The sequence below is a fragment of the Canis aureus genome, chromosome 7 (assembly GCF_053574225.1).
Source record: "Canis aureus isolate CA01 chromosome 7, VMU_Caureus_v.1.0, whole genome shotgun sequence".
NCBI classification, from domain to species: Eukaryota; Metazoa; Chordata; class Mammalia; order Carnivora; family Canidae; genus Canis; species Canis aureus.
The window spans coordinates 74,162,969-74,234,898 of NC_135617.1; positions in this window are offsets into that span (position 1 = coordinate 74,162,969).

Here is a 71,930-nt window from a genome sequence, read left to right on the forward strand (position 1 = left end):
TCTACTGCACCTGGAGATACCCTCCAGGTCTGCAATGTTAACTTGTACTCAGAAGCCTCTGGCAATCGTCTCTGGTGAAGACGTGTGAAACTTACTCTGCAGGCAGTGTGGAACTGTGAGGGACTGAGGGTGGGCTCAACTCTCAGAAGTAAGATGCTTTTGGACAAGGCGTTCAGCTACCATCTCACATATGGAACTTAGTATGTAGCACCTGTCTACCACAAGAATTACTGGGAAATCGTGAATTGAGCTTGGAGGCACTCGTCATGTGTGCCGGGAGATTCCAATTACCTCTCCCAGCACTTTCGTCAAACAGCGAGCCTAGGCCTTTTAGAAGCCAAGGGTACCAGCAGGCTGGATGTGGAGGTACAGTCCATAAGCTCAACTCTCAGAAGTGTATATGCATGGGAGGCAGATGTCTGCTACCCACTCGGACATGGGAGTTGGAACCTAGCTACACTGTGATTGAAGAAGGCCATTGGAAATCGCTGTATTCAACTCAGATACACGGGAGATCAGGCCCAGTGCTCACACATGCTTTTCCCGCTACCTCTCCCAGCCACTAACATTAGGATGTTAGCAGCTACTCCTACAATCAGGCAGGATGCGGGAGGGTTCTGCCCTGTCCTCAGCTCTCACAGGGAAGCATGTCTTGAAGCCAGCTGTCAACTAGCTGCATTCCTATGGCAGTGAGAAGGTAGCAGTACTATGAGTCAGGAGGTTCCAAGATTACCACTCTACTGCACCTGGAGATACCCTCCAGGCCTGCATTGTTAACTTGTACTCAGAAGCCTCTGGCAATCGTCTCTGGTGAAGACGTGTGAAACTCACTCTGCAGGCAGTGTGGAAGTGTGAGGGACTGAGGGTGTGCTCAACTCTAAGAAGTAAGATGCTTTTGGACAAGGCGTTCAGCTACCTTCTCACATGTGGAACTTAGTATGTAGCACCTGTCTACCACAAGAATTACTGGGAAATCGTGAATTGAGCTTGGAGGCACTCGTCTTGTGTGCCGGGAGATTCCAATTACCTCTCCCAGCACTTCCGTCAGACAGCGAGCCTAGGCCTTTTAGAAGCCAAGGGTACCAGCAGGCTGGATGTGGAGGTACAGGCCATAAGCTCAACTCTCAAAAGTGTGTATGCATGGGAGGCAGATGTCTGCTACCCGCTCGTACATGGGATTTGGAACCAAGCTACACTCTGGTTGAGGAAAGTCGTTGGAAATCGCTGTATTCAACTCAGATACACGGGAGTTCAGGCCCAGTGCTCACACATGCTTTTCCCGCAACCTCTCCCAGCCACTAACATTAGGATGTTAGCAGCTACTCCTACAGTCAGGCAGCATGCGGGAGGGTTCTGACCTGTCCTCAGCTCTCTCATGGAAGCATGTCTTGAAGCCAGCTGTCATCTAGCTGCATTCCTATGGCAGTGAGAAGGTAGCAGTATTCTGAGTCAGGAGGTTCCAAGATTACCAGTCTACTGCACCTGAGGATACCCTCCAGGTCTGCATTGTTACCCTGCGTCTCAGAAGCCTCTGGCAAACGTCTCTGCTGAAGACCTGCGAAACTCACTCTGCAGGCAGTGTGGAACTGTGAAGGACTGAGTCTGAGCTCAACTCTCAGAAGTAAGATGGTTTTGGACAAGGCGTTCAGCTACAGTCTCACGTATGGAACTTAGTATGTAGCACCAGTCTACCACAGGAATTACTAGGAAATCGCTGAACTGAGGTTGGAGGCACTAGTCTTGTGTGTCGGGTGATTCCAATTACCTCTCCCAGCAATTCCGTCAAACAGCGAGCCTAGGCCTTTTAGAAGCCAAGGGTACCAGCAGGCTGGATGTGGAGGTACAGGCCATAAGCTCAACTCTCAGAAGTGTATATGCATGGGAGGCAGATGTCTGCTACCCACTCGGACATGGGAGTTGGAACCTAGCTACACTGTGATTGAAGAAGGCCATTGGAAATCGCTGTATTCAACTCAGATACACGGGAGTTCAGGCCCAGTGCTCACACATGCTTTTCCCGCAACCTCTCCCAGCCACTAACATAAGGATGTTAGCAGCTACTCCTACAGTCAGGCAGGATGCGGGAGGGTTCTGCCCTGTCCTCAGCTCTCACACTGAAGCATGTCTTGAAGCCAGCTGTCAACTAGCTGCATTCCTATGGCAGTGAGAAGGTAGCAGTACTCTGAGTCAGGAGGTTCCAAGATTACCACTCTAGTGCACCTGGAGATACCCTCCAGGTCTGCATTGTTAACTTGTACTCTGAAGCCTCTGGCAATCGTCTCTGGTGAAGACGTGTGAAACTTACTCTGCAGGCAGTGTGGAACTGTGAGGGACTGAGGGTGGGCTCAACTCTCAGAAGTAAGATGCTTTTGGACAAGGCGTTCAGCTACCATCCCACATATGGAACTTAGTATGTAGCACCTGTCTACCACATGAATTACTGGGAAATCGTGAATTGAGCTTGGAGGCACTCGTCTTGTGTGCCGGGAGATTCCAATTACCTCTCCCAGCACTTCCGTCAAACAGCGAGCCTAGGCCTTTTAGAAGCTAAGTGTACCAGCAGGCTGGATGTGGAGGTACAGGCCATAAGCTCAACTCTCAGAAGTGTGTATGCATGGGAGGCAGATGTCTGCTACCCGCTCGTACATGGGATTTGGAACCTAGCTACACTCTGGTTGAGTAAAGCCGTTGGAAATCGCTGTATTCAACTCAGATACACGGGAGTTCAGGCCCAGTGCTCACACATGCTTTTCCCGCAACCTCTCCCAGCCACTAACATTAGGATGTTAGCAGCTACTGCTACAGTCAGGCAGCATGCGGGAGGGTTCTGCCCTGTCCTCAGATCTCAAAGGGAAGCATGTCTTGAAGCCAGCTAGCTGTCAACTAGCTGCATTCCAATGGCAGTGAGAAGGTAGCAGTATTCTGAGTCAGGAGGTTCCAAGATTATCAGTCGACTGCACCTGGGGATACCCTCCAGGTCTGCATTGTTACCCTGCATCTCAGAAGCCTCTGGCAAACGTCTCTGCTGAAGACCTGCGAAACTCACTCTGCAGGCAGTGTGGAACTGTGAGGGACTGAGGCTGAGCTCAACTCTCAGAAGTAAGATGGTTTTGGACAAGGCGTTCAGGTACCCTCTCACGTATGGAACTTAGTATGTAGCAACAGTCTACCACAGGAATTACTAGGAAATCGCTGAACTGAGCTTGGAGGCACTAGTCTTGTGTGCCGGGTGATTCCAATTACCTCTCCCAGCACTTCCGTCAAACAGCGAGCCTAGGCCTTTTAGAAGCCAAGGGTACCAGCAGGCTGGATGTGGAGGTACAGTCCATAAGCTCAACTCTCAGAAGTGTATATGCATGGGAGGTAGATGTCTGCTACCCACTCGGACATGGGAGTTGGAACCTAGCTACACTGTGATTGAAGAAGGCCATTGGAAATCGCTGTATTCAACTCAGATACACGGGAGTTCAGGCCCAGTGCTCACACATGCTTTTCCCGCTACCTCTCCCAGCCACTAACATTAGGATGTTAGCAGCTACTCCTACAATCAGGCAGGATGCGGGAGGGTTCTGCCCTGTCCTCAGCTCTCACAGGGAAGCATGTCTTGAAGCCAGCTGTCAACTAGCTGCATTCCTATGGCAGTGAGAAGGTAGCAGTACTCTGAGTCAGGAGGTTCCAAGATGACCACTCTACTGCACCTGGAGATACCCTCCAGGTCTGCATTGTTAACTTGTACTCAGAAGCCTCTGGCAATCGTCTCTGGTGAAGACGTGTGAAACTCACTCTGTAGGCAGTGTGGAAGTGTGAGGGACTGAGGGTGTGCTCAACTCTAAGAAGTAAGATGCTTTTGGACAAGGCGTTCAGCTACCTTCTCACATGTGGAACTTAGTATGTAGCACCTGTCTACCACAAGAATTACTGGGAAATCGTGAATTGAGCTTGGAGGCACTCGTCTTGTGTGCCGGGAGATTCCAATTACCTCTCCCACCACTTCCGTCAAACAGCGAGCCTAGGCCTTTTAGAAGCCAAGGGTACCAGCAGGCTGGATGTGGAGGTACAGGCCATAAGCTCAACTCTCAGAAGTGTGTATGCATGGGAGGTAGGTGTCTGCTACCCGCTCGTACATGGGATTTGGAACCTAGCTACCCTCTGGTTGAGGAAAGTCGTTGGAAATCGCTGTATTCAACTCAGATACACGAGAGTTCAGGCCCAGTGCTCACACATGCTTTTCCCGCAACCTCTCCCAGCCACTAACCTTAGGATGTTAGCAGCGACTCCTACAGTCAGGCAGCATGCGGGAGGGTTCTGCCCTGTCCTCAGCTCTCTCAGGGAATCATGTCTTGAAGCCAGCTGTCATCTAGCTGCATTCCTATGGCAGTGAGAAGGTAGCAGTATTCTGAGTCAGGAGGTTCCAAGATTACCAGTCTACTGCACCTGGGGATACCCTCCAGGTCTGCATTGTTACCCTGCGTCTCAGAAGCCTCTGGCAAACGTCTCTGCTGAAGACCTGCGAAACTCACTCTGCAGGCAGTGTGGAACTGTGAGGGACTGAGGGTGAGCTCAACTCTCAGAAGTAAGATGGTTTTGGACAAGGCGTTCAGCTACCCTCTCACGTATGGAACTTAGTATGTAGCTCCAGTCTACCACAGGAATTACTAGGAAATCGCTGAACTGAGCTTGGAGGCACTAGTCTTGTGTGCCGGGTGATTCCAATTACCTCTCCCAGCACTTCCGTCAAACAGCGAGCCTAGGCCTTTTAGAAGCCAAGGGTACCAGCAGGCTGGATGTGGAGGTACAGGCCATAAGCTCACCTCTCAAAGTGTGTATGCATGGGAGGCAGATGTCTGCTACCCACTCGGACATGGGAGTTGGAACCTAGCTACACTGTGATTGAAGAAGGCCATTGGAAATCGCTGTATTCAACTCAGATACACGGGAGTTCAGGCCCAGTGCTCACACATGCTTTTCCCGCAACCTCTCCCAGCCACTAATATAAGGATGTTAGCAGCTACTCCTACAGTCAGGCAGGATGCGTGAGGGTTCTGCCCTGTCCTCAGCTCTCACAGGGAAGCATGTCTTGAAGCCAACTGTCAACTAGCTGCATTCCTATGGCAGTGGGAAGGTAGCAGTACTCTGAGTCTGGAGGTTCCAAGATTACCACTCTATTGCACCTGGAGATACCCTCCAGGTCTGCATTGTTAACTTGTACTCAGAAGCCTCTGGCTATCGTCTCTGGTGAAGATGTGTGAAACTCACTCTGCAGGCAGTGTGGAACTGTGAGGGACTGAGGGTGGGCTCAACTCTCAGAAGTAAGATGCTTTTGGACAAGGCGTTCAGCTACCTTCTCACATATGGAACTTAGTATGTAGCACCTAACTACCACAAGAATTACTGGGAAATCGTGAATTGAGCTTGGAAGCACTCGTCTTGTGTGCCGGGAGATTCCAATTACCTCTCCCAGCACTTCCGTCAAACAGCGAGCCTAGGCCTTTTAGAAGCCAAGGGTACCAGCAGGCTGGATGTGGAGGTACAGGCCATAAGCTCAACTCTCAGAAGTGTGTATGCATGGGAGGCAGATGTCTGCTACCCGCTCGTACATGGGATTTGGAACCTAGCTACACTCTGGTTGAGGAAAGCCCTTGGAAATCGCTGTATTCAACTCAGATACACGGGAGTTCAGGCCCAGTGCTCACACATGCTTTTCCCGCAACCTCTCCCAGCCACTAAAATTAGGATGTTAGCAGCTACTCCTACAGTCAGGCAGCATGCGGGAGGGTTCTGCCCTGTCCTCAGCTCTCTCAGGGAAGCATGTCTTGAAGCCAGCTAGCTGTCAACTAGCTGCATTCCTATGGCAGTGAGAAGGTAGCAGTATTCTGAGTCAGGAGGTTCCAAGATTACCAGTCGACTGCACCTGGGGATACCCTCCAGGTCTGCAATGTTACCCTGCGTCTCAGAAGCCTCTGGCAAACGTCTCTGCTGAAGACCTGCGAAACTCACTCTGCAGGCAGTGTGGAACTGTGAGGGACTGAGGCTGAGCTCAACTCTCAGAAGTAAGATGCTTTTGGACAAGGCGTTCAGCTACCTTCTCACATATGGAAATTAGTATGTAGCACCTGTCTACCACAAGAATTACTGGGAAATCGTGAATTGAGCTTGGAGGCACTCGTCTTGTGTGCCGGGTGATTCAAATTACCTCTCCCAGCACTTTCGTCAAACAGCGAGCCTAGGCCTTTTAGAAGCCAAGTGTACCAGCAGGCTGGATGTGGAGGTACAGGCCATAAGTTCAACTCTCAGAAGTGTGTATGCATGGGAGGCAGATGTCTGCTACCCGCTCGTACATGGGATTTGGAACCTAGCTACACTCTGGTTGAGGAAAGTCGTTGGAAATCGCTGTATTCAACTCAGATACACGGGAGTTCAGGCCCAGTGCTCACACAAGCTTTTCCCGCAACCTCTCCCAACCACTAACATTAGGATGTTAGCTGCTACTCCTACACTCAGGCAGCATGCGGGAGGGATCTGCCCTGTCCTCAGCTCTCACAGGGAAGCATGTCTTGAAGCCAGCTGTCAACTAGCTGCATTCCTATGGCAGTGAGAAGGTAGCAGTACTCTGAGTCAGGAGGTTCCAAGATTACCACTCTACTGCACCTGGAGATACCCTCCAGGTCTGCATTGTTAACTTGTACTCAGAAGCCTCTGGCAATCGTCTCTGGTGAAGACGTGTGAAACTCAATCTGCAGGCTGTGTGGAAGTGTGGGGGCCTGAGGGTGTGCTCAACTCTCAGAAGTAAGATGCTTTTGGACAAGGCGTTCAGCTACCTTCTCACAATGGTACTTAGTATGTAGCACCTGTCTACCACAAGAATTACTGGGAAATCGTGAATTGAGCATGGAGGCACTAGTCTTGTGTGCCGGGAGATTCCAATTACCTCTCCCAGCACTTCCGTCAAACAGCGAGCCTAGGCCTTTTAGAAGCCAAGGGTACCAGCAGGATGGATGTGGAGGTACAGGCCATAAGCTCAACTCTCAGAAGTGTGTATGCATAGGAGGCAGATGTCTGCTACCCGCTCGTACATGGGATTTGGAACCTAGCTACACTCTGGTTGAGGAAAGTCGTTGGAAGTCGCTGTATTCAACTCAGATACACGGGAGTTCAGGCCCAGTGCTCACACATGCTTTTCCCGCAACCTCTCCCAGCCACTAACATTAGGATGTTAGCAGCTACTCCTACAGTCAGGCAGCATGCGGGAGGTTTCTGCCCTGTCCTCAGCTCTCACAGGGAAGCATGTCTTGAAGCCAGCTGTCAACTAGCTGCATTTCTATGGCAGTGAGAAGGTAGCAGTATTCTGAGTCAGGAGGTTCCAAGATTACCAGTCTACTGCACCTGGGGATACCCTCCAGGTCTGCATTGTTACCCTGCGTCTCAGAAGCCTCTGGCAAACGTCTCTGCTGAAGACCTGCGAAACTCACTCTGCAGGCAGTGTGGAACTCTGAGGGACTGAGGCTGAGCTCTACTCTCAGAAGTAAGATGGTTTTGGACAAGGGGTTCAGCTACCCTCTCACGTATGGAACTTAGTATGTAGCACCAGTCTACCACAGGAATTACTAGGAAATCGCTGAACTGAGCTTGGAGGCACTAGTCTTTTGTGCCGGGTGATTCCAATTACCTCTCCCAGCACTTCCGTCAAACAGCGAGCCTAGGCCTTTTAGAAGCCAAGGGTACCAGCAGGCTGGATGTGGAGGTACAGGCCATAAGCTCCACTCTCAGAAGTGTGTATGCATGGGAGGCAGATGTCTGCTACCCACTCGGACATGGGAGTTGGAACCTAGCTACACTGTGATTGAAGAAGACCATTGGAAATCGCTGTATTCAACTCAGATACACGGGAGTTCAGGCCCAGTGCTCACACATGCTTTTCCCGCAACCTCTCCCAGCCACTAACATAAGGATGTTAGCAGCTACTCCTACAGTCAGGCAGGATGCGGGAGGGTTCTGCCCTGTCCTCAGCTCTCACAGGGAAGCATGTCTTGAAGCCAGCTGTCAACTAGCTGCATTCCTATGGCAGTGAGAAGGTAGCAGTACTCTGAGTCAGGAGGTTCCAAGATTACCACTCTACTGCACCTGGAGATATCCTCCAGGTCTGCATTGTTAACTTGTACTCAGAAGCCTCTGGCAATCGTCTCTGTTGAAGACGTGTGAAACTCACTCTGCAGGCAGTGTGGAACTGTGAGGGACTGAGGGTGGGCTCAACTCTCAGAAGTAAGATGCTTTTGGACAAGGCGTTCAGCTACCTTCTCACATATGGAACTTAGTATGTAGCACCTGTCTACCACAAGAATTACTGGGAAATCGTGAATTGAGCTTGGAGGCACTCGTCTTGTGTGCCGGGAGATTCCAATTACCTCTCCCAGCACTTCCGTCAAACAGCGAGCCTAGGCCTTTTAGAAGCCAGCGTACCAGCAGGCTGGATGTGGAGGTACAGGCCATAAGCTCAACTCTCAGAAGTGTGTATGCATGGGAGGCAGATGTCTGCTACCCGCTCGTACATGGGATTTGGAACCTAGCTACACTCTGGTTGAAGAAAGTCGTTGGAAGTCGCTGTATTCAACTCAGATACACGGGAGTTCAGGCCCAGTGCTCACACATGCTTTTCCCGCAACCTCTCCCAGCCACTAACATTGGGATGTTAGCACCTACTCCTACACTCAGGCAGCATGCGGGAGGGTTCTGCCCTGTCCTCAGCTCTCACAGGGAATTATGTCTTGAAGCCAGCTGTCAACTAGCTGCATTTCTATGGCAGTAAGAAGGTAGCAGTATTCTGAGTCATGAGGTTCCAAGATTACCAGTCTACTGCACCTGGGGATACCCTCCAGGTCTGCATTGTTACCCTGCGTCTCAGAAGCCTCTGGCAAACGTCTCTGCTGAAGACCTGCGAAACTCACTCTGCAGGCAGTGTGGAACTGTGAGGGACTGAGGCTGAGGTCAACTCTCAGAAGTAAGATGGTTTTGGACAAGGCGTTCAGCTACCCTCTCACGTATGGAACTTAGTATGTAGCACCAGTCTACCACAGGAATTACTAGGAAATCGCTGAACTGAGCTTGGAGGCACTAGTTTTGTGTGCCGGGTGATTCCAATTACCTCTCCCAGCACTTCCGTCAAACAGCGAGCCTAGGCCTTTTAGAAGCCAAGGGTACCAGCAGGCTGGATGTGGAGGTACAGGCCAAAAGCTCAACTCTCAGAAGTGTGTATGCATGGGAGGCAGATGTCTGCTACCCACTCGGACATGGGAGTTGGAACCTAGCTACACTGTGATTGAAGAAGGCCATTGGAAATCGCTGTATTCAACTCAGATACACGGGAGTTCAGGCCCAGTGCTCACACATGCTTTTCCCGCAACCTCTCCCAGCCACTAACATAAGGATGTTAGCAGCTACTCCTACAGTCAGGCAGGATGCGGGAGGGTTCTGCCCTGTCCTCAGCTCTCACAGGGAAGCATGTCTTGAAGCCAGCTGTCAACTAGCTGCATTCCTATGGCAGTGAGAAGGTAGCAGTACTCTGAGTCAGGAGGTTCCAAGATTACCACTCTACTGCACCTGGAGATATCCTCCAGGTCTGCATTGTTAACTTGTACTCAGAAGCCTCTGGCAATCGTCTCTGGTGAAGACGTGTGAAACTCACTCTGCAGGCAGTGTGGAACTGTGAGGGACTGAGGGTGGGCTCAACTCTCAGAAGTAAGATGCTTTTGGACAAGGCGTTCAGCTACCTTCTCACCTATGGAACTTAGTATGTAGCACCTGTCTACCACAAGAATTACTGGGAAATCGTGAATTGAGCTTGGAGGCACTCGTCTTGTGTGCCGGGAGATTCCAATTACCTCTCCAAGCAATTCCGTCAAACAGCGAGCCTAGGCCTTTTAGAAGCCAGGGTACCAGCAGGCTGGATGTGGAGGTACAGGCCATAAGCTCAACTCTCAGAAGTGTGTATGCATGGGAGGCTGATGTCTGCTACCCGCTCGTACATGGGATTTGGAACCTAGCTACACTCCGGTTGAGGAGAGTCGTTGGAAATCGCTGTATTCAACTCAGATACACGGGAGTTCAGGCCCAGTGCTCACACATGTTTTTCCCGCAACCTCTCCCAGCCACTAACATTAGGATGTTAGCAGCTACTCCTACAGTCAGGCAGCATGCGGGAGGGATCTGCCCTGTCCTCAGCTCTCACAGGGAAGCATGTCTTGAAGCCAGCTGTCAACTAGCTGCATTCCTATGGCAGTGAGAAGGTAGCAGTACTCTGAGTCAGGAGGTTCCAAGATTACCACTCTACTGCACCTGGAGATACCCTCCAGGTCTGCATTGTTAACTTGTACTCAGAAGCCTCTGGCAATCGTCTCTGGTGAAGACGTGTGAAACTCACTCTGCAGGCAGTGTGGAACTGTGAGGGACTGAGGGTGGGCTCAACTCTCAGAAGTAAGATGCTTTTGGACAAGGCGTTCAGCTACCATCTCACACATGGAACTTAGTATGTAGCACCTCTCTAACACAAGAATTACTGGGAAATCGTGAATTGAGCTTGGAGGCACTCGTCTTGTGTGCCGGGAGATTCCAATTACCTCTCCCAGCACTTCCGTCAAACAGCGAGCCTAGGCCTTTTAGAAGCCAAGGGTACCAGCAGGCTGGATGTGGAGGTACAGGCCATAAGCTCAACTCTCAGAAGTGTGTATGCATGGGAGGCAGATGTCTGCTACCCGCTCGTACATGGGATTTGGAACCTAGCTATACTCTGGTTGAGTAAAGCCGTTGGAAATCGCTGTATTCAACTCAGATACACGGGAGTTCAGGCCCAGTGCTCACACATGCTTTTCCCGCAACCTCTCCCAGCCACTAACATTAGGATGTTAGCAGCTACTCCTACAGTCAGGCAGGATGCGGGAGGGTTCTGCCCTGTCCTCAGCTCTCACAGGGAAGCATGTCTTGAAGCCAGCTGTCATCTAGCTGCATTTCTATGGCAGTGAGAAGGTAGCAGTACTCTGAGTCAGGAGGTTCCAAGATTACCACTCTACTGCACCTGGAGATACCCTCCAGGTCTGCATTGTTACCCTGCGTCTCAGAAGCCTCTGGCAAACGTCTCTGCTGAAGACCTGTGAAACTCACTCTGCAGGCAGTGTGGAACTGTGAGGGACTGAGGCTGAGCTCAACTCTCAGAAGTAAGATGGTTTTGGACAAGGCGTTCAGCTACCCTCTCACGTATGGAACTTAGTATGTAGCACCAGTCTACCACAGGAATTACTAGGAAATCGCTGAACTGAGCTTGGAGGCACTAGTCTTGTGTGCAGGGTGATTCCAATTACCTCTCCCAGCACTTCCGTCAAACAGCGAGCCTAGGCCTTTTAGAAGCCAAGGGTACCAGCAGGCTGGATGTGGAGGTACAGGCCATAAGCTCAACTCTCAGAAGTGTATATGCATGGGAGGCAGATGTCTGCTACCCACTCGGACATGGGAGTTGGAACCTAGCTACATTGTGATTGAAGAAGTCCATTGGAAATCGCTCTATTCAACTCAGATACACGGGAGTTCAGGCCCAGTGCTCACACATGCTTTTACCGCAACCTCTCACAGCCACTAACATAAGGATGTTAGCAGCTACTCCTACAGTCAGGCAGGATGCGGGAGGGTTCTGCCCTGTCCTCAGCTATCACAGGGAAGCATGTCTTGAAGCCAGCTGTCAACTAGCTGCATTCCTATGGCAGTGAGAAGGTAGCAGTACTCTGAGTCAGGAGGTTCCAAGATTACCACTCTACTGCACCTGAAGATACCCTCCAGGTCTGCATTGTTAACTTCTACTCAGAAGCCTCTGGCAATCGTCTCTGGTGAAGACTTGTGAAACTCACTCTGCAGGCAGTGTGGAACTGTGAGGGACTGAGGGTGGGCTCAACTCTCAGAAGTAAGATGCTTTTGGACAAGGCGTTCAGCTGCCATCTCACATATGGAACTTAGTATGTAGCACCTGTCTACCACAAGAATTACTGGGAAATCGTGAATTGAGCTTGGAGGCACTCGTCTTGTGTGCCGGGAGATTCCAATTACCTCTCCCAGCACTTCCGTCAAACAGCGAGCCTAGGCCTTTTAGAAGCCAAGGGTACCAGCAGGATGGATGTGGAGGTACAGGCCATAAGCTCAACTCTCAGAAGTGTGTATGCATGGGAGGCAGATGTCTGCTACCCGCTCGTACATGGGATTTGGAACCTAGCTACACTCTGGTTGAAGAAAGTCGTTGGACATCGCTGTATTCAACTCAGATACACGGGAGTTCAGGCCCAGTGCTCACACATGCTTTTCCCGCAACCTCTCCCAGCCACTAACATTAGGATGTTAGCAGCTACTCCTACAGTCAGGCAGCATGCGGGAGGGTTCTGCCCTGTCCTCAGCTCTCTCAGGGAAGCATGTCTTGAAGCCAGCTGTCAACTAGCTGCATTCCTATGGCAGTGAAAAGGTAGCAGTATTCTGAGTCAGAAGGTTCCAAGATTACCAGTCTACTGCACCTGGGGATACCCTCCAGGTCTGCATTGTTACCCTGCGTCTCAGAAGCCTCTGGGAAACGTCTCTGCTGAAGACCTGCGAAACTCACTCTGCAGGCAGTGTGGAACTGTGAGGGAGTGAGGCTGAGCTCAACTCTCAGAAGTAAGATGGTTTTGGACAAGGCGTTCAGCTACCCTCTCACGTATGGAACTTAGTATGTAGCACCAGTCTACCACAGGAATTACTAGGAAATCGCTGAACTGAGCTTGGAGGCACTAGTCTTGTGTGCCGGGTGATTCCAATTACCTCTCCCAGCACTTCCGTCAAACAGCGAGCCTTGGCCTTTTAGAAGCCAAGGGTACCAGCAGGCTGGATGTGGAGGTACAGGCCATAAGCTCAACTCTTAGAAGTGTGTATGCATGGGAGGCAGATGTCTGCTTCCCACTCGGACATGGGAGTTGGAACCTAGCTACACTGTGATTGAAGAAGGCCATTGGAAATCGCTGTATTCAACTCAGATACACGGGAGTTCAGGCCCAGTGCTAACACATGCTTTTCCCGCAACCTCTCCCAGCCACTAACATAAGGATGTTAGCAGCTACTCCTACAGTCAGGCAGCATGCGGGAGGGTTCTGCCCTGTCCTCAGCTCTCACAGGGAAGCATGTCTTGAAGCCAGCTGTCAACTAGCTGCATTCCTATGGCAGTGAGAAGGTAGCAGTACTCTGAGTCAGGAGGTTCCAAGATTACCACTCTACTGCACCTGGAGATACCCTCCAGGTCTGCATTGTTAACTTCTACTCAGAAGCCTCTGGCAATCGTCTCTGGTGAAGACGTGTGGAACTCACTCTGTAGGCAGTGTGGAACTGTGAGGGACTGAGGGTGGGCTCAACTCTCAGAAGTAAGATGGTTTTGGACAAGGCGTTCAGCTACCATCTCACATATGGAAGTTAGTATGTAGCACCTGTCTACCACAAGAATTACTGGGAAATCGTGAATGGAGCTTGGAGGCACTCGTCTTGTGTGCCGGGAGATTACAATTACCTCTCCCAGCACTTCCGTCAAACAGCGAGCCTAGGCCTTTTAGAAGCCAAGGGTACCAGCAGGCTGGATGTGGAGGTACAGGCCATAAGCTCAACTCTCAGAAGTGTGTATGCATGGGAGGCAGATGTCTGCTACCCGCTCGTACATGGGATTTGGAACCTAGCTACACTCTGGTTGAGGAAAGCCGTTGGAAATCGCTGTATTCAACTCAGATACACGGGAGTTCAGGCCCAGTGCTCACACATGCTTTTCCCGCAACCTCTCCCAGCCACTAACATTAGGATGTTAGCAGCTACTCCTACAGTCAGGCAGCATGCGGGAGGGTTCTGCTCTGTCCTCAGCTCTCACAGGGAAGCATGTCTTGAAGCCAGCTGTCATCTAGCTGCATTTCTATGGCAGTGAGAAGGTAGCAGTACTCTGAGTCAGGAGGTTCCAAGATTACCACTCTTCTGCACCTGGAGATACCCTCCAGGTCTGCATTGTTACCCTGCGTCTCAGAAGCCTCTGGCAAACGTCTCTGCTGAAGACCTGTGAAACTCACTCTGCAGGCAGTGTGGAACTGTGAGGGACTGAGGCTGAGCTCAACTCTCAGAAGTAAGATTGTTTTGGACAAGGCGTTCAGCTACCCTCTCACGTATGGAACTTAGTATGTAGCACCAGTCTACCACAGGAATTACTAGGAAATCGCTGAACTGAGCTTGGAGGCACTAGTCTTGTGTGCCGGGTGATTCCAATTACCTCTCCCAGCACTTCCGTCAAACAGCGAGCCTAGGCCTTTTAGAAGCCAAGGGTACCAACAGGCTGGATGTGGAGGTACAGGCCATAAGCTCAACTCTCAGAAGTGTATATGCATGGGAGGCAGATGTCTGCTACCCACTCGGACATGGGAGTTGGAACCTAGCTACACTGTGATTGAAGAAGTCCATTGGAGATCGCTCTATTCAACTCAGATACACGGGAGTTCAGGCCCAGTGCTCACACATGCTTTTCCCGCAACCTCTCCCTGCCACTAACATAAGGATGTTAGCAGCTACTCCTACAGTCAGGCAGGATGCGGGAGGGTTCTGCCCTGTCCTCAGCTATCACAGGGAAGCATGTCTTGAAGCCAGCTGTCAACTAGCTGCATTCCTATGGCAGTGAGAAGGTAGCAGTACTCTGAGTCAGGAGGTTCCAAGATTACCACTCTACTGCACCTGGAGATACCCTCCAGGTCTGCATTGTTAACTTCTACTCAGAAGCCTCTGGCAATCGTCTCTGGTGAAGACGTGTGAAACTCACTCTGCAGGCAGTGTGGAACTGTGAGGTACTGAGGGTGGGCTCAACTCTCAGAAGTAAGATGCTTTTGGACAAGGCGTTCAGCTACCATCTCACATATGGAAGTTAGTATGTAGCACCTGTCTACCACAAGAATTACTGGGAAATCGTGAATTGAGCTTGGAGGCACTCGTCTTGTGTGCCGGGAGATTCCAATTACCTCTCCCAGCACTTCCGTCAAACAGCGAGCCTAGGCCTTTTAGAAGCCAAGGGTACCAGCAGGATGGATGTGGAGGTACAGGCCATAAGCTCAACTCTCAGAAGTGTGTATGCATGGGAGGCAGATGTCTGCTACCCGCTCGTACATGGGATTTGGAACCTAGCTACACTCTGGTTGAGGAAAGTCGTTGGACATCGCTGTATTCAACTCAGATACACGGGAGTTCAGGCCCAGTGCTCACACATGCTTTTCCCGCAACCTCTCCCAGCCACTAACATTAGGATGTTAGCAGCTACTCCTACAGTCAGGCAGCATGCGGGAGGGTTCTGCCCTGTCCTCAGCTCTCTCAGGGAAGCATGTCTTGAAGGCAGCTAGCTGTCAACTAGCTGCATTCCTATGGCAGTGAGAAGGTAGCAGTATTCTGAGTCAGGAGGTTCCAAGATTACCAGTCGACTGCACCTGGGGATACCCTCCAGGTCTGCATTGTTACGCTGCGTCTCAGAAGCCTCTGGCAAACGTCTCTGCTGAAGACCTGCGAAACTCACTCTGCAGGCAGTGTGGAACTGTGAGGGACTGAGGCTGAGCTCAACTCTCAGAAGTAAGATGGTTTTGGACAAGTCGTTCAGCTACCCTCTCACGTATGGAACTTAGTATGTAGCACCAGTCAGCACAGGAATTACTAGGAAATCGCTGAACTGAGCTTGGAGGCACTAGTCTTGTGTGCCGGGTGATTCCAATTACCTCTCCCAGCACTTCCGTCAAACAGCGAGCCTAGGCCTTTTAGAAGCCAAGGGTACCAGCAGGCTGGATGTGGGGGAACAGGCCAAAAGCTCAACTCTCAGAAGTGTGTATGCATGGGAGGCAGATGTCTGCTACCCGCTCGTACATGGGATTTGGAACCTAGCAGCACTCTGGTTGAGGAAAGTCGTTGGAAATCGCTGTATTCAACTCAGATACACGGGAGTTCAGGCCCAGTGCTCACACATGCTTTTCCCGCAACCTCTCCCAGCCACTAACATTAGGATATTAGCAGCTACACCTACAGTCAGGCAGCATGCGGAAGGGTTCTGCCCTGTCCTCAGCTCTCACAGGGAAGCATGTCTTGAAGCCAGCTGTCAACTAGCTGCATTCCTATGGCAGTGAGAAGGTAGCAGTATTCTGAGTCAGGAGGTTCCAAGATTACCAGTCTACTGCACTTGGGGATACCCTCCAGGTCTGCATTGTTACCCTGCGTCTCAGAAGCCTCTGGCAAACGTCTCTGCTGAAGACCTGCGAAACTCACTCTGCAGGCAGTGTGGAACTGTGAGGGACTGAGGCTGAGCTCAACTCTCAGAAGTAAGATGGTTTTGGACAAGGCTTTCAGCTACCGTCTCACGTATGGAACTTAGTATGTAGCACCAGTCTAGCACAGGAATTACTAGGAAATCGCTGAACTGAGCTTGGAGGCACTAGTCTTGTGTGCCGGGTGATTCCAATTACCTCTCCCAGCACTTCCGTCAAACAGCGAGCCTAGGCCTTTTAGAAGCCAAGGGTACCAGCAGGCTGGATGTGGAGGTACAGGCCATAAGCTCAACTCTCAGAAGTGTGTATGCATGGGAGGCAGATGTCTGCTACCCGCTCGTACATGGGATTTGGAACCTAGCTACATTCTGGTTGAGGAAAGCTGTTGGAAATCGCTGTATTCAACTCAGATACACGGGAGTTCAGGCCCAGTGCTCACACATGCTTTTCCCGCAACCTCTCCCAGCCACTAACATAAGGATGTTAGCAGCTACTCCTACAGTCAGGCAGGATGCGGGAGGGTTCTGCCCTGTCCTCAGCTCTCACAGGGAAGCATGTCTTGAAGCCAGCTGTCAACTAGCTGCATTCCTATGGCAGTGAGAAGGTAGCAGTACTCTGAGTCAGGAGGTTCCAAGATTACCACTCTACTGCACCTGGAGATACCCTCCAAGTCTGCATTGTTAACTTGTACTCAGAAGCCTCTGGCAATCGTCTCTGGTGAAGACGTGTGAAACTCACTCTGCAGGCAGTGTGGAATTGTGAGGGACTGAGGGTGGGCTCAACTCTCAGAAGTAAGATGCTTTTGGACAAGGCGTTCAGCTGCCATCTCACATATGGAACTTAGTATGTAGCACCTGTCTACCACAAGAATTACTGGGAAATCGTGAATTGAGCTTGGAGGCACTCGTCTTGTGTGCCGGGAGATTCCAATTACCTCTCCCAGCACTTCCGTCAAACAGCGAGCCTAGGCCTTTTAGAAGCCAAGGGTACCAGCAGGCTGGATGTGGAGGTACAGGCCATAAGCTCAACTCTCAGAAGTGTGTATGCATGGGAGGCAGATGTCTGCTACCCGCTCGTACATGGGATTTGGAACCTAGCTACACTCTGGTTGAGGAAAGCTGTTGGAAATCGCTATATTCAACTCAGATACACGGGAGTTCAGGCCCAGTGCTCACACATGCTTTTCCCGCAACCTCTCCCAGCCACTAATATTAGGATGTTAGCAGCTACTCCTACAGTCAGGCAGCATGCGGGAGGGTTCTGCCCTGTCCTCAGCTCTCCCAGAGAAGCATGTCTTGAAGTCAGCTAGCTGTCAACTAGCTGCATTCCTATGGCAGTGAGAAGGTAGCAGTATTCTGAGTCAGGAGGTTCCAAGATTACCAGTCGACTGCACCTGGGGATACCCTCCAGGTCTGCATTGTTACCCTGCGTCTCAGAAGCCTCTGGCAAACGTCTCTGCTGAAGACCTGCGAAACTCACTCTGCAGGCAGTGTGGAACTGTGAGGGACTGACGCTGAGCTCAACTCTCAGAAGTAAGATGGTTTTGGACAAGGCGTTCAGCTACCCTCTCACGTATGGAACTTAGTATGTAGCACCAGTCTACCACAGGAATTACTAGGAAATCGCTGAACTGAGCTTGGAGGCACTAGTCTTGTGTGCCGGGTGATTCCAATTACCTCTCCCAGCACTTCCGTCAAACAGCGAGCCTAGGCCTTTTAGAAGCCAAGGGTACCAGCAGGCTGGATGTGGAGGTACAGGCCATAAGCTCAACTCTCAGAAGTGTGTATGCATGGGAGGCAGATGTCTGCTATCCGCTCGTACATGGGATTTGGAACCTAGCTACACTCTGGTTGAGGAAAGCCGTTGGAAATCGCTGTATTCAACTCAGATACACGGGAGTTCAGGCCCAGTGCTCACACATGCTTTTCCCGCAACCTCTCCCAGCCACTAACATTAGGATGTTAGCAGCTACTCCTACAGTCAGGCAGCATGCGTGAGGGTTCTGCCCTGTCCTCAGCTCTCTCAGGGAAGCATGTCTTGAAGCCAGCTAGCTGTCAACTAGCTGCATTCCTATGGCAGTGAGAAGGTAGCAGTATTCTGAGTCAGGAGGTTCCAAGATTACCAGTCGACTGCACCTGGGGATACCCTCCAGGTCTGCATTGTTACCCTGCGTCTCAGAAGCCTCTGGCAAACGTCTCTGCTGAAGACCTGCGAAACTCACTCTGCAGGCAGTGTGGAACTGTGAGGGACTGAGGCTGAGCTCAACTCTCAGAAGTAAGATGGTTTTGGACAAGGCGTTCAGCTACCCTCTCACGTATGGAACTTAGTATGTAGCTCCAGTCTACCACAGGAATTACTAGGAAATCGCTGAACTGAGCTTGGAGGCACTAGTCTTGTGTGCCGGGTGATTCCAATTACCTCTCCCAGCACTTCCGTCAAACAGCGAGCCTAGGCCTTTTAGAAGCCAAGGGTACGAGCAGGCTGGATGTGGAGGTATAGGCCATAAGCTCAACTCTCAGAAGTGTATATGCATGGGAGGCAGATGTCTGCTACCCACTCGGACATGGTAGTTGGAACCTAGCTACACTGTGATTGAAGAAGGCCATTGGAAATCGCTGTATTCAACTCAGATACACGGGAGTTCAGGCCCAGTGCTCACACATGCTTTTCCCGCAACCTCTCCCAGCCACTAACATAAGGATGTTAGCAGCTACTCCTACAGTCAGGCAGGATGCGGGAGGGTTCTGCCCTGTCCTCAGCTCTCACAGGGAAGCATGTCTTGAAGCCAGCTGTCAACTAGCTGCATTCCTATGGCAGTGAGAAGGTAGCAGTACTCTGAGTCAGGAGGTTCCAAGATTACCACTCTACTGCACCTGGAGATACCCTCCAGGTCTGCATTGTTAACTTGTACTCAGAAGCCTCTGGCAATCGTCTCTGGTGAAGACGTGTGAAACTCACTCTGCAGGCAGTGTGGAAGTGTGAGGAACTGAGGGTGTGCTCAACTCTCAGAAGTAAGATGCTTTTGGACAAGGCGTTCAGCTACCTTCTCACATATGGAACTTAGTATGTAGCACCTGTCTACCACAAGAATTACTGTGAAATCGTGAATTGAGCTTGGAGGCACTCGTCTTGTGTGCCGGGAGATTCCAATTACCTCTCCCAGCACTTCCGTCAAACAGCGAGCCTAGGCCTTTTAGAAGCCAAGGGTACCAGCAGGCTGGATGTGGAGGTACAGGCCAAAAGCACAACTCAAAGAAGTGTGTATGCATGGGAGGTAGATGTCTGCTACCCGCTCGTACATGGGATTTGGAACTTAGCTACACTCTGGTTGAGGAAAGTCGTTGGAAATCGCTGTATTCAACTCAGATACACGGGAGTTCAGGCCCAGTGCTCACACATGCTTTTCCCGCAACCTCTCCCAGCCACTAACATTAGGATATTAGCAGCTACACCTACAGTCAGGCAGCATGCGGAAGGGTTCTGCCCTGTCCTCAGCTCTCACAGGGAAGCATGTCTTGAAGCCAGCTGTCAACTAGCTGCATTCCTATGGCAGTGAGAAGGTAGCAGTATTCTGAGTCAGGAGGTTCCAAGATTACCAGTCTACTGCACTTGGGGATACCCTCCAGGTCTGCATTGTTACCGTGCGTCTCAGAAGCCTCTGGCAAACGTCTCTGCTGAAGACCTGCGAAACTCACTCTGCAGGCAGTGTGGAACTGTGAGGGACTGAGGCTGAGCTCAACTCTCAGAAGTAAGATGGTTTTGGACAAGGCTTTCAGCTACCCTCTCACGTATGGAACTTAGTATGTAGCACCAGTCTACCACAGGAATTACTAGGAAATCGCTGAACTGAGCTTGGAGGCACTAGTCTTGTGTGCCGGGTGATTCCAATTACCTCTCCCAGCACTTCCGTCAAACAGCGAGCCTAGGCCTTTTAGAAGCCAAGGGTACCAGCAGGCTGGATGTGGAGGTACAGGCCATAAGCTCAACTCTCAGAAGTGTGTATGCATGGGAGGCAGATGTCTGCTACCCACTCGGACATGGGAGTTGGAACCTAGATACACTGTGATTGAAGAAGGCCATTGGAAATCGCTGTATTCAACTCAGATACACGGGAGTTCAGGCCCAGTGCTCACACATGCTTTTCCCGCAACCTCTCCCAGCCACTAACATAAGGATGTTAGCAGCTACTCCTACAGTCAGGCAGGATGCGGGAGGGTTCTGCCCTGTCCTCAGCTCTCACAGGGAAGCATGTCTTGAAGCCAGCTGTCAACTAGCTGCATTCCTATGGCAGTGAGAAGGTAGCAGTACTCTGAGTCAGGAGGTTCCAAGATTACCACTCTACTGCACCTGGAGATACCCTCCAGGTCTGCATTGTTAACTTGTACTCAGAAGCCTCTGGCAATCGTCTCTGGTGAAGACGTGTGAAACTCACTCTGCAGGCAGTGTGGAACTGTGAGGGACTGAGGGTGGGCTCAACTCTCAGAAGTAAGATGCTTTTGGACAAGGCGTTCAGCTGCCATCTCACATATGGAACTTAGTATGTAGCACCTGTCTACCACAAGAATTACTGGGAAATCGTGAATTGAGCTTGGAGGCACTCGTCTTGTGTGCCGGGAGATTCCAATTACCTATCCCAGCACTTCCGTCAAACAGCGAGCCTAGGCCTTTTAGAAGCCAAGGGTACCAGCAGGCTGGATGTGGAGGTACAGGCCATAAGCTCAACTCTCAGAAGTGTGTATGCATGGGAGGCAGATGTCTGCTATCCGCTCGTACATGGGATTTGGAACCTAGCTACACTCTGGTTGAGGAAAGCCGTTGGAAATCGCTGTATTCAACTCAGATACACGGGAGTTCAGGCCCAGTGCTCACACATGCTTTTCCCGCAACCTCTCCCAGCCACTAACATTAGGATGTTAGCAGCTACTCCTACAGTCAGGCAGCATGCGTGAGGGTTCTGCCCTGTCCTCAGCTCTCTCAGGGAAGCATGTCTTGAAGCCAGCTAGCTGTCAACTAGCTGCATTCCTATGGCAGTGAGAAGGTAGCAGTATTCTGAGTCAGGAGGTTCCAAGATTACCAGTCGACTGCACCTGGGGATACCCTCCAGGTCTGCATTGTTACCCTGCGTCTCAGAAGCCTCTGGCAAACGTCTCTGCTGAAGACCTGCGAAACTCACTCTGCAGGCAGTGTGGAACTGTGAGGGACTGAGGCTGAGCTCAACTCTCAGAAGTAAGATGGTTTTGGACAAGGCGTTCAGCTACCCTCTCACGTATGGAACTTAGTATGTAGCACCAGTCTACCACAGGAATTACTAGGAAATCGCTGAACTGAGCTTGGAGGCACTAGTCTTGTGTGCAGGGTGATTCCAATTACCTCTCCCAGGACTTCCTTCAAACAGCGAGCCTAGGCCTTTTAGAAGCCAAGGGTACCAGCAGGCTGGATGTGGAGGTACAAGCCAAAAGCACAACTCTAAGAAGTGTGTATGCATGGGAGGCAGATGTCTGCTACCCGCTCGTACATGGGATTTGGAAACTAGCTACACTCTGTTTGAGGAAAGTCGTTGGAAATCGTTGTATTCAACTCAGATACACGGGAGTTCAGGCCCAGTGCTCACACATGCTTTTCCCGCAACCTCTCCCAGCCACTAACTTTAGGATGTTAGCAGCTACTCCTACAGTCAGGCAGCATGCGGGAGGGTTCTGCCCTGTCCTCAGCTCTCACAGGGAAGCATGTCTTGAAGCCAGCTGTCAACTAGCTGCATTCCTATGGCAGTGAGAAGGTAGCAGTACTCTGAGTCAGGAGGTTCCAAGATTACCACTCTACTGCACCTGGAGATACCCTCCAGGTCTGCATTGTTAACCTGCGTCTCAGAAGCCTCTGGCAAACGTCTCTGCTGAAGACCTGCGAAACTCACTCGGCAGGCAGTGTGGAACTGTGAGGGACTGAGGCTGAGCTCAACTCTCAGAAGTAAGATGGTTTTGGACAAGGCGTTCAGCTACCCTCTCACGTATGGAACTTAGTATGTAGCACCAGTCTACCACAGGAATTACTAGGAAATCGCTGAACTGAGCTTGGAGGCACTAGTCTTGTGTGCCGGGTGATTCCAATTACCTCTCCCAGCACTTCCGTCAAACAGAGAGCCTAGGCCTTTTAGAAGCCAAGGGTACCAGCAGGCTGGATATGGAGGTACAGGCCATAAGCTCAACCCTCAGAAGTGTATATGCATGGGAGGCAGTTGTCTGCTACCCACTCGGACATGGGAGTTGGAACCTACCTACACTGTGATTGAAGAAGGCCATTGGAAATCGCTGTATTCAACTCAGATACACGGGAGTTCAGGCCCAGTGCTCACACATGCTTTTCCCGCAATCTCTCCCAGCCACTAACATAAGGATGTTAGCAGCTACTCCTACAGTCAGGCAGGATGCGGGAGGGTTCTGTCCTTTCCTCAGCTCTCACAGGGAAGCATGTCTTGAAGCCAGCTGTCAACTAGCTGCATTCCTATGGCATTGAGAAGGTAGCAGTACTCTGAGTCAGGAGGTTCGAAGATTACCACTCTACTGCACCTGGAGATACCCTCCAGGTCTGCATTGTTAACTTGTACTCAGAAGCCTCTGGCAATCGTCTCTGGTGAAGACGTGTGAAACTCACTCTGCAGGCAGTGTGGAACTGTGAGGGACTGAGGGTGGGCTCAACTCTCAGAAGTAAGATGCTTTTGGACAAGGCGTTCAGCTACCTTCTCACAAATGGAACTTAGTATGTAGCACCTGTCTACCACAAGAATTACTGGGAAATCGTGAATTGAGCTTGGAGGCACTCGTCTTGTGTGCCGGGAGATTCCAATTACCTCTCCCAGCACTTCCGTCAAACAGCGAGCCTAGGCCTTTTAGAAGCCAAGGGTACCAGCAGGCTGGATGTGGAGGTACAGGCCATAAGCTCAACTCTCAGAAGTGTGTATGCATGGGAGGCAGATGTCTGCTACCCGCTCGTACATGGGATTTGGAACCTAGCTACACTCTGGTTGAGGAAAGTCGTTGGAAATCGCTGTATTCAACTCAGATACACGGGAGTTCAGGCCCAGTGCTCACACATGCTTTTCCCGCAACCTCTCTCAGCCACTAACATTAGGATGTTAGCAGCTACTCCTACAGTCAGGCAGCATGCGGGAGGTTTCTGCCCTGTCCTCAGCTCTCACAGGGAAGCATGTCTTGAAGCCAGCTGTCAACTAGCTGCATTCCTATGGCAGTGAGAAGGTAGCAGTATTCTGAGTCAGGAGGTTCCAAGATTACCAGTCTACTGCACCTGGGGATACCCTCCAGGTCTGCATTGTTACCGTGCGTCTCAGAAGCCTCTGGCAAACGTCTCTGCTGAAGACCTGCGAAACTTACTCGGCAGGCAGTGTGGAACTGTGAGGGACTGAGGCTGAGCTCAACTCTCAGAAGTAAGATGGTTTTGGACAAGACGTTCAGCTACCCTCTCACGTATGGAACTTAGTATGTAGCACCAGTCTACCACAGGAATTACTAGGAAATCGCTGAACTGAGCATGGAGGCACTAGTCTTGTGTGCTGGGTGATTCCAATTACCTCTCCCAGCACTTCCGTCAAACAGCGAGCCTAGGCCTTTTAGAAGCCAAGGGTACCAGCAGGCTGGATGTGGAGGTACAGGCCATAAGCTCAACTCTCAGAAGTGTGTATGCATTGGAGGCAGATGTCTGCTACCCACTCGGACATGGGAGTTGGAACCTAGCTACACTGTGATTGAAGAAGGCCATTGGAAATCGCTGTATTCAACTCAGATACACGGGAGTTCAGGCCCAGTGCTCACACATGCTTTTCCCGCAACCTCTCCCAGCCACTAACATAAGGATGTTAGCAGCTACTCCTACAGTCAGGCAGGATGCGGGAGGGTTCTGCCCTGTCCTCAGCTCTCACAGGGAAGCATGTCTTGAAGCCAGCTGTCAACTAGCTGCATTCCTATGGCAGTGAGAAGGTAGCAGTACTCTGAGTCAGGAGGTTCCAAGATTACCACTCTACTGCACCTGGAGATACCCTCCAGGTCTGCATTGTTAACTTGTACTCAGAAGCCTCTGGCAATCGTCTCTGCTGAAGACGTGTGAATCTCACTCTGCAGTCAGTGTGGAACTGTGAGGGACTGAGGGTGGGCTCAACTCTCAGAAGTAAGATGCTTTTGGACAAGGCGTTCAGCTAGCATCTCACATATGGAACTTAGTATGTAGCACCTGTCTACCCCAAGAATTACTGGGAAATCGTGAATAGAGCATGGAGGCACTCGTCTTGTGTGCCGGGAGATTCCAATTACCTCTCCCAGCACTTCCGTCAAACAGCGAGCCTAGGCCTTTTAGAAGCCAAGGGTACCAGCAGGCTGGATGTGGAGGTACAGGCCATAAGCTCAACTCTCAGAAGTGTGTATGCATGGGTGGCAGATGTCTGCTACCCGCTCGTACATGGGATTTGGAACCTAGCTACACTGTGGTTGAGGAAAGCCGTTGGAATACGCTGTATTCAACTCAGATACATGGGAATTTAGGCCCAGTGCTCACACATGCTTTTCCCGCAACCTCTCCCAGCCACTAACATTAGGATGTTAGCAGCTACTCCTACAGTCAGGCAGCATGCGGGAGGGTTCTGCCCTGTCCTCAGCTCTCTCAGGGAAGCATGTCTTGAAGCCAGCTAGCTGTCAACTAGCTGCATTCCTATGGCAGTGAGAAGGTAGCAGTATTCTGAGTCAGGAGGTTCCAAGATTACCAGTCGACTGCACCTGGGGATACCCTCCAGGTCTGCATTGCTACCCTGCGTCTCAGAAGCCTCTGGCAAATGTCTCTGCTGAAGACCTGCGAAACTCACTCTGCAGGCAGTGTGGAACTGTGAGGGACTGAGGGTGAGCTCAACTCTCAGAAGTAAGATGGTTTTGGACAAGGCGTTCAGCTACCCTCTCACGTATGGAACTTAGTATGTAGCTCCAGTCTACCACAGGAATTACAAGGAAATCGCTGAACTGAGCTTGGAGGCACTAGTCTTGTGTGCCGTGTGATTCCAGTTACCTCTCCCAGCACTTCCGTCAAACAGCGAGCCTAGGCCTTTTAGAAGCCAAGGGTACCAGCAGGCTGGATGTGGAGGTACAGGCCATAAGCTCAACTCTCAGAAGTGTGTATGCATGGGAGGCAGATGTCTGCTACCCACTCGGACATGGGAGTTGGAACCTAGCTACACTGTGATTGAAGAAGGCCATTGGAAATCGCTGTATTCAACTCAGATACACGGGAGTTCAGGCATAGTGCTCACACATGCTTTTCCCGCAACCTCTCCCAGCCACTAACATAAGGATGTTAGCAGCTACTCCTACAGTCAGGCAGGATGCGGGAGGGTTCTGCCCTGTCCTCAGCTCTCACAGGGAAGCATGTCTTGAAGCCAGCTAGCTGTCAACTAGCTGCATTCCTATGGCAGTGAGAAGGCAGCAGTACTCTGAGTCAGGAGGTTCCAAGATTACCACTCTACTGCACCTAGAGATACCCTCCAGGTCTGCATAGTTAACTTGTACTCAGAAGCCTCTGGCAATCGTCTCTGGTGAAGACGTGTGTAATTCACTCTGCAGGCAGTGTGGAACTGTGAGGGACTGAGGGTGGGCTCAACTCTCAGAAGTAAGATGCTTTTGGACAAGGCGTTCAGCTACCATCTCACATATGGAACTTAGTATGTAGCACCTGTATACCACAAGAATTACTGGGAAATCGTGAATTGAGCTTGGAGGCACTCGTCTTGTGTGCCGGGAGATTCCAATTACCTCTCCCAGCACTTCCGTCAAACAGCGAGCCTAGGCCTTTTAGAAGCCAAGGGTACCAGCAGGCTGGATGTGGAGGTACAGGCCATAAGCTCAACTCTCAGAAGTGTGTATGCACGGGAGGCAGATGTCTGCTACCCGCTCGTACATGGGATTTGGAACCTAGCTACACTCTGGTTGAGGAAAGTCGTTGGAAATCGCTGTATTCAACTCAGATACACGGGAATTCAGGCCCAGTGCTCACACATGCTTTTCCCGCAACCTCTCCCAGCCACTAACATTAGGATGTTAGCAGCTACACCTACAGTCAGGCAGCATGCGGGAGGGTTCTGCCCTGTCCTCAGCTCTCACAGGGAAGCATGTCTTGAAGCCAGCTGTCAACTAGATGCATTCCTATGGCAGTGAGAAGGTAGCAGTATTCTGAGTCAAGAGGTTCCAAGATTACCAGTCTACTGGACCTGGGGATACCCTCCAGGTCTGCATTGTTACCGTGCGTCTCAGAAGCCTCTGGCAAACGTCTCTGCTGAAGACCTGCGAAACTTACTCGGCAGGCAGTGTGGAACTGTGAGGGACTGAGGCTGAGCTCAACTCTCAGAAGTAAGATGGTTTTGGACAAGACGTTCAGCTACCCTCTCACGTATGGAACTTAGTATGTAGCACCAGTCTACCACAGGAATTACTAGGAAATCGCTGAACTGAGCTTGGAGGCACTAGTCTTGTGTGCCGGGTGATTCCAGTTACCTCTCAGAGCACTTCCGTCAAACAGCGAGCCTAGGCCTTTTAGAAGCCAAGGGTACCAGCAGGCTGGATGTGGAGGTACAGGCCATAAGCTCAACTCTCAGAAGTGTGTATGCATGGGAGGCAGATGTCTGCTACCCACTCGGACATGGGAGTTGGAACCTAGCTACACTGTGATTGAAGAAGGCCATTGGAAATCGCTGTATTCAACTCAGATACACGGGAGTTCAGGCCCAGTGCTCACACATGCTTTTCCCGCAATCTCTCCCAGCCACTAACATAAGGATGTTAGCAGCTACTCCTACAGTCAGGCAGGATGCGGGAGGGTTCTGTCCTTTCCTCAGCTCTCACAGGGAAGCATGTCTTGAAGCCAGCTGATAACTAGCTGCATTCCTATGGCATTGAGAAGGTAGCAGTACTCTGAGTCAGGAGGTTCGAAGATTACCACTCTACTGCACCTGGAGATACCCTCCAGGTCTGCATTGTTAACTTGTACTCAGAAGCCTCTGGCAATCGTCTCTGGTGAAGACGTGTGAAACTCACTCTGCAGGCAGTGTGGAACTGTGAGGGACTGAGGGTGGGCTCAACTCTCAGAAGTAAGATGCTTTTGGACAAGGCGTTCAGCTACCTTCTCACAAATGGAACGTAGTATGTAGCACCTGTCTACCACAAGAATTACTGGGAAATCGTGAATTGAGCTTGGAGGCACTCGTTTGTGGGCCGGGAGATTCCAATTACCTCTCCCAGCACTTCCGTCAAACATCGAGCCTAGGCCTTTTAGAAGCCAAGGGTACCAGCAGGCTGGATGTGGAGGTACAGGCCATAAGCTCAACTCTCAGAAGTGTGTATGCATGGGAGGCAGATGTCTGCTACCCGCTCGTACATGGGATTTGGAACCTAGCTACACTCTGGTTGAGGAAAGTCGTTGGAAATCGCTGTATTCAACTCAGAGACACGGGAATTCAGGCCCAGTGCTCACACATGCTTTTCCCGCAACCTCTCCCAGCCACTAATATTAGGATGTTAGCAGCTACACCTACAGTCAGGCAGCATGCGGGAGGGTTCTGCCCTGTCCTCAGCTCTCACAGGGAAGCATGTCTTGAAGCCAGCTGTCAACTAGATGCATTCCTATGGCAGTGAGAAGGTAGCAGTATTCTGAGTCAGGAGGTTCCAAGATTACCAGTCTACTGCACCTGGGGATACCCTCCAGGTCTGCATTGTTACCGTGCGTCTCAGAAGCCTCTGGCAAACGTCTCTGCTGAAGACCTGCGAAACTTACTCGGCAGGCAGTGTGGAACTGTGAGGGACTGAGGCTGAGCTCAACTCTCAGAAGTAAGATGGTTTTGGACAAGACGTTCAGCTACCCTCTCACGTATGGAAGTTAGTATGTAGCACCAGTCTACCACAGGAATTACTAGGAAATCGCTGAACTGAGCTTGGAGGCACTAGTCTTGTGTGGCGGGTGATTCCAATTACCTCTCCCAGCACTTCCATCAAACAGCGAGCCTAGGCCTTTTAGAAGCCAAGGGTACCAGCAGGCTGGATGTGGAGGTACAGGCCATAAGCTCAACTCTCAGAAGTGTGTATGCATGGGAGGCAGATGTCTGCTACCCACTCGGACATGGGAGTTGGAACCTAGCTACACTGTGATTGAAGAAGGCCATTGGAAATCGCTGTATTCAACTCAGATACACGGGAGTTCAGGCCCAGTGCTCACACATGCTTTTCCCGCAACCTCTCCCAGCCACTAACATAAGGATGTTAGCAGCTACTCCTACAGTCAGGCAGGATGCGGGAGGGTTCTGCCCTGTCCTCAGCTCTCACAGGGAAGCATGTCTTGAAGCCAGCTGTCAACTAGCTGCATTCCTATGGCAGTGAGAAGGTAGCAGTACTCTGAGTCAGGAGGTTCCAAGATTACCACTCTACTGCACCTGGAGATACCCTCCAGGTCTGCATTGTTAACTTGTACTCAGAAGCCTCTGGCAATCGTCTCTGGTGAAGACGTGTGAAACTCACTCTGCAGTCAGTGTGGAACTGTGAGGGACTGAGGGTGGGCTCAACTCTCAGAAGTAAGATGCTTTTGGACAAGGCGTTCAGCTAGCATCTCACATATGGAACTTAGTATGTAGCACCTGTCTACCCCAAGAATTACTGGGAAATCGTGAATTGAGCATGGAGGCACTCGTCTTGTGTGCCGGGAGATTCCAATTACCTCTCCCAGCACTTCCGTCAAACAGCGAGCCTAGGCCTTTTAGAATCCAAGGGTACCAGCAGGCTGGATGTGGAGGTACAGGCCATAAGCTCAACTCTCAGAAGTGTGTATGCATGGGTGGCAGATGTCTGCTACCTGCTCGTACATGGGATTTGGAACCTAGCTACACTGTGGTTGAGGAAAGCCGTTGGAATACGCTGTATTCAACTGAGATACACGGGAATTCAGGCCCAGTGCTCACACATGCTTTTCCCGCAACCTCTCCCAGCCACTAACATTAGGATGTTAGCAGCTACTCCTACAGTCAGGCAGCATGCGGGAGGGTTCTGCCCTGTCCTCAGCTCTCTCAGGGAAGCATGTCTTGAAGCCAGCTAGCTGTCAACTAGCTGCATTCCTATGGCAGTGAGAAGGTAGCAGTATTCTGAGTCAGGAGGTTCCAAGATTACCAGTCGACTGCACCTGGGGATACCCTCCAGGTCTGCATTGCTACCCTGCGTCTCAGAAGCCTCTGGCAAACGTCTCTGCTGAAGACCTGCGAAACTCACTCTGCAGGCAGTGTGGAACTGTGAGGGACTGAGGGTGAGCTCAACTCTCAGAAGTAAGATGGTTTTGGACAAGGCGTTCAGCTACCCTCTCACGTATGGAACTTAGTATGTAGCTCCAGTCTACCACAGGAATTACAAGGAAATCGCTGAACTGAGCTTGGAGGCACTAGTCTTGTGTGCCGGGTGATTCCAGTTACCTCTCCCAGCACTTCCGTCAAACAGCGAGCCTAGGCCTTTTAGAAGCCAAGGGTACCAGCAGGCTGGATGTGGAGGTACAGGCCATAAGCTCAACTCTCAGAAGTGTGTATGCATGGGAGGCAGATGTCTGCTACCCACTCGGACATGGGAGTTGGAACCTAGCTACACTGTGATTGAAGAAGGCCATTGGAAATCGCTGTATTCAACTCAGATACACGGGAGTTCAGGCCCAGTGCTCACACATGCTTTTCCCGCAATCTCTCCCAGCCACTAACATAAGGATGTTAGCAGCTACTCCTACAGTCAGGCAGGATGCGGGAGGGTTCTGTCCTTTCCTCAGCTCTCACAGGGAAGCATGTCTTGAAGCCAGCTGTCAACTAGCTGCATTCCTATGGCATTGAGAAGGTAGCAGTACTCTGAGTCAGGAGGTTCGAAGATTACCACTCTACTGCACCTGGAGATACCCTCCAGGTCTGCATTGTTAACTTGTACTCAGAAGCCTCTGGCAATCGTCTCTGGTGAAGACGTGTGAAACTCACTCTGCAGGCAGTGTGGAACTGTGAGGGACTGAGGGTGGGCTCAACTCTCAGAAGTAAGATGCTTTTGGACAAGGCGTTCAGCTACCTTCTCACAAATGGAACTTAGTATGTAGCACCTGTCTACCAAAAGAATTACTGGGAAATCGTGAATTGAGCTTGGAGGCACTCATCTTGTGGGCCGGGAGATTCCAATTACCTCTGCCAGCACTTCCGTCAAACAGCGAGCCTAGGCCTTTTAGAAGCCAAGGGTACCAGCAGGCTGGATGTGGAGGTACAGGCCATAAGCTCAACTCTCAGAAGTGTGTATGCATGGGAGGCAGATGTCTGCTACCCGCTCGTACATGGGATTTGGAACCTAGCTACACTCTGGTTGAGGAAAGTCGTTGGAAATCGCTGTATTCAACTCAGATACACGGGAGTTCAGGCCCAGTGCTCACACATGCTTTTCCCGCAACCTCTCCCAGCCACTAACATTAGGATGTTAGCAGCTACTCCTACAGTCAGGCAGCATGCGGGAGGGTTCTGCCCTGTCCTCAGCTCTCACAGGGAAGCATGTCTTGAAGCCAGCTGTCAACTAGCTGCATTCCTATGGCAGTGAGAAGGTAGCAGTATTCTGAGTCAGGAGGTTCCAAGATTACCAGTCTACTGCACCTGGGGATACCCTCCAGGTCTGCATTGTTACCGTGCGTCTCAGAAGCCTCTGGCAAACGTCTCTGCTGAAGACCTGCGAAACTTACTCGGCAGGCAGTGTGGAACTGTGAGGGACTGAGGGTGGGCTCAACTCTCAGAAGTAAGATGCTTTTGGACAAGGCGTTCAGCTAGCATCTCACATATGGAACTTAGTATGTAGCACCTGTCTACCCCAAGAATTACTGGGAAATCGTGAATTGAGCATGGAGGCACTCGTCTTGTGTGCCGGGAGATTCCAATTACCTCTCCCAGCACTTCCGTCAAACAGCCAGCCTAGGCCTTTTAGAATCCAAGGGTACCAGCAGGCTGGATGTGGAGGTACAGGCCATAAGCTCAACTCTCAGAAGTGTGTATGCATGGGTGGCAGATGTCTGCTACCCGCTCGTACATGGGATTTGGAACCTAGCTACACTGTGGTTGAGGAAAGCCGTTGGAATACGCTGTATTCAACTCAGATACACGGGAATTCAGGCCCAGTGCTCACACATGCTTTTCCCGCAACCTCTCCCAGCCACTAACATTAGGATGTTAGCAGCTACTCCTACAGTCAGGCAGCATGCGGGAGGGTTCTGCCCTGTCCTCAGCTCTCTCAGGGAAGCATGTCTTGAAGCCAGCTAGCTGTCAACTAGCTGCATTCCTATGGCAGTGAGAAGGTAGCAGTATTCTGAGTCAGGAGGTTCCAAGATTACCAGTCGACTGCACCTGGGGATACCCTCCAGGTCTGCATTGCTACCTTCCTCTCAGAAGCCTTTGGCAAACGTCTCTGCTGAAGACCTGCGAAACTCACTCTGCAGGCAGTGTGGAACTGTGAGGGACTGAGGGTGAGCTCAACTCTCAGAAGTAAGATGGTTTTGGACAAGGCGTTCAGCAACCCTCTCACGTATGGAACTTAGTATGTAGCTCCAGTCTACCACAGGAATTACAAGGAAATCGCTGAACTGAGCTTGGAGGCACTAGTCTAGTGTGCCGGGTGATTCCAGTTACCTCTCCCAGCACTTCCGTCAAACAGCGAGCCTAGGCCTTTTAGAAGCCAAGGGTACCAGCAGGCTGGATGTGGAGGTACAGGCCATAAGCTCAACTCTCAGAAGTGTGTATGCATGGGAGGCAGATGTCTGCTACCCACTCGGACATGGGAGTTGGAACCTAGCTACACTGTGATTGAAGAAGGCCATTGGAAATCGCTGTATTCAACTCAGATACACGGGAGTTCAGGCCCAGTGCTCACACATGCTTTTCCCGCAATCTCTCCCAGCCACTAACATAAGGATGTTAGCAGCTACTCCTACAGTCAGGCAGGATGCGGGAGGGTTCTGTCCTTTCCTCAGCTCTCACAGGGAAGCATGTCTTGAAGCCAGCTGTCAACTAGCTGCATTCCTATGGCAGTGAGAAGGTAGCAGTACCCTGAGTCAGGAGGTTCGAAGATTACCACTCTACTGCACCTGGAGATACCCTCCAGGTCTGCATTGTTAACTTGTACTCAGAAGCCTCTGGCAATCGTCTCTGGTGAAGACGTGTGAAACTCACTCTGCAGGCAGTGTGGAACTGTGAGGGACTGAGGGTGGGCTCAACTCTCAGAAGTAAGATGCTTTTGGACAAGGCGTTCAGCTACCTTCTCACAAATGGAACTTAGTATGTAGCACCTGTCTACCAAAAGAATTACTGGGAAATCGTGAATTGAGCTTGGAGGCACTCGTCTTGTGGGCCGGGAGATTCCAATTACCTCTCCCAGCACTTCCGTCAAACAGCGAGCCTAGGCCTTTTAGAAGCCAAGGGTACCAGCAGGCTGGATGTGGAGGTACAGGCCATAAGCTCAACTCTCAGAAGTGTGTATGCATGGGAGGCAGATGTCTGCTACCCGCTCGTACATGGGATTTGGAACCTAGCTACACTCTGGTTGAGGAAAGTCGTTGGAAATCGCTGTATTCAACTCAGATACACGGGAGTTCAGTCCCAGTGCTCACACATGCTTTTCCCGCAACCTCTCCCAGCCACTAACATTAGGATGTTAGCAGCTACTCCTACAGTCAGGCAGCATGCGGGAGGGTTCTGCCCTGTCCTCAGCTCTCACAGGGAAGCATGTCTTGAAGCCAGCTGTCAACTAGCTGCATTCCTATGGCAGTGAGAAGGTAGCAGTATTCTGAGTCAGGAGGTTCCAAGATTACCAGTCTACTGCACCTGGGGATACCCTCCAGGTCTGCATTGTTACCGTGCGTCTCAGAAGCCTCTGGCAAACGTCTCTGCTGAAGACCTGCGAAACTTACTCGGCAGGCAATGTGGAACTGTGAGGGACTGAGGCTGAGCTCAACTCTCAGAAGTAAGATGGTTTTGGACAAGACGTTCAGCTACCCTCTCACGTATGGAACTTAGTATGTAGCACCAGTCTACCACAGGAATTACTAGGAAATCGCTGAACTGAGCTTGGAGGCACTAGTCTTGTGTGCCGGGTGATTCCAATTACCTCTCCCAGCACTTCCGTCAAACAGCGAGCCTAGGCCTTTTAGAAGCCAAGGGTACCAGCAGGCTGGATGTGGAGGTACAGGCCATAAGCTCAACTCTCAGAAGTCTGTATGCATTGGAGGCAGATGTCTGCTACCCACTCGGACATGGGAGTTGGAACCTAGCTACACTGTGATTGAAGAAGGCCATTGGAAATCGCTGTATTCAACTCAGATACACGGGAGTTCAGGCACAGTGCTCACACATGCTTTTCCCGCCACCTCTCCCAGCCACTAACATAAGGATGTTAGCAGCTACTCCTACAGTCAGGCAGGATGCGGGAGGGTTCTGCCCTGTCCTCAGCTCTCACAGGGAAGCATGTCTTGAAGCCAGCTGTCAACTAGCTGCATTCCTATGGCAGTGAGAAGGTAGCAGTACTCTGAGTCAGGAGGTTCCAAGATTACCACTCTACTGCACCTGGAGATACCCTCCAGGTCTGCATTGTTAACTTGTACTCAGAAGCCTCTGGCAATCGTCTCTGGTGAAGACGTGTGAAACTCACTCTGCAGTAGGTGTGGAACTGTGAGGGACTGAGGGTGGGCTCAACTCTCAGAAGTAAGATGCTTTTGGACAAGGCGTTCAGCTAGCATCTCACATATGGAACATAGTATGTAGCAACTGTCTACCCCAAGAATTACTGGGAAATCGTGAATTGAGCATGGAGGCACTCGTCTTGTGTGCCGGGAGATTCCAATTACCTCTCCCAGCACTTCCGTCAAACAGCGAGCCTAGGCCTTTTAGAATCCAAGGGTACCAGCAGGCTGGATGTGGAGGTACAGGCCATAAGCTCAACTCTCAGAAGTGTGTATGCATGGGTGGCAGATGTCTGCTACCCGCTCGTACATGGGATTTGGAACCTAGCTACACTGTGGTTGAGGAAAGCCGTTGGAATACGCTGTATTCAACTCAGATACACGGGAATTCAGGCCCAGTGCTCACACATGCTTTTCCCGCAACCTCTCCCAGCCACTAACATTAGGATGTTAGCAGCTACTCCTACAGTCAGGCAGCATGCGGGAGGGTTCTGCCCTGTCCTCAGCTCTCTCAGGGAAGCATGTCTTGAAGCCAGCTAGCTGTCAACTAGCTGCATTCCTATGGCAGTGAGAAGGTAGCAGTATTCTGAGTCAGGAGGTTCCAAGATTACCAGTCGACTGCACCTGGGGATACCCTCCAGGTCTGCATTGCTACCCTGCGTCTCAGAAGCCTCTGGCAAACGTCTCTGCTGAAGACCTGCGAAACTCACTCTGCAGGCAGTGTGGAACTGTGAGGGACTGAGGGTGAGCTCAACTCTCAGAAGTAAGATGGTTTTGGACAAGGCGTTCAGCTACCCTCTCACGTATGGAACTTAGTATGTAGCTCCAGTCTACCACAGGAATTACAAGGAAATCGCTGAACTGAGCTTGGAGGCACTAGTCTTGTGTGCCGTGTGATTCCAGTTACCTCTCCCAGCACTTCCGTCAAACAGCGAGCCTAGGCATTTTAGAAGCCAAGGGTACCAGCAGGCTGGATGTGGAGGTACAGGCCATAAGCTCAACTCTCAGAAGTGTGTATGCATGGGAGGCAGATGTCTGCTACCCACTCGGACATGGGAGTTGGAACCTAGCTACACTGTGATTGAAGAAGGCCATTGGAAATCGCTGTATTCAACTCAGATACACGGGAGTTCAGGCCCAGTGCTCACACATGCTTTTCCCCCCACCTCTCCCAGCCACTAACATAAGGATGTTAGCAGCTACTCCTACAGTCAGGCAGGATGCGGGAGGGTTCTGCACTGTCCTCAGCTCTCACAGGGAAGCATGTCTTGAAGCCAGCTGTAATCTAGCTGCATTCCTATGGCAGTGAGAAGGTAGCAGTACTCTGAGTCAGGAGGTTCCAAGATTACCACTCTACTGCACCTGGAGATACCCTCCAGGTCTGCTATGTTAACTTGTTCTCAGAAGCCTCTGGCAATCGTCTCTGGTGAAGACGTGTGAAACTCACTCTGCAGGCAGTGTGGAAGTGTGAGGGACTGAGGGTGTGCTAAACTCTCAGAAGTAAGATGCTTTTGGACAAGGCGTTCAGCTACCTTCTCACATATGGAACTTAGTATGTAGCACCTGTCTACCACAAGAATTTCTGGGAAATCGTGAATTGAGCTTATAGGCACTCGTCTTGTGTGCCGGGAGATTCCAATTACCTCTCCCAGCACTTCCGTCAAAAGCGAGCCTAGGCCTTTTAGAAGCCAAGGGTACCAGCAGGCTGGATGTGGTTGTACAGGCCATAAGCTCAACTCTCAGAAGTGTGTATGCATGGGAGGCAGATGTCTGCTACCCGCTCGTACATGGGATTTGGACCCTAGCTACACTCTGGTTGAGGAAAGCCGTTGGAAATCGCTGTATTCAACTCAGATACACGGGAGTTCAGGCCCAGTGCTCACACATGCTTTTCCCGCAACCTCTCCCAGCCACTAACATTAGGATGTAAGCAGCTACTCCTACAGTCAAGCAGGATGCGGGAGGGTTCTGCCCTGTCCTCAGCTCTCTCAGGGAAGCATGTCTTGAAGCCAGCTAGCTGTCAACTAGCTGCATTCCTATGGCAGTGAGAAGGTAGCAGTATTCTGAGTCAGGAGGTTCCAAGATTACCAGTCGACTGCACCTGGGGATACCCTCCAGGTCTGCATTGTTACCCTGCGTCTCAGAAGCCTCTGGCAAACGTCTCTGCTGAAGACCTGCGAAACTCACTCTGCAGGCAGTGTGGAACTGTGAGGGACTGAGGCTGAGCTCAACTCTCAGAAGTAAGATGGTTTTGGACAAGGCGTTCAGCTACCCTCTCACGTATGGAACTTAGTATGTAGCACCAGTCTACCACTGGAATTACTAGGAAATCGCTGAACTGAGCTTGGAGGCACTAGTCTCGTGTGCCGGGTGATTCCAATTACCTCTCCCAGCACTTCCGTCAAACAGCGAGCCTAGGCCTTTTAGAAGCCAAGGGTACCAGCAGGCTGGATGTGGAGGTACAGGCCATAAGCTCAACTCTCAGAAGTGTGTATGCATGGGAGGCAGATGTCTGCTACCCACTCGGACATGGGAGTTGGAACCTAGCTACACTGTGATTGAAGAAGGCCATTGGAAATCGCTGTATTCAACTCAGATACACGGGAGTTCAGGCCCAGTGCTCACACATGCTTTTCCCGCAACCTCTCCCAGCCACTAACATAAGGATGTTAGCAGCTACTCCTACAGTCAGGCAGGATGCGGGAGGGTTCTGCCCTGTCCTCAGCTCTCACAGGGAAGCATGTCTTGAAGCCAGCTGTCAACTAGCTGCATTCCTATGGCAGTGAGAAGGTAGCAGTACTCTGAGTCAGGAGGTTCCAAGATTACCACTCTACTGCACCTGGAGATACCCTCCAGGTCTGCATTGTTAACTTGTACTCAGAAGCCTCTGGCAATCGTCTCTGGTGAAGACGTGTGAAACTCACTCTGCAGGCAGTGTGGAACTGTGAGGGACTGAGGGTGGGCTCAACTCTCAGAAGTAAGATGCTTTTGGACAAGGCGTTCAGCTGCCATCTCACATATGGAACTTAGTATGTAGCACCTGTCTACCACAAGAATTACTGGGAAATCGTGAATTGAGCTTGGAGGCACTCGTCTTGTGTGCCGGGAGATTCCAATTACCTCTCCCAGCACTTCCGTCAAACAGCGAGCCTAGGCCTTTTAGAAGCCAAGGGTACCAGCAGGCTGGATGTGGAGGTACAGGCCATAAGCTCAACTCTCAGAAGTGTGTATGCATGGGAGGCAGATGTCTGCTACCCGCTCGTACATGGGATTTGGAACCTAGCTACACTCTGGTTGAGGAAAGCCGTTGGAAATCGCTGTATTCAACTCAGATACACGGGAGTTCAGGCCCAGTGCTCACACATGCTTTTCCCGCAACCTCTCCCAGCCACTAACATTAGGATGTTAGCAGCTACTCCTACAGTCAGGCAGCATGCGGGAGGGTTCTGCCCTGTCCTCAGCTCTCTCAGGGAAGCATGTCTTGAAGCCAACTAGCTGTCAACTAGCTGCATTCCTATGGCATTGAGAAGGTAGCAATATTCTGAGTCAGGAGGTTCCAAGATTACCAGTCGACTGCACCTGGGGATACCCTCCAGGTCTGCCTTGTTACCCTGCGTCTCAGAAGCCTCTGGCAAACGTCTCTGCTGAAGACCTGCGAAACTCACTCTGCAGGCAGTGTGGAACTGTGAGGGACTGAGGCTGAGCTCAACTCTCAGAAGTAAGATGGTTTTGGACAAGGCGTTCAGCTACCCTCTCACGTATGGAACTTAGTATGTAGCACCAGTCTACCACAGGAATTACTAGGAAATCGCTGAACTGAGCTTGGAGGCACTAGTCTTGTGTGCCGGGTGATTCCAATTACCTCTCCCAGCACTTCCGTCAAACAGCGAGCCTAGGCCTTTTAGAAGCCAAGGGTACCAGCAGGCTGGATGTGGAGGTACAGGCCATAAGCTCAACTCTCAGAAGTGTGTATGCATGGGAGGCAGATGTCTGCTACCCACTCGGACATGGGAGTTGGAACCTAGCTACACTGTGATTTAAGAAGGCCATTGGAAATCGCTGTATTCAACTCAGATACACGGGAGTTCAGGCCCAGTGCTCACACATGCTTTTCCCGCAACCTCTCCCAGCCACTAACATAAGGATGTTAGCAGCTACTCCTACAGTCAGGCAGGATGCGGGAGGGATCTGCCCTGTCCTCAGCTCTCACAGGGAAGCATGTCTTGAAGCCAGCTGTCAACTAGCTGCATTCCTATGGCAGTGAGAAGGTAGCAGTACTCTGAGTCAGGAGGTTCCAAGATTACCACTCTACTGCACCTGGAGATACCCTCCAGGTCTGCATTGTTAACTTGTACTCAGAAGCCTCTGGCAATCGTCTCTGGTGAAGACGTGTGAAACTCACTCTGCAGGCAGTGTGGAAATGTGAGGGACTGAGGGTGTGCTCAACTCTCAGAAGTAAGATACTTTTGGACAAGGCGTTCAGCTACCTTCTCACATATGGAACTTAGTATGTAGCACCTGTCTACCACAAGAATTACTGGGAAATCGTGAATTGAGCTTATAGGCACTCGTCTTGTGTGCCGGGAGATTCCAGTTACCTCTCCCAGCACTTCCGTCAAAAGCGAGCCTAGGCCTTTTAGAAGCCAAGGGTACCAGCAGGCTGGATGTGGAGGTACAGGCCATAAGCTCAACTCTCAGATGTGTGTATGCATGGGAGGCAGATGTCTGCTACCCGCTCGTACATGGGATTTGGACTCTAGCTACACTCTGGTTGAGGAAAGTCGTTGGAAATCGCTGTATTCAACTCAGATACACGGGAGTTCAGGCCCAGTGCTCACACATGCTTTTCCCGCAACCTCTGCCAGCAACTAACATTAGGATGTTAGCAGCTACTCCTACAGTCAGGCAGCATGCGGGAGGGTTCTGCCCTGTCCTCAGCTCTCTCAGGGAAGCATGTCTTGAAGCCAGCTAGCTGTCAACTAGCTGCATTCCTATGGCAGTGAGAAGGTAGCAGTATTCTGAGTCAGGAGGTTCCAAGATTACCAGTCGACTGCACCTGGGGATACCCTCCAGGTCTGCATTGTTACCCTGCGTCTCAGAAGCCTCTGGCAAACGTCTCTGCTGAAGACCTGTGAAACTCACTCTGCAGGCAGTGTGGAACTGTGAGGGACTGAGGCTGAGCTCAACTCTCAGAAGTAAGATGGTTTTGGACAAGGCGTTCAGCTACCCTCTCACGTATGGAACTTAGTATGTAGCACCAGTCTACCACTGGAATTACTAGGAAATCGCTGAACTGAGCTTGGAGGCACTAGTCTCGTGTGCCGGGTGATTCCAATTACCTCTCCCAGCACTTCCGTCAAACAGCGAGCCTAGGCCTTTTAGAAGCCAAGGGTACCAGCAGGCTGGATGTGGAGGTACAGGCCATAAGCTCAACTCTCAGAAGTGTGTATGCATGGGAGGCAGATGTCTGCTACCCACTCGGACATGGGAGTTGGAACCTAGCTACACTGTGATTGAAGAAGGCCATTGGAAATCGCTGTATTCAACTCAGATACACGGGAGTTCAGGCCCAGTGCTCACACATGCTTTTCCCGCCACCTCTCCCAGCCACTAACATAAGGATGTTAGCAGCTACTCCTACAGTCAGGCAGGATGCGGGAGGGTTCTGCCCTGTCCTCAGCTCTCACAGGGAAGCATGTCTTGAAGCCAGCTGTCAACTAGCTGCATTCCTATGGCAGTGAGAAGGTAGCAGTACTCTGAGTCAGGAGGTTCGAAGATTACCACTCTACTGCACCTGGAGATACCCTCCAGGTCTGCATTGTTAACTTGTACTCAGAAGCCTCTGGCAATCGTCTCTGGTGAAGACGTGTGAAACTCACTCTGCAGGCAGTGTGGAACTGTGAGGGACTGAGGGTGGGCTCAACTCTCAGAAGTAAGATGCTTTTGGACAAGGCGTTCAGCTGCCATCTCACATATGGAACTTAGTATGTAGCACCTGTCTACCACAAGAATTACTGGGAAATCGTGAATTGAGCTTGGAGGCACTCGTCTTGTGTGCCGGGAGATTCCAATTACCTCTCCCAGCACTTCCGTCAAACAGCGAGCCTAGGCCTTTTAGAAGCCAAGGGTACCAGCAGGCTGGATGTGGAGGTACAGGCCATAAGCTCAACTCTCAGAAGTGTGTATGCATGGGAGGCAGATGTCTGCTACCCGCTCGTACATGGGATTTGGAACCTAGCTACACTCTGGTTGAGGAAAGCCGTTGGAAATCGCTGTATTCAACTCAGATACACGGGAGTTCAGGCCCAGTGCTCACACATGCTTTTCCCGCAACCTCTCCCAGCCACTAACATTAGGATGTTAGCAGCTACTCCTACAGTCAGGCAGCATGCGGGAGGGTTCTGCCCTGTCCTCAGCTCTCTCAGGGAAGCATGTCTTGAAGCCAACTAGCTGTCAACTAGCTGCATTCCTATGGCATTGAGAAGGTAGCAATATTCTGAGTCAGGAGGTTCCAAGATTACCAGTCGACTGCACCTGGGGATACCCTCCAGGTCTGCCTTGTTACCCTGCGTCTCAGAAGCCTCTGGCAAACGTCTCTGCTGAAGACCTGCGAAACTCACTCTGCAGGCAGTGTGGAACTGTGAGGGACTGAGGCTGAGCTCAACTCTCAGAAGTAAGATGGTTTTGGACAAGGCGTTCAGCTACCCTCTCACGTATGGAACTTAGTATGTAGCACCAGTCTACCACAGGAATTACTAGGAAATCGCTGAACTGAGCTTGGAGGCACTAGTCTTGTGTGCCGGGTGATTCCAATTACCTCTCCCAGCACTTCCGTCAAACAGCGAGCCTAGGCCTTTTAGAAGCCAAGGGTACCAGCAGGCTGGATGTGGAGGTACAGGCCATAAGCTCAACTCTCAGAAGTGTGTATGCATGGGAGGCAGATGTCTGCTACCCACTCGGACATGGGAGTTGGAACCTAGCTACACTGTGATTTAAGAAGGCCATTGGAAATCGCTGTATTCAACTCAGATACACGGGAGTTCAGGCCCAGTGCTCACACATGCTTTTCCCGCAACCTCTCCCAGCCACTAACATAAGGATGTTAGCAGCTACTCCTACAGTCAGGCAGGATGCGGGAGGGATCTGCCCTGTCCTCAGCTCTCACAGGGAAGCATGTCTTGAAGCCAGCTGTCAACTAGCTGCATTCCTATGGCAGTGAGAAGGTAGCAGTACTCTGAGTCAGGAGGTTCCAAGATTACCACTCTACTGCACCTGGAGATACCCTCCAGGTCTGCATTGTTAACTTGTACTCAGAAGCCTCTGGCAATCGTCTCTGGTGAAGACGTGTGAAACTCACTCTGCAGGCAGTGTGGAACTGTGAGGGACTGAGGGTGGGCTCAACTCTCAGAAGTAAGATGCTTTTGGACAAGGCGTTCAGCTGCCATCTCACATATGGAACTTAGTATGTAGCACCTGTCTACCACAAGAATTACTGGGAAATCGTGAATTGAGCTTGGAGGCACTCGTCTTGTGTGCCGGGAGATTCCAATTACCTCTCCCAGCACTTCCGTCAAACAGCGAGCCTAGGCCTTTTAGAAGCCAAGGGTACCAGCAGGCTGGATGTGGAGGTACAGGCCATAAGCTCAACTCTCAGAAGTGTGTATGCATGGGAGGCAGATGTCTGCTACCCGCTCGTACATGGGATTTGGAACCTAGCTACACTCTGGTTGAGGAAAGCCGTTGGAAATCGCTGTATTCAACTCAGATACACGGGAGTTCAGGCCCAGTGCTCACACATGCTTTTCCCGCAACCTCTCCCAGCCACTAACATTAGGATGTTAGCAGCTACTCCTACAGTCAGGCAGCATGCGGGAGGATTCTGCCCTGTCCTCAGCTCTCTCAGGGAAGCATGTCTTGAAGCCAACTAGCTGTCAACTAGCTGCATTCCTATGGCATTGAGAAGGTAGCAATATTCTGAGTCAGGAGGTTCCAAGATTACCAGTCGACTGCACCTGGGGATACCCTCCAGGTCTGCCTTGTTACCCTGCGTCTCAGAAGCCTCTGGCAAACGTCTCTGCTGAAGACCTGCGAAACTCACTCTGCAGGCAGTGTGGAACTGTGAGGGACTGAGGCTGAGCTCAACTCTCAGAAGTAAGATGGTTTTGGACAAGGCGTTCAGCTACCCTCTCACGTATGGAACTTAGTATGTAGCACCAGTCTACCACAGGAATTACTAGGAAATCGCTGAACTGAGCTTGGAGGCACTAGTCTTGTGTGCCGGGTGATTCCAATTACCTCTCCCAGCACTTCCGTCAAACAGCGAGCCTAGGCCTTTTAGAAGCCAAGGGTACCAGCAGGCTGGATGTGGAGGTACAGGCCATAAGCTCAACTCTCAGAAGTGTGTATGCATGGGAGGCAGATGTCTGCTACCCACTCGGACATGGGAGTTGGAACCTAGCTACACTGTGATTTAAGAAGGCCATTGGAAATCGCTGTATTCAACTCAGATACACGGGAGTTCAGGCCCAGTGCTCACACATGCTTTTCCCGCAACCTCTCCCAGCCACTAACATAAGGATGTTAGCAGCTACTCCTACAGTCAGGCAGGATGCGGGAGGGATCTGCCCTGTCCTCAGCTCTCACAGGGAAGCATGTCTTGAAGCCAGCTGTCAACTAGCTGCATTCCTATGGCAGTGAGAAGGTAGCAGTACTCTGAGTCAGGAGGTTCCAAGATTACCACTCTACTGCACCTGGAGATACCCTCCAGGTCTGCATTGTTAACTTGTACTCAGAAGCCTCTGGCAATCGTCTCTGGTGAAGACGTGTGAAACTCACTCTGCAGGCAGTGTGGAAATGTGAGGGACTGAGGGTGTGCTCAACTCTCAGAAGTAAGATACTTTTGGACAAGGCGTTCAGCTACCTTCTCACATATGGAACTTAGTATGTAGCACCTGTCTACCACAAGAATTACTGGGAAATCGTGAATTGAGCTTATAGGCACTCGTCTTGTGTGCCGGGAGATTCCAGTTACCTCTCCCAGCACTTCCGTCAAAAGCGAGCCTAGGCCTTTTAGAAGCCAAGGGTACCAGCAGGCTGGATGTGGAGGTACAGGCCATAAGCTCAACTCTCAGATGTGTGTATGCATGGGAGGCAGATGTCTGCTACCCGCTCGTACATGGGATTTGGACTCTAGCTACACTCTGGTTGAGGAAAGTCGTTGGAAATCGCTGTATTCAACTCAGATACACGGGAGTTCAGGCCCAGTGCTCACACATGCTTTTCCCGCAACCTCTGCCAGCAACTAACATTAGGATGTTAGCAGCTACTCCTACAGTCAGGCAGCATGCGGGAGGGTTCTGCCCTGTCCTCAGCTCTCTCAGGGAAGCATGTCTTGAAGCCAGCTAGCTGTCAACTAGCTGCATTCCTATGGCAGTGAGAAGGTAGCAGTATTCTGAGTCAGGAGGTTCCAAGATTACCAGTCGACTGCACCTGGGGATACCCTCCAGGTCTGCATTGTTACCCTGCGTCTCAGAAGCCTCTGGCAAACGTCTCTGCTGAAGACCTGTGAAACTCACTCTGCAGGCAGTGTGGAACTGTGAGGGACTGAGGCTGAGCTCAACTCTCAGAAGTAAGATGGTTTTGGACAAGGCGTTCAGCTACCCTCTCACGTATGGAACTTAGTATGTAGCACCAGTCTACCACTGGAATTACTAGGAAATCGCTGAACTGAGCTTGGAGGCACTAGTCTCGTGTGCCGGGTGATTCCAATTACCTCTCCCAGCACTTCCGTCAAACAGCGAGCCTAGGCCTTTTAGAAGCCAAGGGTACCAGCAGGCTGGATGTGGAGGTACAGGCCATAAGCTCAACTCTCAGAAGTGTGTATGCATGGGAGGCAGATGTCTGCTACCCACTCGGACATGGGAGTTGGAACCTAGCTACACTGTGATTGAAGAAGGCCATTGGAAATCGCTGTATTCAACTCAGATACACGGGAGTTCAGGCCCAGTGCTCACACATGCTTTTCCCGCAACCTCTCCCAGCCACTAACATAAGGATGTTAGCAGCTACTCCTACAGTCAGGCAGGATGCGGGAGGGTTCTGCCCTGTCCTCAGCTCTCACAGGGAAGCATGTCTTGAAGCCAGCTGTCAACTAGCTGCATTCCTATGGCAGTGAGAAGGTAGCAGTACTCTGAGTCAGGAGGTTCCAAGATTACCACTCTACTGCACCTGGAGATACCCTCCAGGTCTGCATTGTTAACTTGTACTCAGAAGCCTCTGGCAATCGTCTCTGGTGAAGACGTGTGAAACTCACTCTGCAGGCAGTGTGGAACTGTGAGGGACTGAGGGTGGGCTCAACTCTCAGAAGTAAGATGCTTTTGGACAAGGCGTTCAGCTGCCATCTCACATATGGAACTTAGTATGTAGCACCTGTCTACCACAAGAATTACTGGGAAATCGTGAATTGAGCTTGGAGGCACTCGTCTTGTGTGCCGGGAGATTCCAATTACCTCTCCCAGCACTTCCGTCAAACAGCGAGCCTAGGCCTTTTAGAAGCCAAGGGTACCAGCAGGCTGGATGTGGAGGTACAGGCCATAAGCTCAACTCTCAGAAGTGTGTATGCATGGGAGGCAGATGTCTGCTACCCGCTCGTACATGGGATTTGGAACCTAGCTACACTCTGGTTGAGGAAAGCCGTTGGAAATCGCTGTATTCAACTCAGATACACGGGAGTTCAGGCCCAGTGCTCACACATGCTTTTCCCGCAACCTCTCCCAGCCACTAACATTAGGATGTTAGCAGCTACTCCTACAGTCAGGCAGCATGCGGGAGGGTTCTGCCCTGTCCTCAGCTCTCTCAGGGAAGCATGTCTTGAAGCCAACTAGCTGTCAACTAGCTGCATTCCTATGGCATTGAGAAGGTAGCAATATTCTGAGTCAGGAGGTTCCAAGATTACCAGTCGACTGCACCTGGGGATACCCTCCAGGTCTGCCTTGTTACCCTGCGTCTCAGAAGCCTCTGGCAAACGTCTCTGCTGAAGACCTGCGAAACTCACTCTGCAGGCAGTGTGGAACTGTGAGGGACTGAGGCTGAGCTCAACTCTCAGAAGTAAGATGGTTTTGGACAAGGCGTTCAGCTACCCTCTCACGTATGGAACTTAGTATGTAGCACCAGTCTACCACAGGAATTACTAGGAAATCGCTGAACTGAGCTTGGAGGCACTAGTCTTGTGTGCCGGGTGATTCCAATTACCTCTCCCAGCACTTCCGTCAAACAGCGAGCCTAGGCCTTTTAGAAGCCAAGGGTACCAGCAGGCTGGATGTGGAGGTACAGGCCATAAGCTCAACTCTCAGAAGTGTGTATGCATGGGAGGCAGATGTCTGCTACCCACTCGGACATGGGAGTTGGAACCTAGCTACACTGTGATTTAAGAAGGCCATTGGAAATCGCTGTATTCAACTCAGATACACGGGAGTTCAGGCCCAGTGCTCACACATGCTTTTCCCGCAACCTCTCCCAGCCACTAACATAAGGATGTTAGCAGCTACTCCTACAGTCAGGCAGGATGCGGGAGGGATCTGCCCTGTCCTCAGCTCTCACAGGGAAGCATGTCTTGAAGCCAGCTGTCAACTAGCTGCATTCCTATGGCAGTGAGAAGGTAGCAGTACTCTGAGTCAGGAGGTTCCAAGATTACCACTCTACTGCACCTGGAGATACCCTCCAGGTCTGCATTGTTAACTTGTACTCAGAAGCCTCTGGCAATCGTCTCTGGTGAAGACGTGTGAAACTCACTCTGCAGGCAGTGTGGAACTGTGAGGGACTGAGGGTGGGCTCAACTCTCAGAAGTAAGATGCTTTTGGACAAGGCGTTCAGCTGCCATCTCACATATGGAACTTAGTATGTAGCACCTGTCTACCACAAGAATTACTGGGAAATCGTGAATTGAGCTTGGAGGCACTCGTCTTGTGTGCCGGGAGATTCCAATTACCTCTCCCAGCACTTCCGTCAAACAGCGAGCCTAGGCCTTTTAGAAGCCAAGGGTACCAGCAGGCTGGATGTGGAGGTACAGGCCATAAGCTCAACTCTCAGAAGTGTGTATGCATGGGAGGCAGATGTCTGCTACCCGCTCGTACATGGGATTTGGAACCTAGCTACACTCTGGTTGAGGAAAGCCGTTGGAAATCGCTGTATTCAACTCAGATACACGGGAGTTCAGGCCCAGTGCTCACACATGCTTTTCCCGCAACCTCTCCCAGCCACTAACATTAGGATGTTAGCAGCTACTCCTACAGTCAGGCAGCATGCGGGAGGGTTCTGCCCTGTCCTCAGCTCTCTCAGGGAAGCATGTCTTGAAGCCAACTAGCTGTCAACTAGCTGCATTCCTATGGCATTGAGAAGGTAGCAATATTCTGAGTCAGGAGGTTCCAAGATTACCAGTCGACTGCACCTGGGGATACCCTCCAGGTCTGCCTTGTTACCCTGCGTCTCAGAAGCCTCTGGCAAACGTCTCTGCTGAAGACCTGCGAAACTCACTCTGCAGGCAGTGTGGAACTGTGAGGGACTGAGGCTGAGCTCAACTCTCAGAAGTAAGATGGTTTTGGACAAGGCGTTCAGCTACCCTCTCACGTATGGAACTTAGTATGTAGCACCAGTCTACCACAGGAATTACTAGGAAATCGCTGAACTGAGCTTGGAGGCACTAGTCTTGTGTGCCGGGTGATTCCAATTACCTCTCCCAGCACTTCCGTCAAACAGCGAGCCTAGGCCTTTTAGAAGCCAAGGGTACCAGCAGGCTGGATGTGGAGGTACAGGCCATAAGCTCAACTCTCAGAAGTGTGTATGCATGGGAGGCAGATGTCTGCTACCCACTCGGACATGGGAGTTGGAACCTAGCTACACTGTGATTTAAGAAGGCCATTGGAAATCGCTGTATTCAACTCAGATACACGGGAGTTCAGGCCCAGTGCTCACACATGCTTTTCCCGCAACCTCTCCCAGCCACTAACATAAGGATGTTAGCAGCTACTCCTACAGTCAGGCAGGATGCGGGAGGGATCTGCCCTGTCCTCAGCTCTCACAGGGAAGCATGTCTTGAAGCCAGCTGTCAACTAGCTGCATTCCTATGGCAGTGAGAAGGTAGCAGTACTCTGAGTCAGGAGGTTCCAAGATTACCACTCTACTGCACCTGGAGATACCCTCCAGGTCTGCATTGTTAACTTGTACTCAGAAGCCTCTGGCAATCGTCTCTGGTGAAGACGTGTGAAACTCACTCTGCAGGCAGTGTGGAAATGTGAGGGACTGAGGGTGTGCTCAACTCTCAGAAGTAAGATACTTTTGGACAAGGCGTTCAGCTACCTTCTCACATATGGAACTTAGTATGTAGCACCTGTCTACCACAAGAATTACTGGGAAATCGTGAATTGAGCTTATAGGCACTCGTCTTGTGTGCCGGGAGATTCCAGTTACCTCTCCCAGCACTTCCGTCAAAAGCGAGCCTAGGCCTTTTAGAAGCCAAGGGTACCAGCAGGCTGGATGTGGAGGTACAGGCCATAAGCTCAACTCTCAGATGTGTGTATGCATGGGAGGCAGATGTCTGCTACCCGCTCGTACATGGGATTTGGACTCTAGCTACACTCTGGTTGAGGAAAGTCGTTGGAAATCGCTGTATTCAACTCAGATACACGGGAGTTCAGGCCCAGTGCTCACACATGCTTTTCCCGCAACCTCTGCCAGCAACTAACATTAGGATGTTAGCAGCTACTCCTACAGTCAGGCAGCATGCGGGAGGGTTCTGCCCTGTCCTCAGCTCTCTCAGGGAAGCATGTCTTGAAGCCAGCTAGCTGTCAACTAGCTGCATTCCTATGGCAGTGAGAAGGTAGCAGTATTCTGAGTCAGGAGGTTCCAAGATTACCAGTCGACTGCACCTGGGGATACCCTCCAGGTCTGCATTGTTACCCTGCGTCTCAGAAGCCTCTGGCAAACGTCTCTGCTGAAGACCTGTGAAACTCACTCTGCAGGCAGTGTGGAACTGTGAGGGACTGAGGCTGAGCTCAACTCTCAGAAGTAAGATGGTTTTGGACAAGGCGTTCAGCTACCCTCTCACGTATGGAACTTAGTATGTAGCACCAGTCTACCACTGGAATTACTAGGAAATCGCTGAACTGAGCTTGGAGGCACTAGTCTCGTGTGCCGGGTGATTCCAATTACCTCTCCCAGCACTTCCGTCAAACAGCGAGCCTAGGCCTTTTAGAAGCCAAGGGTACCAGCAGGCTGGATGTGGAGGTACAGGCCATAAGCTCAACTCTCAGAAGTGTGTATGCATGGGAGGCAGATGTCTGCTACCCACTCGGACATGGGAGTTGGAACCTAGCTACACTGTGATTGAAGAAGGCCATTGGAAATCGCTGTATTCAACTCAGATACACGGGAGTTCAGGCCCAGTGCTCACACATGCTTTTCCCGCCACCTCTCCCAGCCACTAACATAAGGATGTTAGCAGCTACTCCTACAGTCAGGCAGGATGCGGGAGGGTTCTGCCCTGTCCTCAGCTCTCACAGGGAAGCATGTCTTGAAGCCAGCTGTCAACTAGCTGCATTCCTATGGCAGTGAGAAGGTAGCAGTACTCTGAGTCAGGAGGTTCCAAGATTACCACTCTACTGCACCTGGAGATACCCTCCAGGTCTGCATTGTTAACTTGTACTCAGAAGCCTCTGGCAATCGTCTCTGGTGAAGACGTGTGAAACTCACTCTGCAGGCAGTGTGGAACTGTGAGGGACTGAGGGTGGGCTCAACTCTCAGAAGTAAGATGCTTTTGGACAAGGCGTTCAGCTGCCATCTCACATATGGAACTTAGTATGTAGCACCTGTCTACCACAAGAATTACTGGGAAATCGTGAATTGAGCTTGGAGGCACTCGTCTTGTGTGCCGGGAGATTCCAATTACCTCTCCCAGCACTTCCGTCAAACAGCGAGCCTAGGCCTTTTAGAAGCCAAGGGTACCAGCAGGCTGGATGTGGAGGTACAGGCCATAAGCTCAACTCTCAGAAGTGTGTATGCATGGGAGGCAGATGTCTGCTACCCGCTCGTACATGGGATTTGGAACCTAGCTACACTCTGGTTGAGGAAAGCCGTTGGAAATCGCTGTATTCAACTCAGATACACGGGAGTTCAGGCCCAGTGCTCACACATGCTTTTCCCGCAACCTCTCCCAGCCACTAACATTAGGATGTTAGCAGCTACTCCTACAGTCAGGCAGCATGCGGGAGGGTTCTGCCCTGTCCTCAGCTCTCTCAGGGAAGCATGTCTTGAAGCCAACTAGCTGTCAACTAGCTGCATTCCTATGGCATTGAGAAGGTAGCAATATTCTGAGTCAGGAGGTTCCAAGATTACCAGTCGACTGCACCTGGGGATACCCTCCAGGTCTGCCTTGTTACCCTGCGTCTCAGAAGCCTCTGGCAAACGTCTCTGCTGAAGACCTGCGAAACTCACTCTGCAGGCAGTGTGGAACTGTGAGGGACTGAGGCTGAGCTCAACTCTCAGAAGTAAGATGGTTTTGGACAAGGCGTTCAGCTACCCTCTCACGTATGGAACTTAGTATGTAGCACCAGTCTACCACAGGAATTACTAGGAAATCGCTGAACTGAGCTTGGAGGCACTAGTCTTGTGTGCCGGGTGATTCCAATTACCTCTCCCAGCACTTCCGTCAAACAGCGAGCCTAGGCCTTTTAGAAGCCAAGGGTACCAGCAGGCTGGATGTGGAGGTACAGGCCATAAGCTCAACTCTCAGAAGTGTGTATGCATGGGAGGCAGATGTCTGCTACCCACTCGGACATGGGAGTTGGAACCTAGCTACACTGTGATTTAAGAAGGCCATTGGAAATCGCTGTATTCAACTCAGATACACGGGAGTTCAGGCCCAGTGCTCACACATGCTTTTCCCGCAACCTCTCCCAGCCACTAACATAAGGATGTTAGCAGCTACTCCTACAGTCAGGCAGGATGCGGGAGGGATCTGCCCTGTCCTCAGCTCTCACAGGGAAGCATGTCTTGAAGCCAGCTGTCAACTAGCTGCATTCCTATGGCAGTGAGAAGGTAGCAGTACTCTGAGTCAGGAGGTTCCAAGATTACCACTCTACTGCACCTGGAGATACCCTCCAGGTCTGCATTGTTAACTTGTACTCAGAAGCCTCTGGCAATCGTCTCTGGTGAAGACGTGTGAAACTCACTCTGCAGGCAGTGTGGAAATGTGAGGGACTGAGGGTGTGCTCAACTCTCAGAAGTAAGATACTTTTGGACAAGGCGTTCAGCTACCTTCTCACATATGGAACTTAGTATGTAGCACCTGTCTACCACAAGAATTACTGGGAAATCGTGAATTGAGCTTATAGGCACTCGTCTTGTGTGCCGGGAGATTCCAATTACCTCTCCCAGCACTTCCGTCAAAAGCGAGCCTAGGCCTTTTAGAAGCCAAGGGTACCAGCAGGCTGGATGTGGAGGTACAGGCCATAAGCTCAACTCTCAGATGTGTGTATGCATGGGAGGCAGATGTCTGCTACCCGCTCGTACATGGGATTTGGACTCTAGCTACACTCTGGTTGAGGAAAGTCTTTGGAAATCGCTGTATTCAACTCAGATACACGGGAGTTCAGGCCCAGTGCTCACACATGCTTTTCCCGCAACCTCTGCCAGCAACTAACATTAGGATGTTAGCAGCTACTCCTACAGTGGCAGCATGCGGGAGGGTTCTGCCCTGTCCTCAGCTCTCTCAGGGAAGCATGTCTTGAAGCCAGCTAGCTGTCAACTAGCTGCATTCCTATGGCAGTGAGAAGGTAGCAGTATTCTGAGTCAGGAGGTTCCAAGATTACCAGTCGACTGCACCTGGGGATACCCTCCAGGTCTGCATTGTTACCCTGCGTCTCAGAAGCCTCTGGCAAACGTCTCTGCTGAAGACCTGTGAAACTCACTCTGCAGGCAGTGTGGAACTGTGAGGGACTGAGGCTGAGCTCAACTCTCAGAAGTAAGATGGTTTTGGACAAGGCGTTCAGCTACCCTCTCACGTATGGAACTTAGTATGTAGCACCAGTCTACCACTGGAATTACTAGGAAATCGCTGAACTGAGCTTGGAGGCAGTAGTCTTGTGTGCCGGGTGATTCCAATTACCTCTCCCAGCACTTCCGTCAAACAGCGAGCCTAGGCCTTTTAGAAGCCAAGGGTACCAGCACGCTGGATGTGGAGGTACAGGCCATAAGCTCAACTCTCAGAAGTGTATATGCATGGGAGGCAGATGTCTGCTACCCACTCGGACATGGGAGTTGGAACCTAGCTACACTGTGATTGAAGAAGGCCATTGGAAATCGCTGTATTCAACTCAGATACACGGGAGTTCAGGCCCAGTGCTCACACATGCTTTTCCCGCAACCTCTCCCAGCCACTAACATAAGGATGTTAGCAGCTATTCCTACAGTCAGGCAGGATGCGGGAGGGATCTGCCCTGTCCTAAGCACTCACAGGGAAGCATGTCTTGAAGCCAGCTGTCAACTAGCTGCATTCCTATGGCAGTGAGAAGGTAGCAGTACTCTGAGTCAGGAGGTTCCAAGATTACCACTCTACTGCACCTGGAGATACCCTCCAGGTCTGCTTTGTTAACTTGTACTCAGAAGCCTCTGGCAATCGTCTCTGGTGAAGACGTGTGAAACTCACTCTGCAGGCAGTGTGGAACTGTGAGGGACTGAGGGTGTGCTCAACTCTCCGAAGTAAGATGCTTTTGGACAAGGCGTTCAGCTACCATCTCACGTATGGAATTTAGTATGTAGCACCTAAATACCACAAGAATTACTGGGAAATCGTGAATTTAGATTGGAGGCACTCGTCTTGTGTGCCCGGAGATTCCAATTACCTCTCCCAGCACTTCCGTCAAACAGCGAGCCTAGGCCTTTTAGAAGCCAAGGGTACCAGCAGGCGGGATGTGGAGGTACAGGCCATAAGCTCAACTCTCAGAAGTGTGTATGCATGGGAGGCAGATGTCTGCTACCCGCTCGTACATGGGATTTGGAACCTAGCTACAATCTGGTTGAGGAAAGCTGTGGGAAATCGCTATATTCAACTCAGATACACGGGAGTTCAGGCCCAGTGCTCACACATGCTTTTCCCGCAACCTCTCCCAGCCACTAACATTAGGATGTTAGCAGCTACTCCTACAGTCAGGCAGCATGCGGGAGGGTTCTGCCCTGTCCTCAGCTCTCTCAGGGAAGCATGTCTTGAAGGCAGCTAGCTGTCAACTAGCTGCATTCCTATGGCAGTGAGAAGGTAGCAGTACTCTGAGTCAGGAGGTTCCAAGATTACCACTCTACTGCACCTGGAGATACCCTCCAGGTCTGCATTGTTAACTTGTACTCAGAAGCCTCTGGCAATCTTCTCTGGTGAAGACGTGTGAAACTCACTCTGCAGGCAGTGTGGAACTGTGAGGGACTGAGGGTGGGCTCAACTCTCAGAAGTAAGATGCTTTTGGACAAGGCGTTCAGCTAACATCTCACATATGGAACTTAGTATGTAGCACCTGTCTACCACAAGAATTACTGGGAAATCGTGAATTGAGCTTGGAGGCACTCGTCTTGTGTGCCGGGAGATTCCAATTACCTCTCCCAGCACTTCCGTCAAACAGCGAGCCTAGGCCTTTTAGAAGCCAAGGGTACCAGCAGGCTGGATGTGGAGGTACAGGCCATAAGCTCAAGTCTCAGAAGTGTGTATGCATGGGAGGCAGATGTCTGCTACCCGCTCGTACATTGGATTTGGAAACTAGCTACACTCTGGTTGAGGAAAGCCGTTGGAAATCGCTGTATTCAACTCAGATACACGGGAGTTCAGGCCCAGTGCTCACACATGCTTTTCCCGCAACCTCTCCCAGCCACTAACATTAGGATGTTAGCAGCTACTCCTACAGTCAGGTAGGATGCGGGAGGGTTCTGCCCTGTCCTCAGCTCTCACAGGGAAGCATGTCTTGAAGCCAGCTGTCATCTAGCTGCATTCCTATGGCAGTGAGAAGGTAGCAGTACTCTGATTCAGGAGGTTCCAAGATTACCACTCTACTGCACCTGGAGATACCCTCCAGGTCTGCATTGTTAACTTGTACTCAGAAGCCTCTGGCAATCGTCTCTGGTGAAGACGTGTGAAACTCACTCTGCAGGCAGTGTGGAAGTGTGAGGGACTGAGGGTGTGCTAAACTCTCAGAAGTAAGATACTTTTGGACAAGGCGTTCAGCTACCTTCTCACATATGGAACTTAGTATGTAGCACCTGTCTACCACAAGAATTACTGGGAAATCGTGAATTGAGCTTATAGGCACTCGTCTTGTGTGCCGGGAGATTCCAATTACCTCTCCCAGCACTTCCGTCAAAAGCGAGCCTAGGCCTTTTAGAAGCCAAGGGTACCAGCAGGCTGGATGTGGAGGTACAGGCCATAAGCTCAACTCTCAGAAGTGTGTATGCATGGGAGGCAGATGTCTGCTACCCGCTCGTACATGGGATTTGGAACCTAGCTACACTCTGGTTGAGGAAAGCCGTTGGAAATCGCTGTATTCAACTCAGATACACGGGAGTTCAGGCCCAGTGCTCACACATGCTTTTCCCGCAACCTCTCCCAGCCACTAACATTAGGATGTTAGCAGCTACTCCTACAGTCAGGCAGCATGCGGGAGGGTTCTGCCCTGTCCTCAGCTCTCTCAGGGAAGCATGTCTTGAAGCCAGCTAGCTGTCAACTAGCTGCATTCCTATGGCAGTGAGAAGGTAGCAGTATTCTGAGTCAGGAGGTTCCAAGATTACCAGTCGACTGCACCTGGGGATACCCTCCAGGTCTGCATTGTTACCCTGCGTCTCAGAAGCCTCTGGCAAACGTCTCTGCTGAAGACCTGTGAAACTCACTCTGCAGGCAGTGTGGAACTGTGAGGGACTGAGGCTGAGCTCAACTCTCAGAAGTAAGATGGTTTTGGACAAGGCGTTCAGCTACCCTCTCACGTATGGAACTTAGTATGTAGCACCAGTCTACCACAGGAATTACTAGGAAATCGCTGAACTGAGCTTGGAGGCACTAGTCTTGTGTGCCGGGTGATTCCAATTACCTCTCCCAGCACTTCCGTCAAACAGCGAGCCTAGGCCTTTTAGAAGCCAAGGGTACCAGCAGGCTGGATGTGGAGGTACAGGCCATAAGCTCAACTCTCAGAAGTGTGTATGCATGGGAGGCGGATGTCTGCTACCCACTCGGACATGGGAGTTGGAACCTAGATACACTGTGATTGAAGAAGGCCATTGGAAATCGCTGTATTCAACTCAGATACACGGGAGTTCAGGCCCAGTGCTCACACATGCTTTTCCCGCAACCTCTCCCAGCCACTAACATAAGGATGTTAGCAGCTACTCCTACAGTCAGGCAGGATGCGGGAGGGATCTGCCCTGTCCTCAGCTCTCCCAGGGAAGCATGTCTTGAAGCCAGCTGTCAACTAGTTGCATTCCTATGGCAGTGAGAAGGTAGCAGTACTCTGAGTCAGGAGGTTCCAAGATTACCACTCTACTGCACCTGGAGATACCCTCCAGGTCTGCATTGTTAACTTGTACTCAGTAGCCTCTGGCAATCGTCTCTGCTGAAGACGTGTGAAACTCACTCTGCAGGCAGTGTGGAACTGTGAGGGACTGAGGGTGGGCTCAACTCTCAGAAGTAAGATGCTTTTGGACAAGGCGTTCAGCTACCATCTCACGTATGGAATTTAGTATGTAGCACCTAACTACCACAAGAATTACTGGGAAATCGTGAATTGAACTTGGAGGCACTCGTCTTGTGTGCCGGGAGATTCCAATTACCTCTCCCAGCACTTCCGTCAAACAGCGAGCCTAGGCCTTTTAGAAGCCAAGGGTACCAGCAGGCTGGATGTGGAGGTACAGGCCATAAGCTCAACTCTCAGAAGTGTGTATGCATGGGAGGCAGATGTCTGCTACCCGCTCATACATGGGATTTGGAACCTAGCTACACTCTGGTTGAGGAAAGCCGTTGGAAATCGCTGTATTCAACTCAGATACACGGGAGTTCAGGCCCAGTGCTCACACATGCTTTTCCTGCAACCTCTCCCAGCCACTAACATTAGGATGTTAGCAGCTACTCCTACAGTCAGGCAGCATGCGGGAGGGTTCTGCCCTGTCCTCAGCTCTCTCAGGGAAGCATGTCTTGAAGCCAGCTAGCTGTCAACTAGCTGCATTCCTATGGCATTGGGAAGGTAGCAGTATTCTGAGTCAGGAGGTTCCAAGATTACCAGTCGAATGCACCTGGGGATACCCTCCAGGTCTGCCTTGTTACCCTGCGTCTCAGAAGCCTCTGGCAAACGTCTCTGCTGAAGACCTGCGAAACTCACTCTGCAGGCAGTGTGGAACTGTGAGGGACTGAGGCTGAGCTCAACTCTCAGAAGTAAGATGGTTTTGGACAAGGCGTTCAGCTACCCTCTCACGTATGGAACTTAGTATGTAGCACCAGTCTACCACAGGAATTACTAGGAAATCGCTGAACTGAGCTTGGAGGCACTAGTCTTGTGTGCCGGGTGATTCCAATTACCTCTCCCAGCACTTCCGTCAAACAGCGAGCCTAGGCCTTTTAGAAGCCAAGGGTACCAGCAGGCTGGATGTGGAGGTACAGGCCATAAGCTCAACTCTCAGAAGTGTGTATGAATGGGAGGCAGATGTCTGCTACCCACTCGGACATGGGAGTTGGAACCTAGCTACACTGTGATTGAAGAAGGCCATTGGAAATCTCTGTATTCAACTCAGATACACGGGAGTTCAGGCCCAGTGCTCACACATGCTTTTCCCGCAACCTCTCCCAGCCACTAACATAAGGATGTTAGCAGCTACTCCTACAGTCAGGCAGGATGCGGGAGGGATCTGCCCTGTCCTCAGCTCTCACAGGGAAGCATGTCTTGAAGCCAGCTGTCAACTAGCTGCATTCCTATGGCAGTGAGAAGGTAGCAGTACTCTGAGTCAGGAGGTTCCAAGATTACCACTCTACTGCACCTGGAGATACCCTCCAGGTCTGCATTGTTAACTTGTACTCAGAAGCCTCTGGCAATCGTCTCTGGTGAAGACGTGTGAAACTCACTCTGCAGGCAGTGTGGAAGTGTGAGGGACTGAGGGTGTGCTCAACTCTCAGAAGTAAGATGCTTTTGGACAAGGCGTTCAGCTACCATCTCACGTATGGAATTTAGTATGTAGCACCTAACTACCACAAGAATTACTGGGAAATCGTGAATTGAGCTTGGAGGCACTCGTCTTGTGTGCCGGGAGATTCCAATTACCTCTCCCAGCACTTCCGTCAAACAGCGAGCCTAGGCCTTTTAGAAGCCAAGGGTACCAGCAGGCTGGATGTGGAGGTACAGGCCATAAGCTCAACTCTCAGAAGTGTGTATGCATGGGAGGCAGATGTCTGCTACCCGCTCGTACATGGGATTTGGAACCTAGCTACACTCTGGTTGAGGAAAGCCGTTGGAAATCGCTGTATTCAACTCAGATACACGGGAGTTCAGGCCCAGTGCTCACACATGCTTTTCCCGCAACCTCTCCCAGCCACTAACATTAGGATGTTAGCAGCTACTCCTACAGTCAGGCTGGATGCGGGAGGGTTCTGCCCTGTCCTCAGCTCTCACAGGGAAGCATGTCTTGAAGCCAGCTGTCATCTAGCTGCATTCCTATGGCAGTGAGAAGGTAGCAGTACTCTGAGTCAGGAGGTTCCAAGATTACCACTCTACTGCACCTGGAGATACCCTCCAGGTCTGCTTTGTTAACTTGTACTCAGAAGCCCCTGGCAATCGTCTCTGGTGAAGACGTGTGAAACTCACTCTGCAGGCAGTGTGGAAGTGTGAGGGACTGAGGGTGTGCCAAACTCTCAGAAGTAAGATACTTTTGGTCAAGGCGTTCAGCTACCTTCTCACATATGGAACTTAGTATGTAGCACCTGTCTACCACAAGAATTACTGGGAAATCGTGAATTGAGCTTGGAGGCACTCGTCTTGTGTGCCGGGAGATTCCAATTACCTCTCCCAGCACTTCCGTCAAACAGCGAGCCTAGGCCTTTTAGAAGCCAAGGGTACCAGCAGGCTGGATGTGGAGGTACAGGCCATAAGCTCAACTCTCAGAAGTGTGTATGCATGGGTGGCAGATGTCTGCTACCCGCTCGTACATGGGATTTGGAACCTAGCTACACTGTGGTTGAGGAAAGCCGTTGGAATACGCTGTATTCAACTCAGATACACGGGAATTCAGGCCCAGTGCTCACACATGCTTTTCCCGCAACCTCTCCCAGCCACTAACATTAGGATGTTAGCAGCTACTCCTACAGTCAGGCAGCATGCGGGAGGGTTCTGCCCTGTCCTCAGCTCTCTCAGGGAAGCATGTCTTGAAGCCAGCTAGCTGTCAACTAGCTGCATTCCTATGGCAGTGAGAAGGTAGCAGTATTCTGAGTCAGTAGGTTCCAAGATTACCAGTCTACTGCACCTGGGGATACCCTCCTGGTCTGCATTGTTACCCTGCATCTCAGAAGCCTCTGGCAAACGTCTCTGCTGAAGACCTGCGAAACTCACTCTGCAGGCTGTGTGGAACTGTGAGGGACTGAAGCTGAGCTCAACTCTCAGAAGTAAGATGGTTTTGGACAAGGCGTTCAGCTACCCTCTCACGTATGGAACTTAGTATGTAGCACCAGTCTATCACAGGAATTACTAGGAAATCGCTGAACTGAGCTTGGGGGCACTAGTCTTGTGTGCCGGGTGATTCCAATTACCTCTCCCAGCACTTCCGTCAAACAGCGAGCCTAGGCCTTTTAGAAGCCAAGGGTACCAGCAGGCTGGATGTGGAGGTACAGGCCATAAGCTCAACTCTCAGAAGTGTGTATGCATGGGAGGCAGATGTCTGCTACCCACTCGGACATGGGAGTTGGAACCTAGCTACACTGTGATTGAAGAAGGCCATTGGAAATCGCTGTATTCAACTCAGATACACGGGAGTTCAGGCCCAGTGCTCACACATGCTTTTCCCGCCACCTCTCCCAGCCACTAACATAAGGATGTTAGCAGCTACTCCTACAGTCAGGCAGGATGCGGGAGGGATCTGCCCTGTCCTCAGCTCTCACAGGGAAGCATGTCTTGAAGCCAGCTGTCAACTAGCTGCATTCCTATGGCAGTGAGAAGGTAGCAGTACTCTGAGTCAGGAGGTTCCAAGATTACCACTCTACTGCACCTGGAGATACCCTCCAGGTGTGCATTGTTAACTTGTACTCAGAAGCCTCTGGCAATCGTCTCTGGTGAAGACGTGTGAAACTCACTCTGCAGGCAGTGTGGAAGTGTGAGGGACTGAGGGTGTGCTCAACTCTCCGAAGTAAGATGCTATTGGACAAGGCGTTCAGCTACCATCTCACGTATGGAATTTAGTATGTAGCACCTAACTACCACAAGAATTACTGGGAAATCGTGAATTGAGATTGGAGGCACTCGTCTTGTGTGCCCGGAGATTCCAATTACCTCTCCCAGCACTTCCGTCAAACAGCGATCCTAGGCCTTTTAGAAGCCAAGGGTACCAGCAGGCTGGATGTGGAGGTACAGGCCATAAGCTCAACTCTCAGAAGTGTGTATGCATGGGAGGCAGATGTCTGCTACCCGCTCGTACATGGGATTTGGAACCTAGCTACAATCTCGTTGAGGAAAGCTGTTGGAAATCGCTATATTCAACTCAGATACACGGGAGTTCAGGCCCAGTGCTCACACATGCTTTTCCCGCAACCTCTCCCAGCCACTAACATAAGGATGTTAGCAGCTACTCCTACAGTCAGGCAGGATGCGGGAGGGATCTGCCCTGTCCTCAGCTCTCACAGGGAAGCATGTCTTGAAGCCAGCTGTCAACTAGCTGCATTCCTATGGCAGTGAGAAGGTAGCAGTACTCTGAGTCAGGAGGTTCCAAGATTACCACTCTACTGCACCTGGAGATACCCTCCAGGTCTGCATTGTTAACTTGTACTCAGAAGCCTCTGGCAATCGTCTCTGGTGAAGACGTGTGAAACTCACTCTGCAGGCAGTGTGGAAGTGTGAGAGACTGAGGGTGTGCTCAACTCTCAGAAGTAAGATGCTTTTGGACAAGGCGTTCAGCTACCATCTCACGTATGGAATTTAGTATGTAGCACCTAACTACCACAAGAATTACTGGGAAATCGTGAATTGAGCTTGGAGGCACTCGTCTTGTGTGCCGGGAGATTCCAATTACCTCTCCCAGCACTTCCGTCAAACAGCGAGCCTAGGCCTTTAGAAGCCAGGGGTACCAGCAGGCTGGATGTGGATGTACAGGCCATAAGCTCAACTCTCAGAAGTTTGTATGCATGGGAGGCAGATGTCTGCTACCCGCTCGTACATGGGATTTGGAACCTAGCTACACTCTGGTTGAGGAAAGCCGTTGGAAATCGCTGTATTCAACTCAGATACACGGGAGTTCAGGCCCAGTCCTCACACATGCTTTTCCCGCAACCTCTCCCAGCCACTAACATTAGGATGTTAGCATCTACTCCTACAGTCAGGCAGCATGTGGGAGGGTTCTGCCCTGTCCACAGCTCTCTCAGGGAAGCATGTCTTGAAGACAGCTAGCTGTCAACTAGCTGCATTCCTATGGCAGTGAGAAGGTAGCAGTATTCTGAGTCACGAGGTTCCAAGATTACCAGTCGACTGCACCTGGGGATACCCTCCAGGTCTGCATTGTTACCCTGCGTCTCAGAAGCCTCTGGCAAACGTCTCTGCTGAAGACCTGCGAAACTCACTCTGCAGGCAGTGTGGAACTGTGAGGGACTGAGGCTGAGCTCAACTCTCAGAAGTAAGATGGTTTTGGACAAGGTGTTCAGCTACCCTCTCACGTATGGAACTTAGTATGTAGCACCAGTCTACCACAGGAATTACTAGGAAATCGCTGAACTGAGCTTGGAGGCACTAGTCTTGTGTGCCGGGTGATTCCAATTACCTCTCCCAACACTTCCGTCAAACAGCGAGCCTAGGCCTTTTAGAAGCCAAGGGTACCAGCAGGCTGGATGTGGAGGTACAGGCCATAAGCTCAACTCTCAGAAGTGTATATGCATGGGAGGCAGTTGTCTGCTACCCACTCGGACATGGGAGTTGGAACCTACCTACACTGTGATTGAAGAAGGCCATTGGAAATCGCTGTATTCAACTCAGATACACGGGAGTTCAGGCCCAGTGCTCACACATGCTTTTCCCGCAATCTCTCCCAGCCACTAACATAAGGATGTTAGCATCTACTCCTACAGTCAGGCAGGATGCGGGAGGGTTCTGTCCTGTCCTCAGCTCTCACAGGGAAGCATGTCTTGAAGCCAGCTGTCAACTAGCTGCATTCCTATGGCAGTGAGAAGGTAGCAGTACTCTGAGTCAGGAGGTTCGAAGATTACCACTCTACTGCACCTGGAGATACCCTCCAGGTCTGCATTGTTAACTTGTACTCAGAAGCCTCTGGCAATCGTCTCTGGTGAAGACGTGTGAAACTTACTCTGCAGGCAGTGTGGAACTGTGAGGGACTGAGGGTGTGCTCAACTCTCAGAAGTAAGATGCTTTTGGACAAGGCGTTCAGCTACCTTCTCACAAATGGAACTTAGTATGTAGCACCTGTCTACCACAAGAATTACTGGGAAATCGTGAATTGAGCTTGGAGGCACTCGTCTTGTGTGCCGGGAGATTCCAATTACCTCTCCCAGCACTTCCGTCAAACAGCGAGCCTAGGCCTTTTAGAAGCCAAGGGTACCAGCAGGCTGGATGTGGAGGTACAGGCCATAAGTTCAACTCTCAGAAGTGTGTATGCATGGGAGGCAGATGTCTGCTACCCGCTCGTACATGGGATTTGGAACCTAGCTACACTCTGGTTGAGGAAAGTCGTTGGAAATCGCTGTATTCAACTCAGATACACGGGAGTTCAGGCCCAGTGCTCACACATGCTTTTCCCGCAACCTCTCCCAGCCACTAACATTAGGATGTTAGCAGCTACTCCTACAGTCAGGCAGCATGCGGGAGGGTTCTGCCCTGTCCTCAGCTCTCACAGGGAAGCATGTCTTGAAGCCAGCTGTCAACTAGCTGCATTCCTATGGCAGTGAGAAGGTAGCAGTATTCTGAGTCAGGAGGTTCCAAGATTACCAGTCGACTGCACCTGGGGATACCGTCCAGGTCTGCATTGTTACCCTGCGTCTCAGAAGCCTCTGGCAAACGTCTCTGCTGAAGACCTGCGAAACTTACTCGGCAGGCAGTGTGGAACTGTGAGGGACTGAGGCTGAGCTCAACTCTCAGAAGTAAGATGGTTTTGGACAAGACGTTCAGCTACCCTCTCACGTATGGAACTTAGTATGTAGCACCAGTCTACCACAGGAATTACTAGGAAATCGCTGAACTGAGCTTGGAGGCACTAGTCTTGTGTGCCGGGTGATTCCAATTACCTCTCCCAGCACTTCCGTCAAACAGCGAGCCTAGGCCTTTTAGAAGCCAAGGGTACCAGCAGGCTGGATGTGGAGGTACAGGCCATAAGCTCAACTCTCAGAAGTGTATATGCATGGGAGGCAGATGTCTGCTACCCACTCGGACATGGGAGTTGGAACCTAGCTACACTGTGATTGAAGAAGGCCATTGGAAATCACTGTATTCAACTCAGATACACGGGAGTTCAGGCCCAGTGCTCACACATGCTTTTCCCGCCACCTCTCCCAGCCACTAACATAAGGATGTTAGCAGCTACTCCTACAGTCAGGCAGGATGCGGGAGGGTTCTGCCCTGTCCTCAGCTCTCACAGGGAATCATGTCTTGAAGCCAGCTGTCAACTAGCTGCATTCCTATGGCAGTGAGAAGGTAGCAGTACTCTGAGTCAGGAGGTTCCAAGATTACCACTCTACTGCACCTGGAGATACCCTCCAGGTCTGCATTGTTAACTTGTACTCAGAAGCCTCTGGCAATCGTCTCAGGTGAAGACGTGTGAAACTCACTCTGCAGTCAGTGTGGAACTGTGAGGGACTGAGGGTGTGCTCAACTCTCAGAAGTAAGATGCTTTTGGACAAGGCGTTCAGCTAGCATCTCACATATGGAACTTAGTATGTAGCACCTGTCTACCCCAAGAATTACTGGGAAATCGTGAATTGAGCATGGAGGCATTCGTTTTGTGTGCCGGGAGATTCCAATTACCTCTCCCAGCACTTCCGTCAAACAGCGAACCTAGGCCTTTTAGAATCCAAGGGTAGCAGCAGGCTGGATGTGGAGGTACAGGCCATAAGCTCAACTCTCAGAAGTGTGTATGCATGGGTGGCAGATGTCTGCTACCCGCTCGTACATGGGATTTGGAACATAGCTACACTGTGGTTGAGGAAAGCCGTTGGAATACGCTGTATTCAACTCAGATACACGGGAATTCAGGCCCAGTGCTCACACATGCTTTTCCCGCAACCTCTCCCAGCCACTAACATTAGGATGTTAGCAGCTACTCCTACAGTCAGGCAGCATGCGGGAGGGTTCTGCCCTGTCCTCAGCTCTCTCAGGGAAGCATGTCTTGAAGCCAGCTAGCTGTCAACTAGCTGCATTCCTATGGCAGTGAGAAGGTAGCAGTATTCTGAGTCAGGAGGTTCCAAGATTACCAGTCTACTGCACCTGGGGATACCCTCCTGGTCTGCATTGTTACCCTGCATCTCAGAAGCCTCTGGCAAACGTCTCTGCTGAAGACCTGCGAAACTCACTCTGCAGGCTGTGTGGAACTGTGAGGGACTGAAGCTGAGCTCAACTCTCAGAAGTAAGATGGTTTTGGACAAGGCGTTCAGCTACCCTCTCACGTATGGAACTTAGTATGTAGCACCAGTCTACCACAGGAATTACTAGGAAATCGCTGAACTGAGCTTGGAGGCACTAGTCTTGTGTGCCGGGTGATTCCAATTACCTCTCCCAGCACTTCGGTCAAACAGCGAGCCTAGGCCTTTTAGAAGCCAAGGGTACCAGCAGGCTGGATGTGGAGGTACAGGCCATAAGCTCAACTCTCAGAAGTGTATATCCATGGGAGGCAGATGTCTGCTACCCACTCGGACATGGGAGTTGGAACCTAGCTACACTGTGATTAAAGAAGGCCATTGGAAATCGCTGTATTCAACTCAGATACACGGGAGTTCAGGCCCAGTGCTCACACATGCTTTTCCCGCCACCTCTCCCAGCCACTAACATAAGGATGTTAGCAGCTACTCCTACAGTCAGGCAGCATGCGGGAGGGTTCTGCCCTGTCCTCAGCTCTCACAGGGAAGCATGTCTTGAAGCCAGCTGTCAACTAGCTGCATTCCTATGGCAGTGAGAAGGTAGCAGTACTCTGAGTCAGGAGGTTCCAAGATTACCACTCTACTGCACCTGGAGATACCCTCCAGGTCTGCATTGTTAACTTGTACTCAGAAGCCTCTGGCAATCGTCTCTGGTGAAGACGTGTGAAACTCACTCTGCAGTCAGTGTGGAACTGTGAGGGACTGAGGGTGGGCTCATCTCTCAGAAGTAAGATGCTTTTGGACAAGGCGTTCAGCTAGCATCTCACATATGGAACTTAGTATGTAGCACCTGTCTACCCCATGAATTACTGGGAAATCGTGAATTGAGCAAGGAGGCACTCGTCTTGTGTGCCGGGAGATTCCAATTACCTCTCCCAGCACTTCCGTCAAACAGCGATCCTAGGCCTTTTAGAATCCAAGGGTACCAGCAGGCTGGATGTGGAGGTACAGGCCATAAGCTCAACTCTCAGAAGTGTGTATGCATGGGTGGCAGATGTCTGCTACCCGCTCGTACATGGGATTTGGAACCTAGCTACACTGTGGTTGAGGAAAGCCGTTGGAATACGCTGTATTCAACTCAGATACAAGGGAATTCAGGCCCAGTGCTCACACATGCTTTTCCCGCAACCTCTCCCAGCCACTAACATTAGGATGTTAGCAGCTACTCCTACAGTCAGGCAGCATGCGTGAGGGTTCTGCCCTGTCCTCAGCTCTCTCAGGGAAGCATGTCTTGAAGCCAGCTAGCTGTCAACTTGCTGCATTCCTATGGCAGTGAGAAGGTACCAGTACTCTGAGTCAGGAGTTTCCAAGATTACCACTCTACTGCACCTGGAGATACCCTCCAGGTCTGCATTGTTAATTTGTACTCAGAAGCCTCTGGCAATCGTCTCTGGTGAAGACGTGTGAAACTCACTCTGCAGGCAGTGTGGAACTGTGAGGGACTGAGGGTGAGCTCACTCTCAGAAGTAAGATGCTTTTGGACAAGGCGTTCAGCTACCTTCTCACATATGGAACTTAGTATGTAGCACCTGTCTACCACAAGAAATACTGGGAAATCGTGAATTGAACTTGGAGGCACTCGTCTTGTGTGCCGGGAGATTCCAATTACCTCTCCCAGCACTTCCGTCAAACAGCGAGCCTAGGCCTTTTAGAAGCCAAGGGTACCATCAGGCTGGATGTGGAGGTACAGGCCATAAGCTCAACTCTCAGAAGTGTGTATGCATGGGAGGCAGATGTCTGCTACCCGCTCGTACATGGGATTTGGAACCTAGCTACACTCTGGTTGAGGAAAGCCGTTGGAAATCGCTGTATTCAACTCAGACACACGGGAGTTCAGACCCAGTGCTCACACATGCTTTTCCCGCAACCTCTCCCAGCCACTAACATAAGGATGTTACCAGCTACTCCTACAGTCAGGGACCATGCGGGAGGGTTCTGCCCTGTCCTCAGCTCTCACAGGGAAGCATGTCTTGAAGCCAGCTCTCAACTAGCTGCATTCCTATGGCAGTGAGAAGGTAGCAGTATTCTGAGTCAGGAGGTTCCAAGATTACCACTCTACTGCACCTGGAGATACCCTCCAGGTCTGCATTGTTAACTTGTACTCAGAAGCCTCTGGCAAACGTCTCTGCTGAAGACCTGCGAAACTCACTCTGCAGGCAGTGTGGAACTGTAGGGACTGAGGCTGAGCTCAACTCTCAGAAGTAAGATGGTTTTGGACAAGGCGTTCAGCTACCCTCTCACGTATGGAACTTAGTATGTAGCACCAGTCTACCACAGGAATTACTAGGAAATCGCTGAACTGAGCTTGGAGGCACTAGTCTTGTGTGCCGGGTGATTCCAATTACCTCTCCCAGCACTTCCGTCAAACAGCGAGCCTAGGCCTTTTAGAAGCCAAGGGTACCAGCAGGCTGGATGTGGAGGTACAGGCCATAAGCTCAACTCTCAGAAGTGTGTATGCATGGGAGGCAGATGTCTGCTACCCGCTCGTACATGGGATTTGGAACCTAGCTACACTCTGGTTGAGGAAAGCCGTTGGAAATCACTGTATTCAACTGAGATACACGGGAGTTCAGGCCCTGTGCTAACACATGCTTTTCCCGCAACCTCTCCCAGCCACTAACATTAGGATGTAAGCAGCTACTCCTACAGTCAGGCAGCATGCGGGAGGGTTCTGCCCTGTCCTCAGCTCTCTCAGGGAAGCATGTCTTGAAGCCAGCTGGCTGTCAACTAGCTGCATTCCTATGGCAGTGAGAAGGTAGCAGTACTCTGAGTCAGGAGGTTCCAAGATTACCACTCTACTGCACCTGGAGATACCCTCCAGGTCTGCATTGTTAACTTGTACTCAGAAGCCTCTGGCAATCGTCTCTGGTGAAGACGTGTGAAACTCACTCTGCAGGCAGTGTGGAACTGTGAGGGACTGAGGGTGAGCTCAACTCTCAGAAGTAAGATGCTTTTGGACAAGGCGTTCAGCTATCATCTCACATATGGAACTTAGTATGTAGCACCTGTCTACCACAAGAATTACTGGGAAATCGTGAATTGAGCTTGGGGGCACTCGTCTTGTGTGCCGGGAGATTCCAAATACCTCTACCAGCACTTCCGTCAAACAGCGAGCCTAGGCCTTTTAGAAGCCAAGGGTACCAGCAGGCTGGATGTGGAGGTACAGGCCATAAGCTCAACTCTCAGAAGTGTGTATGCATGGGAGGCAGATGTCTGCTACCCACTCGGACATGGGAGTTGGAACCTAGCTACACTCTGGTTGAGGAAAGACAGTAGAAATCGCAGTATTCAACTCAGACACACGGGAGTTCAGGCCCAGTGCTCACACATGCTTTTCCCGCAACCTCTCCCAGTCACTAACATTAGGATGTTAGCAGCTACTCCTACAGTCAGGCAGCATGCGGGAGGGTTCTGCCCTGTCCTCAGCACTCTCAGGGAAGCATGTCTGAAGCCAGCTAGCTGTCAACTAGCTGCATTTCTATGGCAGGGAGAAGGTAGCAGTATTCTGAGTCAGGAGGTTCCAAGATTACCAGTCGACTGCACCTGGGGATACCCTCCAGGTCTGCATTGTTGCCCTGCGTCTCAGAAGCCTCTGGCAAACGTCTCTGCTGAAGACCTGCGAAACTCACTCTGCAAGCAGTGTGGAACTGTGAGGGACTGAGGGTGAGCTCAACTCTCAGAAGTAAGATGATTTTGGACAAGGCGTTCAGCTACACTCTCACGTATGGTACTTAGTATGTAGCACCAGTCTACCACAGGAATTACTAGGAAATCGCTGAACTGAGCTTGGAGGCACTAGTCTTGTGTGCCGGGTGATTCCAATTACCTCTCCCAGCAATTCCATCAAACAGCGAGCCTAGGCCTTTTAGAAGCAAAGGGTACCAGCAGGCTGGATGTGGAGGTACAGGCCATAAGCTCAACTCTCAGAAGTGTATATGCATGGGAGGCAGATGTCTGCTACCCACTCGGACATGGGATTTGGAAACTTGCTACACTGTGATTGAAGAAGGCCATTGGAAATCGCTGTATTCAACTCAGATACACGGGAGTTCAGGCCCAGTGCTCACACATGCTTTTCCCGCAACCTCTCCGAGCCACTAACATTAGGATGTTAGCAGCTACTCCTACAGTCAGGCAGGATGCGGGAGGGTTCTGCCCTGTCCTCAGCTCTCACAGGGAAGCATGTCTTGAAGCCAGCTGTCAACTAGCTGCATTCCTATGGCAGTGAGAAGGTAGCAGTACTCTGAGTCAGGAGGTTCCAAGATTACCAGTCGACTGCACCTGGAGATACCCTCCAGGTATGCATTGTGAACTTGTACTCAGAAGCCTCTGGCAATCGTCTCTGGGGAAGACCTGCGAAACTCACTCTGCAGGCAGTGTGGAAATGTGAGGGACTGAGGCTGAGCTCAACGCTCAGAAGTAAGATGCTTTTGGACAAGGCGTTCAGCTACCTTCTCACATATGGAACTTAGTATGTAGCACCTGTCTACCACAAGAATTACTGGGAAATCGTGAATTGAGCTTGGAGGCACTCGTCTTGTGTGCCGGGAGATTCCAATTACCTCTCCCAGCACTTCCGTCAAACAGCGAGCCTAGGCCTTTTAGAAGCCAAGGGTACCAGCAGGCTGGATGTGGAGGTACAGGCCATAAGCTCAACTCTCAGAAGTGTGTATGCATGGGAGGCAGATGTCTGCTACCTCTCGTACATCGGATTTGGAACCTAGCTACACTCTGGTTGAGGAAAGCCGTTGGAAATCGCTGTATTCAACTCAGATACACGGGAGTTCAGGCCCAGTGCTCACACATGCTTTTCCCGCAACCTCTCCCAGCCACTAAGATTAGGATGTGAGCAGCTACTCCTACAGTCAGGCAGGATGCGGGAGGGTTCTGCCCTGTCCTCAGCTCTCTCAGGGAAGCATGTCTGAAGCCAGCTAGCTGTCAACTAGCTGCATTCCTATGGCAGTGAGAAGGTAGCAGTATTCTGAGTCTGGAGGTTCCAAGATTACCAGTCGACTGCACCTGGGGATACCCTCCAGGTCTGCATTGTTACCCTGCGTCTCAGAAGCCTCTGGCAAACGTCTCTGCTGAAGACCTGTGAAACTCACTCTGCAAGCAGTGTGGAACTGTGAGGGACTGAGGGTGAGCTCAACTCTCAGAAGTAAGATGCTTTTGGACAAGGCGTTCAGCTACCCTCTCACGTATGGAACTTAGTATGTAGCACCAGTCTACCACAGGAATTACTAGGAAATCGCTGAACTGAGCTTGGAGGCACTAGTCTTGTGTGCCGGGTGATTCCAATTACCTCTCCCAGCAATTCCATCAAACAGCGAGCCTAGGCCTTTTAGAAGCCAAGGGTACCAGCAGGCTGGATGTGGAGGTACAGGACATAAGCTCAACTCTCAAAAGTGTATATGCATGGGAAGCAGATGTCTGCTACCCACTCGGACATGGGAGTTGGAACCTAGCTAAACTGTGATTGAAGAAGGCCATTGGAAATCGCTGTATTCAACTCAGATACACGGGAGTTCAGGCCCAGTGCTCACACATGCTTTTCCCGCAACCTCTCCCAGCCACTAACATTAGGATGTTAGCAGCTACTCCTACAGTCAGGCAGGATGCGGGAGGGTTCTGCCCTGTCCTCAGCTCTCACAGGGAAGCATGTCTTGAAGCCAGCTGTCAACTAGCTGCATTCCTATGGCAGTGAGAACGTAGCAGTACTCTGAGTCAGGAGGTTCCAAGATTACCACTCTACTGCACCTGGAGATACCCTCCAGGTCTGCATTGTTAACTTGTACTCAGAAGCCTCTGGCAATCGTCTCTGGGGAAGACCTGCGAAACTCACTCTGCAGGCAGTGTGGAAATGTGAGGGACTGAGGCTGAGCTCAACTCTCAGAAGTAAGATGCTTTTGGACAAGGCATTCAGCTACCTTCTCACATATGGAACTTAGTATGTAGCACCTGTCTACCACAAGAATTACTGGGAAATAGTGAATTGAGCTTGGAGGCACTCGTCTTGTGTGCCGGGAGATTCCAATTACCTCTCCCAGCACTTCCGTCAAACAGCGAGCCTAGGCCTTTTAGAAGCCAAGGGTACCAGCAGGCTGGATGTGGAGGTACAGGCCATAAGCTCAACTCTCAGAAGTGTGTATGCATGGGAGGCAGAAGTCTGCTACCCGCTCGTACATGGGATTTGGAACCTAGCTACACTCTGGTTGAGGAAAGACGTTGGAAATCGCTGTATTCAACTCAGATACACGGGAGTTCAGGCCCAGTGCTCACACATGCTTTTCCCGCAACCTCTCCCAGCCACTAACATTAGGATGTTAGCAGCTACTCCTACAGTCAGGCAGCACGCGGGAGGGTTCTGCCCTGTCCTCAGCTCTCACAGGGAAGCATGTCTTGAAGCCAGCTGTCAACTGGCTGCATTCCTATGGCAGTGAGAAGGTAGCAGTATTCTGAGTCAGGAGGTTCCAAGATTACCAGTCTACTGCACCTGGGGATACCCTCCAGGTCTGCATTGTTACCCTGCGTCTCAGAAGCCTCTGGCAAACGTCTCTGCTGAAGACCTGGGAAACTCACTCTGCAGGTAGTGTGGAACTGTGAGGGACTGAGGCTGACCTCAACTCTCAGAAGTAAGATGGTTTTGGACAATGCGTTCAGCTACCCTCTCACGTATGGAACTTAGTATGTAGCACCAGTCTACCACAGGAATTACTAGGAAATCGCTGAACTGAGCTTGGAGGCACTAGTCTTGTGTGCCGGGTGATTCCAATTACCTCTCCCAGCACTTCCGTCAAACAGCGAGCCTAGGCCTTTTAGAAGCCAAGGGTACCAGCAGGCTGGATGTGGAGGTACAGGCCATAAGCTCAACTCTCAGAAGTGTGTATGCATGGGAGGCATATGTCTGCTACCCACTCGGACATGGGAGTTGGAACCTAGCTACACTGTGATTGAAGAAGGCCATTGGAAATCGCTGTATTCAACTCAGATACACGGGAGTTCAGGCCCAGTGCTCACACAAGCTTTTCCCGCAACCTCTCCCAGCCACTAACATTAGGATGTTAGCAGCTACTCCTACAGTCAGGCAGGATGCGGGAGGCTTCTGCCCTGTCCTCAGCTCTCACAGGGAAGCATGTCTTGAAGCCAGCTGTCAACTAGCTGCATTCCTATGGCAGTGAGAAGGTAGCAGTACTCTGAGTCAGGAGGTTCCAAGATTACCACTCTACTGCACCTGGAGATACCCTCCAGGTCTGCATTGTTAACTTGTAGTCAGAAGCCTCTGGCAATCGTCTCTGGTGAAGACGTGTGAAACTCACTCTGCAGGCAGTGTGGAACTGTGAGGGACTGAGGCTGAGCTCAACTCTCAGAAGTAAGATGGTTTTGGATAAGGCGTTCAGCTACCCTCTCACGTATGGAACTTAGTATGTAACACCAGTCTACCACATGAATTACTAGGAAATCGCTGAACTGAGCTTGGAGGCACTAGTCTTGTGTGACGGGTGATTCCAATTACCTCTCCCAGCACTTCCGTCAAACAGCGAGCCTAGGCCTTTTAGAAGCCAAGGGTACCAGCAGGCTGGATGTGGAGGTACAGGCCATAAGCTCAACTCTCAGAAGTGTGTATGCATGGGAGGCAGATGTCTGCTACCCACTCGGACATGGGAGTTGGAAACTAGCTACACTCTGGTTGAGGAAAGTCGTTGGAAATCGCTGTATTCAACTCAGATACACGGGAGTTCAGGCCCAGTACTCACACATGCTTTTCCCGCAACCTCTCCCAGCCACTAACTTTAGGATGTTAGCAGCTACTCCTATAGTCAGGCAGCATGCGGGAGGGTTCTGCCCTGTCCTCAGCTCTCACAGGGAAGCATGTCTTGAAGCCAGCTGTCAACTAGCTGCATTCCTATGGCAGTGAGAAGGTAGCAGAATTCTGAATCAGGAGGTTCCAAGATTACCAGTCGACTGCACCTGGGTATACCCTCCTGGTCTGCATTGTTATCCTGCGTCTCAGAAGACTCTGGCAAACGTCTCTGCTGAAGACCTGCGAAACTCACTCTGCAGGCAGTGTGGAACTGTGAGGGACTGAGGCTGAGCTCAACTCTCAGAAGTAAGATGCTTTTGGACAAGGCGTTCAGCTACCCTCTCACGTATGGAACTTAGTATGTAGCACCAGTCTACCACAGGAATTACTAGGAAATCGCTGAACTGAGCTTGGAGGCACTAGTCTTGTGTGCCGGGTGATTCCAATTACCTCTCCCAGCAATTCCATCAAACAGCGAGACTAGGCCTTTTAGAAGCCAAGGGTACCAGCAGGCTGGATGTGGAGGTACAGGCCATAAGCTCAACTCTCAGAAGTGTGTATGCATGGGAGGCAGATGTCTGCTACCCGCTCGTACATGGGATTTGGAACCTAGCTACACTCTGGTTGAGGAAAGCCGTTGGAAATCGCTGTATTCAACTCAGATACACGGGAGTTCAGGCCCAGTGCTCACACATGCTTTTCCCGCAACCTCTCCCAGCCACTAACATTAGGATGTTAGGAGCTACTCCTACAGTCAGGCAGGATGCGGGAGGGTTCTGCCCTGTCCTCAGCTCTCACAGGGAAGCATGTCTTGAAGCCAGCTGTCAACTAGCTGCATTCCTATGGCAGTGAGAAGGTAGCAGTACTCTGAGTCAGGAGGTTCCAAGATTACCACTCTACTGCACCTGGAGATACCCTCCAGGTCTGCATTGTTAACTTGTACTCAGAAGACTCTGGCAATCGTCTCTGGTGAAGACGTGTGAAACTCACTCTGCAGGCAGTGTGGTAGTGTGAGGGACTGAGGGTGTGCTCAACTCTCAGAAGTAAGATGCTTTTGGACTAGGCGTTCAGCTACCATCTCACATATAGAACTTAGTATGTAGCACCTGTCTACCACAAGAATTACTGGGAAATCGTGAATTGAGCTTGGAGGCACTCGTCTTGTGTGCCGGGAGATTCCAATTACCTCTCCCAGCACTTCCGTCAAACAGCGAGCCTAGGCCTTTTAGAAGCC